The sequence below is a fragment of the Miscanthus floridulus genome, chromosome 5 (assembly GCF_019320115.1).
Source record: "Miscanthus floridulus cultivar M001 chromosome 5, ASM1932011v1, whole genome shotgun sequence".
NCBI lineage: Eukaryota > Viridiplantae > Streptophyta > Magnoliopsida > Poales > Poaceae > Miscanthus > Miscanthus floridulus.
This window is the reverse complement of record NC_089584.1, coordinates 140826159-140898247: the sequence shown is the minus strand read 5'-3', so window position 1 is coordinate 140898247 and position 72089 is coordinate 140826159. Positions and strand designations below refer to the sequence as shown.

The window sequence follows — 72089 nt, the reverse complement described above, 5'->3', positions numbered from 1 at the left end:
ACGTAGCTTATAAACTACAGCATTGCAATGTTAATAAACTTTCTAAAGCCCATCTTTCCTTGGATCGCACGATCGCACGTACCACGGCATTAAACAGAGTGATCACAAAAGAATCTTTGCGTTTGTAGAGCAGCGAACGAGCGGCGTGCTCAGCGGGTCGAGCTTGTAAGTGAGATTAATGCGTAGCATGTGCGATGTTGTTGCTATGGTCAGTCATCGCTGTGCGCGTGCTGTGCGGGTAAACAGAGCAGTGGAAACAGCGGTGGCCGAGCTCGATCTCAGAGGTAGGGGAACAAGCGGCAGCCGCAGCTTGGCCTCGGCTTAAAGGCGCACGAGACAACAGACAGGCATCGTGGGAAGGACACAGGCAGCAGCAGAGCGCGTGCGAGAGAGAGAGAGAGAGAGAGAGAAGTATGCGGCAAGGCTAGTAGAGGGAGGGAGAGCAAGCAGCCAACAAGGCCAGCAAGCTCAGTCCTTTCTCATAACGTGTACGTCGTACCGGCGAGATAGGTGAGATGAGTGGTCGGCAGCACTATCGTTATTATTTCAGCTCTCAAATATTCATCAAGCCAACTATTTATATTTTTAAACATGGCTAAAGCACTAAAGTTTGTTACTCGATATTTTAACTGTAACCAAAATCATACTCCGAATTTTACTTAAGAACTATATACCAGTCAAATCATATTTTTGGTTATAAAAATTATTTTCATGTTTAATCCAACAGAACAAGCCATTAGCTATTTACCTGCTAGAATCGTTATCGAATATTCCTAAATATTTCTACGCACTGTGTAATTTAACTTGAGCGTTTATTTGAGTCCATGAAACTAAGTCACACAGGATTCGCTTATCGCCTCAAGTACGTTTAAATTAAAAACCCGATAAAACTCAATTCAGAAATTTTTCTTAGGCCTAAATTTGGTGCTAAACAAGTTCGTAACACCATGGGTGTTATAGGAGGTGAGGAGGAGGCGAGGAGGAGGAGGATGAGGTGGAGGGGGAGGAGGGGAGGAGGAGGAGGAGAAGGAGGAGGAGGAGGAGTAGGAGCTGGCCCTGCCCCCGGCCGCACACCGTGGACCGCCCGCCCCGACGCCGCCCGCCCCTACCCCCGGCGCCCATCAGGTATGCCCTCTCTCTTGTTGTTGTTATGGTAGTGATAGTTGTAGTAGTATTAGTTGTAGTAGTAGTGCTAGTGGTAGTTGTAGTATTAGAAGTAGTGATAGTAGTAGTAGAACTAGTGGTAGTAGTAGTAGCAATAGTGGAAGTAGTAGTAGAAGTAGTGGTACTACTTGGATATATTCTTCTGCATGGATTGATATCCAAACTATATGGCTTCTCTTGAGACATATGTGCTTGTCGGCCATCGTGCCATTGTTTTTTGTAGGTTTTGGAAACCTCACTGTGCTGGGGAGGTTCTGCTGAATTTTTTTTAAATGAAACTTTTTTGTTCCATTTTTGTAGAGAAGAGCCTGTCGGAGCCGAGTCAGAGTTCCTGTCGCCGTGCCGGTCTGCCTGCACCGTGTTGCCTCGCCACTGCACCGACCCGCCATGGCCCCACTAGCCTGACTCCGCCGCCACTCTAGGTATAACCCCTCTTTCTGTATCATGGTCGTAGATCGCGTAACCCAGTTAGGCGTCTCCCGTTCGAAAGAGATACGGTTGGAGGTATGCAGATCTTTGCGTATCAACGATTGTATCTGTTTCGGATTGTCCATATTTTTTGGACAGCCCACGGATACGTAGATGGGTTAGTTTCTATGGTCTACTCTGGTCTGAGACATAGTTTTGGCATCACCTCTCTGTTGTTCTCCGGATACACACTCTTCTTTGGCAGGACGTGTATCTGGAGAATAGCGGGGAGGTGTTGTCGAAATTCTGTCTCGGATAGGAGTAGAGCATGGAAACTAACCTCATCTACGCATTCACGGGTGGGATTAGGACCTATCCTCACCTATTAGACAGTAGGAACACCATGTAGATACAATTGATGGTTACATTACTCGCTGATACATATGTTAGAGGATGGATGACCATCAGTGGATGTGCACGGGCTGGAGAAGTTAGAGTAATTACACCACGGAATGGATGAACAAGACCAATGCTTTCTTGAACAGTGCATTTGGCAACGCTGCTAAAGGATATTGCCTAGTTTTGTGTCCCTGCAGCAAATGTGGAAATAGGAGAAGGGTAAACAAGGTAGAAATAGGTAAACATCTTATGAAGAATAGACTTACGCCGGACTACACCTGGTGGGTCCACCATGGTGAAGCCCATCATATGAGAGAGGAGGTGGTGAGACCACGGGTGGAGGCTTTTGATGCTGATGCCAGGGTAGTAGACATGTTAGTTGACTTTCACCAAGGACAGTTCGATGAGGGACATGAGAAGGAGGAGATGGAGGCAGCTGCACTGGCGTTCTATGACATGATGGACTCGGCACAGAAACTCCTTCACGATCGGTCAACGGTGTCTCAACTGGATGCCATTGGACCTATGTTTTAAATTGCGAGCTATCAATTTTAGCGTGAGGCTGTCCTGGGCGCTATTGGCGCTATAGCGAACGCTATAGCGGTGCTATGGCTCCGCTATAGCGGCAGCTAAATGCAGTAGCATCAACTGACTGCTCACGATATAGCCCCGCTATTTGCACGCTATAGCGCGCTATTTGTTTACAATTCTAGAAAACATAAAAATCTGTCAATCACTCAATCCTCAATCACTCAATGTCTCAATCTGATAACTCATAACTCATAAGTCATAAGTGATAACTGATAACATCCACCATAATAATCATAAGAGCAAAGTAGTAGATAGCCAAACAGGCAACATAATCACATGAGGTTCATACATGCAAAGCCAAACAATCATAAAGGGATTAAACTTTAAAGGTTAAATGCATAAAGCCATAAACTCATGAAGTACACACTTTGCATTCCACATCCACAGCATAGGCAGAGCAATGATCTTGATCATTCAGCCTCAGAATCAGAACTATCATCAGAAGGCATATCATTGTCATCTTCTCCATCGGAAGATGAAGCAGATAACTCATCCTCAATAGTAGGGATCAACCTCTTTCTCTTCCTGTCCCTATGTTTCTGCAGGTTACCTCCCTTCCTTTTTTTTGGTAATGACCGGACCGGGCTGTTCAATTTGGCAATTTTGGGACATCCAGCAATAGCGGCTGGTTAGCAGCGCTATGGCGCTAAACGCACTTAGCGGCGCTTTAGCGCGCAATAGCGCGCATAGCGCAAAAATGAGCAATTGCGTCGCGCCAGTTCCTATGGGCCGCTATAGCGTCGAAATAGCGCGCTATTTTTTTCGTGGCATTGGACGCTTAATGGGGTTAAAGTCCGAGTTAAATTTGAGACGAGAAGGCTTCGATAAGATGTTGGTCATGATTGGCACCCTGCTTCTGGAGGGCCATATTCTGCCAAAGAGCATGTATGAGTCACAGAAACTCCTTCATGCATTTATTTAAGATGCCGTATGAGTAGATACATGCTTGTCCAAAGCGGTGCGTCCTATTTAGGAAAGAACACGAGCAAGCAAAGTTCTGTCCAAAGTGTAAATCCTCCAAGTACCTAGAGGTAGACTCTGATGATGGCCAGAAGAGGCGACTTACGATCCCTGTGAAAATCCTACGGTCCTTACGTTCCTCTAGGTATCTGGATATCGTTTTCACACAGCAAGCTACGAGCAGAGTTGGCCCAATCAAAAAACCACAAATAGCGAAGTTGTTACGCCCGGCACTGATGGACTCGACTATTATGAAAGAATTGAAGAAATCTATGAACTATCATTCTATGGTTCCAAACCTCTTACTCCTGTCATATTCAAATGCTACTGGTTTCATCCTGGAGTAACGAAATGGACCCCTAAGCTTGGGCTAGTCGAGATTCGATAGGATTCCGTCTATCCAGGAAAAAATGTCTATATTGTGGCTCAACAGGCCGTCTAGGTTTATTATACGTCATACGCGTACAAAGACGCCGAGCATCTTAAGGGTTGGTCTATTGTGCACAAGGTATCGTCACACGGTAAACTACCTGTCCCAAACGACGAAGATTACAACTTCAACCTAAACACGTATGATGGAGAATTCTATCAAGAAGAGGGGCTACAAGGGAGATTTGACATAGACTTAACCGAAGAGATAGGAATGTAAGTTGACAATGAAAGGGATGATGACGAGGACGCTGGAGACGAGGTGCGAAATCTGAAGGACATATAAATGCTTGAGCGATTACGTTTATGCAATGACAATGGAGACAACATTCCTCCTTCGGATATTGTTGATGAGTTGAACAATGTTGATAGTGATGACGAGACCTATGATCCAGCTAATCTCAATTATAAAGATTATTTCTAATACATGTAATACTATGTTTTTGTAATTATGTTTCTAATACATGTACGAGAGAATTCCTTATTTGACACTGGGAAAATGAGTCGTTCTTTTCTTGGCCCTGAAATTTTCTTCGTTCCCTATTTGACACTCACTTCAACTTTCATCCCTAATTTGACACTACCGTCAAATCCGTTAGCTAACGGTGTTAACTGGATGTTAAAAAGATGTTTTTGCCCCTAGAAAAAAAGCGGCAAAGCAAATTTGACAGGAAAAAAACCTGTACCTTTTTTTGTAGCTGGGCGCATGCATCAGTGGCGGGCGCATGTTTTTTTTCCTCTCAAATTTGCTTCGCCGTTTTTTTTCTAGTGGCAAAAACGTCTTTTTAACAGCCAGTTAACACCGTTAGCTAACGGATTTGACGGTAGTGTCAAATTAGGGATGAAAGTTGAAGTGAGTGTCAAATAGGGAACGAAGAAAATTTCAGGGCCACGAAAGGAACGACTCATTTTCCCAGTATCAAATAATGAATTCTCTCTACATGTACTACTATGTTTTTCATAATTATGTTTTGTTCATTTTTCATATATTTCTAATACATGTATTACTATGTTTTTTATAATTATGTTTTGTTTATTTTTGCACCTATTTCTAATTACGTCTTGTTTTTCTTTTTTATTGTAGGTGATTGAATAAAGATGGCGGGCGACCGTCATAGGTCTGTGAACTCGATTTACCAAAGACCATGCCGGCTGTAGGAGGAGGCAGAGGGGGCGGCGGAGGGATCGGACAGGAGGAGAAGGAGGAGGACCACCAGCTGTAGGAGGGGGCCATCTCCTCCCACGTCGTGTGAGGAGGAGCTAGAGGAGGAGGTGGCGCCCATGGACGAGTTGGACGAGGAGCTGGTTTGGTAGACGGACGAGGAGGAGGAGGAGGGGGAGGCGGCAGGCACAGGTTCCGCTTCCTCACCAACGCCCAGTGATTAACCCCGAAGGGCAAAAGTAAGTAACTTTATATGTTATCACCACTACTTCGTATGATATGATGAAAAAAACTAATAATTTTTGTTAATCACTTGTGCAGGAACTGGGTGGTTGTGTCGGGTGGTAGCGCACGGCTAGTCAACGGCATCCTGGGTCTTCTATGTAAGCAACACTTCTCCGGCATTGTCACGTACGCATCGAAGACGTAGCCGGCCTACTCGTTTGACCACTATGCCGTCGCTCTCAATGCGGAGTACCCCAACAAGGCGGCGCAGGTGAAGGCGGAGTTTTGGGTAAGTCTCCCTCGCACAAAATTGCTCAATACGTCGCATTCATTGGACTTTTCATGAAATAATGAATGGATACATCGCTTTTGTATGTAGACTTATTACAGATGCGAGGAGGGATTTGAGGCCACGGCAGAGCAGGTGACTACCAAAGCCTGTAAAAAACTCATCACCGACATGCATCACGAGGTGCATATCCAGGCCATTGTAACCTACTATGGGTCGAAGCTTGGAGAGAGAAAAACCAAAAAAGACGCAAGAGAGATGTAGCTGACCCGGGAGCAGTACCTTGAGGTAAATAAAGAACATCAATATTGATTTGTTTTGAGATTAAGTTGGTTGAATTTGATCTTCTTATATGTCCAATACTTGACGACGTGTAGATGATTCTCTGGTGGTGCCAAGCGTGTCCCGAGTGCTGGGCGACGATGGTGGAGAGGTGGTTCATGGAGGAGTACCTCAAGATGCACAGGGATGCCCGAGACCGTCGTTTGCATATACAAGGTCCATCACATCATCAAGGTAGCCGTAGCCTCGCTGGATACAAACAAGCATGGGTACGTGAATTCATTTATCTATTGTGACGCTCAGTTCAGCCTGATTTCTAATCATCGTGCTGTCTTTCTCGCAGTCGACATCACATAGTGGCCAGACTTGCTCAGACTTCCAGGCATGGTGTATGGCCCACAAGGGCACGGCGACATCCGACGTCTCCTTCAACCTGGAGGACCCGCCCGAGGCATACACGAACCCGAGCGTCCACTCCCGCATCAGTGAGTACACTGAGGTGGCGAGGTCGCTCCATGGGTCAGACCACGATCTGAACACCCAAGACTTCGATGGAGAGTCCGTCATGAGGGCGGGGCAAGGCAAGAAGCATGGGCGGTTCTGGCTTAGCAACGGCGTCATCGACACGGCCTCTACTCCCTCTCTCTCCCAGATCTGAGCATGGAGCACGAGCGAGAGCCCGGCTATTCGCACATGGCCGACCGTTGCACAGCACCGGGTCAACGCACTCGAGGTTATTCCTATTTTACTCGTCATACATTGATCTTTACACACCTTAATTAGCTTTGCATTACTAAAATATTATAGTGAAATATTACAGGCCCGGCTGGAACAAGAAATGAGGCAACGTCGGGAGCTGGAGGCCAGGGAGCAGAGGATGGCAGCCCAGCTAGAGGCCGAGTGGCAGACCCAGGCGCAGAGGCTGACGGACATTAAAGAGTTCCTACAAGGGCTTGGGCAACGTGTGGGCTTCTCTATGCCAGCTGGGCTGTTGGTTCCACCTCTGTCTCCGTGTTCTGCAGCTGCAGCTACTCCTGTGTTTATGAAAGTTTTTTACTTTCGCTTGTGCTTTGTTTGTATGGCCTCTACCTTCCTAGATTAGCTATCCAAATAATCTTATCTCACATGCAATCTTTTCTTCTTTGTGCAGTCTTCATCTGATGGTGGTTCGAATAATCCACCTCATGCACCTCCGAATGATGGAGCTGGTCCTTCACCACAGTCGTAGTGGCCGAGATGAGTGCACGTTGTATTTTTTTTTATTTGTTGTTCACTTGATGATGGACTTGTGATATACTTGTGATGCACTTGTGGACTTTGATAGACTTGGATTTATTTTGATGGATTTGAGAACTTATTATTATATATGTGATATATATTGTGATGGATGTGATATGTGCGGATGGATGTGTGGATGGATGAGATATATATGTGATGGATGAGATATATGTGATGAATGTTTGTATGAATTTATTTGTCATGATGGAATGTAAAAAAAATTACTGTTTTGGGACACTTTGCCGAGTGTTGCACTCGGCAAAGGACCCTGTTGTCGAGTGCCATGGTCACAGCACTCGACAAAGCTAGAAAAATGGGCGCTCGAAAAACCATTTTTCCAGCTTTGTCGAGTGTCATGACCATGGCACTCGGCAAAGATTTTTTTTTAAAAAAAATCAAACTTTGCCGAGTGCCGGCCAAAGGGCACTCGGCAAAGAATTTTTTTTAAAAAAAAATTCAAACTTTGCCGAGCGTCGGCCAGGGGGCACTCGGCAAAGAATTTTTAGAAAAAAAATAAAATATCTTTGCCGAGGGCCGGATAGAGGGCACTCGGCAAAGATTTTTTTTTTAAAAAAATAAAAAAATCTTTGCCGAGTGCCGGCAGGGTTGGCACTCGGCAAAGCGACCGTCAACGGGGCCGACGCCGTGACGGTTGCTTTTCTTTGCCAAGTGCCCCCGGGGCTCTCGATAAAGCCTTTGCCGAGTGCCCGATAAAAGACACTCGGCAAAGAGAGCTTTGTCGATCAATTTTTTGCCGTGTGTTCTTTGCCGAGTGCAGACTTTGCCGAGTACAATTTGTCCTTTGGTACTTAGCAAAGAACCTGAATCCAGTTGTGAAGCCACTCTTTAATCAAGATTTGTGGAGAGGCAAATAAAGTTGTTGATACACTTTCTAAAAAGGTAAGGCAGACAAGCATCATGAACTCATGTATTTTTCTATTGTCAGGCACTAGCTCGCTATCTAACTTATAATATCAAGCATGTACCAGAAAATATCGATTGAGGTAACACGATCTCCTTCTAACATGTTTGTGATGCAATGAAGCTTTAAATTTTCAACAACAAAAAAAGACGAGCATAGCTTTTTTTTTTTTGACAAATCACATGTCTTCTCTCTACGATCTATCAATCAAATCTTTTCATGTGTTGGTCCTCCTGTAGAGAACTATTTCCTCATCTATCTTCAATTGAAGTGCCACATTCTCTTTTTACGTTGTTGGTACTTTAATTAATAAATATAGAAACTATACAGTATCATGGGTGTAGTGTTTTTATCTATATATCATATATTTTTCTATGTCTTTGTTGTTGTTTAGACATAATCTTTTATTTACAAAATTATTTTCTTCTCCCCTTTTATAATTACAATACTATATTGTTATTTTGCTTCTCTAATTAATGAAGATAGAAGCATCCTAATTTACAAAACTGGGAGTGATCTAGTGGCAACAGCCAATAACGCAGGCGAAAAGGCCCGTAGTCTAGTGGTTCTGAGAGCAAATTTTTTAGATTTAACGGCATTTTATTTTTAGTGATAGATGACATTTTCATCGACTTATCAATCTTGAGGTGATTGTCGACCCAGTATACGAAGAAGCTCATAAGGTATGGTTTACACGTGCGTTCGCAAATGTAAGTGTGCAGTGTCTGCATTCTATTTAAATTCTTTAAAAAAACAAGCAACAGCGCAGGAGAAAACTAACCAGCTTTTTTTTTGTCAGTATTCAGTAAATGTGGCACGAGTACTTCTACACACTAAGGCTATCTCCGACCGAAGACGCATTGCACAACCTAAACTCAAAATAAGTCTCCAACCTAATATTTATAGTCTTCAATAGTACATATATAAAAAACTTATTTTAGTGTTAGAAGAGACATAACTCAAATATCAGTATCTTCTTATCTAAAGACTTATTTACAGAAATTATTATTTTTTTAGATTTTATTATTAGAGAAGATTAAAAATAAGTATTGAAGTTTTTGTTTATAGCCTTACGTAAAAGACGAATGGGTTTTGTATTACGATTCGCGGTGTGTGGAGACCGTTTGATACGGTCAATAAAACAAGGGACCCACTCACCCGGTGCCCTGAGCAGAGGTAGTGGGTGCATGGGGCCACTACTCAGTCCCTGACAGGTGTGTGTCCAGTGAGGCAGCTCTCTTTCTAGGAGGCCATCACCGAGGGCCTTCCTGCAGGAGCTAAACGTACGGAGGCAGTCAACGGCGCGGACCACCATGTCATTGGAGGACGCTGTCCTACGTGGCTCGCACTGCCGTTGCCACCTCTGCTCTCCTCCCGCCATGCTCCTCCTTCTCTCTCCCACCACCGCTCCGTAATTCGTGCTCGCAATCATCTCTCTCCTCTTTTATTGACCTCTGATGCATTTTTTATTATTTCTTGCATGCCCGCTCACAGTCGCCTCGTACCGCACACGCTTCACCCTTTTGCCTGGCCGGAGCACCCTTCTAACCGGGTAATAGGCTGCACCCTCTCTCCCTCCTCTCCTCCATGACAGCCAAGTTCGATCGTCTCTCTCTACAGGCACGGCCATGGCCTCCGTCGTTGGAACACACGTCGGGAGGTAGACGACAATGCTGCCCTCCTGGTGTGCACGGGCCCTCCTTCACGTGGCTCTCGCCTGTCAGCGTCCACGTTGTGCGTAATCGCATGCATGCGTGCGTTTTCTACAACATAAAATAAGCATATTAAAAAATACTAGTTTGATAACATAAATTTTAAATTTTTTCTATAAATTTTATCAAAGTTTAAAAATTTTATTTAAGACTCTAGAATTCTATTTATCCTATTCTGGGGTAGAGCGAGTAGTATCAGCACAGATGGGCGATCGAGACGAGAGGGGAGAGCCACGAGAAACATGTTGGGGAACACGGACGATGGGATCTTCTGGTGGCTGCATGTGGGTTGAGACGGTGGCGTTGACATTGCGTTTGACCGTCGTCCCATTTTTGTCAATCCTTTTGTGCCTCTCATTCCGTCTGCTACCTCTCTCTCTTGCTCACCCTTTCTCTCGATTCTCCGATCCATCTGTCGTCGCCATTTTCTGGCAGTAGCTGGTACCTGCAGCTCTCTCTACTACCTTTCTTTCCAATCTCGGTTGGATCCTCCTTTCTCTTGATCACCGTTTCTCTCGTCTCTGCACCATGGAAAGGGAATGCGGATTGGACTTTGCATTGCATCACCTGCCTCCCAGAATAACTATATATATCATACTCTTTTAATTATAACTAGAATTAAAGAAAATATTATTAATATTTATATGTCACAATAAATTTCTATTGAAAATAGATTTTATTACTAATTTAATGAAACATGTTACATATCAAAATTCCAGTATATTTTTACTTCCGTTTGTTCTTTTAGCGTTAGACACGGAAACTAAGAATGTAAAAAAGTTGTAAAGCACAAGAAACGAAACAGAAAAAGGATAGATATGATTAGAAAAATATAAAAGTATATAACGAGTAACTCAAGACGTATTTGACATGGTTCTAAATTCTAGTAGAAATGCTTCGAATTTAGATTCCCTTCACAAACGTTAGTTTGGTGAATCAAAATCATTTTAAAGAACCATTTGGTTAGTTCGTTAAATTCTTTAAACTAGAACTATATAGGAGAAACAATGTCTTGGTTTGTTTCTGTGAACTAGTAAAAAAATGTGAATCGTTTTCAAGTGATTTTTCTTGAAATATTTTTCTGTTTATGACAATAGGTAGTGGTACAAAGAATCTAGAATATGCTTCTCGCTACCAAATACACGCCTACGTAAGGCTAAGGGCTTATTTGAAATGCAGAATTTCACAAAATCATGCAGTAATTTCATAGAATTCAATTAGTACCTTAATTTCACATTAGAAACATAGGAACCGAAAAAAATCCCCATTCTCTAAACAGGTCGTAAAATTACCTTTATCACTAGACGGATGAACTACTTAGTTAAATTTAAAATATCGTTTCTTTGAAAATTTAGTTGTATTGTACTCCTACTAGTTACTCTGTCTCTGAATAACTAGATTACTGGAGTTATCTTAAGTTATTTTTTTAAAACTTTGTTGAATTTTTAGAAAGAAACTTCACAACTTATGATATCAAATTAATATTATTAGATGTACAATAAAATATATTTTTATAATATGCTTATTTCATGTTATAAATATTATTTTTTCTATAAAATTAGTTACATTTAAGAAAGTTTTACGGACATATGTTATAGGAATTAATTTATTTGCAGATAGATGGAGTATTTTACAATAGAACGGATGGAGTAGGTAGCTAGGCTTATGCATGCATGTGTGACGTAGCACGTCTCGGGAAGCCAGAGTTCATGATGCTTGTGTACAAATGTGGTGATACGACGCTTACTTGAATGATAGCTGAAACACAGAAGGGCAGTTTGATACGACGGCTACTACAATCATAGGGTATGGGTTTGGTACGAGTTTCTGGAGTTGTACAAACAATTGAATGCGAGTAGGAGTACTCCCTTTATTTGGGTGTACGGAGTATATATCTTGCTTTTGAAAATAATCAATTTTTATTTTTATTTTAAGTGAAATATCAATATTTTATAATATCAAATAAGTATCATTAACTTAATTATAAAATATATTTTTATGGCAGTGGTGCTGGTCTAGATCTTCTATCTACTTTGATTTAAGCGCCCGGATTAAAGAAAGTGTTCCTATTTTGCACATACGGTCTGGTGGAAGTCATTCTCGCTGGTCGAGAAGTTATTTTTTTTAACTTTGATAAAATTATATATAAAAAATATTAATATTTATAATATATAATTAATATTATTAGATAGGTCGTTGAATAAACTATCATAATAAATTTGTTTGGAGACATAAATATTGTACGTATTTTCTATAAATCTAGTTAAAATTAAAAAAGTTTGACCGTAGTATATTTGGGACAGAGGGAGTACTCCACAAGTTGAATCATCACATCACACAGATTGATGTTGGAGGCAGGGATGCCTAGCTAGATCCTGTTCTTTCTCTTCTTTCATTCATTTGCTTGTGGTTGATTCATGGATCATCTGTGGACGGAGATATATAGCTAGTCAAATCTTCATGGATAGATCAAAGCATTCTTATATTTTTCATCATTCTGAAAAGAAGAGTTTAATCTTGTATCTTAAATACGTACTTGTTTTTTCTAGCTATGTTCAATTTAAAATCATTGTTGGGGCGTGCCACCCTATGTTTACTCCCTCTCCAGTGCACCACGTACTCTCATTAGCATATGTGTATACACTTGCATCACAGTATAAAAAATATCGTGAATTTAGAAAGGGAAGTATAAATTATCGCAAAAAAGAAAAAGGAAGTATACGACCGGACTGTGTTTGACAAAGCACAAGTTCGCGAAATTTGGATTTTGGGTCTACTGTAGCACCTTCGTTTTTATTTGACAAATAGTGTCCAAACATTGATTAATTAGGCTTAAAACGTTCGTCTCGCAATTTCCCACCAAACTGTGCAATTAGTTTTTCTTTTCGTCTACATTTAATGCTCCATGCATGAGCCGCAAATATTCGATGTGATAGGTACTGTAGCAACTTTTTAGAAATTGGGTAGCAACTAAACAAGGGCAAAGTTTCGATAAAGCTAGCACTCCAGTTCCCCAGATGCGCATCAAGCAACAAAAGTGTTGATAATTAGTTGCCGTACAACCAGGGTGTGGCCGAGCACTAGTGCTTCTCAGGAGACAAAAGGTCCACTCCATCACCAAAAGAAAAAAAAAACACAAAAAGGCTTCTTCTCGATGGTCGGCGATACTGATACTACTGCTACTGTTCTTTGTACCAGTACACTAACCTGGCCACATAGATTGTGCACGTAAACAAATACACAAGCCCATTGTTAACGACGACCGAAACCACCAACGATTAAGCTATTGTTTTATGCAACCAACGAAGGAGAGGAAGCTAACAAAGATGATATGCATTGCTTGTGTTGTCGTGCTCGTGCAAGGTCTCCTCGCTTGCATGCATGCGACTGTCTGCCCCCACTGTTTCGAGTCACAACAGCACAGCGGGGGGGCTGCCTCGGAATTCGCGCGGGGCCAGACCAAACCAAACGCCACCGTGCGCGCCTCGGTGACCCCAAAAGCGCCCGCAAATCGCAGGTTTTGGCTCGCTTCGTCTAGCCCCGCCCCGGCCGCTTCCCCCGGGACCTGCACCGTGCACCTTGCTCCGATCCATCCGGCCACCATTTTTTTGGGTGGCTTGCAATTGGCTTTGTCACGGCGCACACAGCATGTACAAAATCCTGCTACCCGAAAACGCTCAACCGACCACACTATAGCTGGGTCGTCGTCGCGAGTGTCACAGCTAGGGACATAGGTACCTGCAAGCATGGTATAATTCATACTACAGTGCTCCATAGACTACTGTGCTGCATTGATCTCTGCTATCTGCACGCGTGTACGTACGCACGCACGCACAAGTACCTTGGCATTGCTGCAGTGCCCAGTGGCAGGATTTCCATCGAGAGGCGTCTCCAGCTCTTCTTCCTCCGGCGGCCGTGGACGATGCTGCAGTGATCAGTGGGCATCGATCATCCAAACCATAGCCTATACACACAGAACTGATATGATCGATCAGCTGGGTGTGATTATTGTTGGAATAATCTCTCGTGACTCGGTCTAGGTCAATGGACCAAGTCTAAGTCACTCACGGGTCCTGATCAGGGCGTCCAACCATGGTTGCGGCTCCCCATGGCGCAGCGCGATAATAAAAGGGTGTTAGTATTTTAGACTATCCGTGGTGCAGATCAGTGGGGTTTCATTAGGTTTCTCGTAGAAATGGTGTATACGGAGAAGGACAGAGAGGGAGAGGGAGAGTTAGGGTTAAGCACTGGCCATCGGTAGGCATTGAGGAAGCGGATCCGGCCATCACAGGTTCGCCGGTGAAGATCTGCACTAGGTAGCGACGGTCGGAGAAGAAGGGCATCGCAGTGGAGACCGGCATGAAGACCGTGGTGGCGTAGTGCCGTGGCAGCGGTGGTGCTTCCCATCACTGGCTGCGCCCCTCTGTTAAATCGGAGTAGGGTTTGCCGGTGGGGCGTACGGCTCAGGCCAACCTCTTACTGAGAGCCGGCGGCCCCCACCTCTATTTAATGCATAGTGTGACGGGGGGCGGGCGCCAGCCATAGATGGACTGGACGCCCCCGATCATGGCGCGAGGTCAAGGCCCAAGTGGCCGTTGGGCCACTGTGGTTGAGAGATCAAACCAACATTCTCCCCCTTGATCTCAACTCATACTTTAACTTTAAACTTTGACTTTAATCCATTTCGCTTTTATTTGTTCCATCACAGATTAGTGCATAGAGCATGCTTCATCGTCATGGTCAATCGCCGATAGATTTAACAACTACAATACACGTCTTTGTTCTGAAACAGATTCTTTAACTTTGGATCCTTTATTGTCCGAAAATCATAGGCTTTCCCTTAAACCCATGTCGACTGTGTGTTCTCTGAACACACTAGGTGATAAGCCTTTTGTACACGGATCCGCAAGCACTTGCTTGTTACTTATATGTTCAATATTTTTAGTATGATTCCGGACTTTCTCCTTCACAACGTATAACTTTAACGTCAATGTGTTTAGCAGCACACTTGGCCCGTTGTTATAGGAGCGAACTACTTAAATGGTTATTACTGTTGAATACCATTATCAATTCCGGGTGTAAGTTCTTTTAACCATTTCGTCTGTCCTTAAGCCTCATAACAAGCTATACTGTGGGTATACATCTTTGATAACACCACAACTGTTTCTTTGCAGCTTTTCCACAATAAAACTCCGGAGTGTTAGCTACTATGTGGGTTTCACTAAACATCTCGCCAAAATTTAATATTTGTACCCACAACTATTTGAGAGTACTTATTCTTTCTTACTCACCATGAGGCCTATAAATCTTTGCACAATTGCAAAATATTCTCAACTCCATTCCAGTGATCTATATCTGGACTGGACTTCTGCCAAAACATCCCGGATACATGAACTATGTCAGGGTAAATTCTTACTTATAAGCACTCATTAAGCTTCCAACAGCTGAAGCATATAGGATATCCTTTCGATCTCATATTGGTTCTTAGAACACTGAAAGTTCCCAAAACTATTTCCCTTTACTATAGGAACAGGCGCATGTTTACTCACATATATATACTTTATTTCTTTATAATCTTCTCTAAGTATACACTTGAGATGGTTCTAATACCCCTTTTCCTTTTGTCTCGGTAAGTTCCAATTTCTGGAACGAATGACGCTTTACCAAGATCATTCTCATTGAAACTTGAGGACAAGAACTGCTTCTCCTCCAACCGTAGATTAACACCACTACTAGCGAGCAAGGTGCTATCCACATGCAGGATTAGGAAAATTGATTTCCCATGTTTAAACTTTGCATAAATACAATTGTCCTCTACATTCTCTTTAAACCCAAACTTTCTTATTGTACTGTCAAACTTCAAGTACCAATGTCTTGAAGCTTGCTTTAATCCATAAATGGATTTCTTTAGGCAACATCCCTTACGTTCTTTTCCTTCCACGACAAAACCTTTTGAGTTATGCCATGTAAACTTTTCCATACAAATCCCCGTTGAGGAATGTGTCTTTACATCCTTCTGATGTTACTGTAAATCGTAATATGCTATTAACGCCATTATGATTCTTAAAGAATCGTTGCATTCTCATTATAATCTATTCCTTCTCTTTGTGTAAATCATTTCGCCATAAGTGGCGCTTTATAGCTTTCCATATTCCCTTTAGAGTCACATTTGTCTTGCAGACCCATTACAGCCTACTGTTTTGGCTCCATTGGAAATTTCTTCTAAGTCCCAAACATCGTTGGTATTTATCGATTTCATTTCATCTTCCTTTGCTTCTTGCCATTTAGACGAGTGAACGCCTCTCATGGCTTTTTCAAATGAGGTGGAATTACCCTCCATTTGAATTTCTTTCTTAACATTGACTCCTTAGTCACCAGAAATATTTGATTTTCTTATTCTTTGAGACCTTTTGGGGTCTCATGGCACTTCTTTCATATGGGACTATTGTTACTCTTTATTGCCAAAAGACAATTGTTCTATAGCCTCCTGTATCACAAGATCCTTATTTACTTATTCATCTTCTTTAAGAGCTAACATCAGGTGTTGTATATGTCATACAACATCAACATGTATTAAGCAATTTGTTGCTCTAAAACACTGTAGTGGATATTTAATCCCACTTCTATTCAAGCTTTAGGTATCTACATACCATGCTCCCCCAGATTACTCCATCTTCTGTAAAGATGGTGTATCTTCAAATTTCTTATTTTGGGTTTAATCTGCTAAAAACTCATATGGTGCGTTTAGCACCGCCTTGATAACTCTGAACTCGTCCAGTATAAATACTAGCCGACTATGCTATCTTCCTATCGGAACTATAAAAGGTCCAAAAATTTAGCCATTTCTTCACTTTAGGGGTATCGTTATTATGATCGTCTTACTCCCTCAACGATCACATTCATCTTTTATAGATCACTTTTACCTTCAATGCATAGTATGCATTGCATTATCTGAAGTATGGGGAAATATCTTTCTTAATTATCTTTCTTAATTAATCTTACATTTCTCCCCCTCAAAATGTGGTATGAACTTTTCTACCACAATTTCAAAACATTCTGAACTCTTGTGAATGAGGAAACTTTGATTACTTACTTCATCCACATGATTACATAATGCAAACAAAATTTGTATGGGAGTACATTTTCCTCATTTCACTTCAAAAACTCAACATAGTCTATTATTTTCAATATTTCTGCAAGTCACGCTTGCATATCATTCTTATCTTTTGGTTCACATGCAACTTTCTTTTGTTTTTAAACTCATTGAGTACTTAATGACCATGACACAATCAGAGTGTATGATCAATACTAGGATAGCATAAGAGCTATCCTAAATTTCTCTCCATGTGCGGGATACACTTAGAGCACATGAGTCATCACATCCTTCTCCCGCCATGCGGGATCAGTACTATACCAAACTCTCCCGCCAGGCAGGATTGGTTAACATATGTACTATGCCAACTTTACCCCGTCATATGGGTATTTTCTCAAACTTTTCCCGCCATACGAGATAATTCCCTTGAACGAACATAATTGCCAGAATTGGCTCGTGTTCAATCATCAAATTCAGAAATAAATCCGAATATTCTTTTAACACACATGTTTAATCCAATGTTAGTCAAATTAAACATGTATATGACTTTTACAACTCTCATAAGTGAAACTAAAAATAAATTCTTCTTCACAGAGAGTACATAAAAGATATTTCTCAATGAAGACTCTCATTGATCTATCTCTTTTCTTGGATCAATATCCTAGAATTCTTTTCTTTTGAAGCCATTCTTTAAAGAGAACACATTCCCTTAAGCAATGGTTTTCTTTCATACATAACTTGCCCTTAGGCATTCCATCATCTAAGTCACAAGTACCCAGCTCGTTTCTCTTACTGCCTTCAAGAATGAAAGCATGGAAGTCTTTTGTCTGAAAAAATATTCAACAATAATGCTCATTAAACTTTGAAATCTTTATGTTCTATTCTATATCACCGTTAGGCAGAAATAGAATAAAACATCATTCTTCTATATTAATTCCACATCACCGTTGGGTAGAAATGGAATTAACGTATAGAAATTCAATAATCTCGAAAACATAGAACTACTCCTCAAAATTAAATTCTCCCGTTGGTTCGAATTTAATTAGAAGACAATCAACTTCATTGCAGCGGAAACATGAAAATACATTTCTCTAGTTTAAGAGCATTCCTTGATCTTTATCTTTTCTCTGAAAAATTGGTCAGTTTGATGCAAAATTCATCAGAGATTTAAACTTTAAACATAGAACTCATAGAATTATAATATTGTTATCATCAATGTTGGTCAGAAAATAACAATACCATAATTCAACTTTAAACTTAAAACCCATAAATAAACTTATAATATTGTTATCATCAACGTTGGTCATAAAATAAAAATATTACAATTTATCTTAACTATAAACTGACTATTCCTCCAATTAAAATAATGCAAATTTAATCAGAGTATAAAACAATCTTTGCAGCGGGAACTATGAACATAATTGTTGAATTTTACCCACAGGAAAATTCTATTTTCCAATTTTCTTTGAGCCATTTATCACTGAAAAAATTAGAAAAAGAAAATGGCTTAAACTTTTACTGCGCTGTGGCCCAGCCCAAATCGGCACCCAGCCCGGCCTTGCTCCCTCGCGCGCGTGCTCTGCCACCCAGGCCGCAACATGGGCCTGGGCCAGCAAAGCACCGCGGCCGCGCGCCCCGCCTAGGCCGCGATGCAGCCCGCTCGATCTCGGTCGTCCATGCGCATCCGACGACCGAGCGCGCATCTAGGGCGAACAAAACCACTGGGCTGGCCGCGGGCGGAAAACCTAGCTTCATTTCCTCTTCTCCCTTCCCTCTCTCAGCCGCACGGTGCACCAAAGCAACAGCAAGCCGTGCCAGAGGAGAAGACAAAGACGGCGCCACTGTAGGCCCTCTTGCCGACGAGCGCGCTCCCCATCGGGAGAGCGTGCCGCTGTTAAGCGGCTCGTGTCGGCGCCCTGTAGCCGTACCCGTGCGGATGCATCTCGGCGACGAACATCGGCGCGGTCCGGTCTTTCCCACACGACGGTGGAGATGGCAGCGGTGAGGTAAGCCACCGGCCTTGCTTTTCCCTTTCCCCTTCTGCATTTCTGCTTGTTTGAATCTTGCTTCTCTTCTCGGTTTTGACCAATTTGGGGATGGGGATTGGATCTAGGGTTCAGGTTTCGGTTCCTATTCTTATTCCCCGAGTTCGAGTCACGGGTTTAGGGTTCAGATCAAGCGGTCTTGAGGCTGAGCCCCTTCTATCTTCACCCAGTTAGGGTTAGGGTTAAGGAACCCCTTCTGTCCACTCAGATCCGAAGGATCTAATCTGTTCTTTTCTTTTCTGTTCTTTTGATTCTCTTCCCGCGCGTCAGCAAGCCGGCGGCGGGTCCTCCATCCCACGTGAGGCGGTAGTGACGGCGGCGGGGAAGCCTTGGTAAGACTTTCCCTGGACCGTCCAATTTCTTTAGGGTTATAGTTTCATTTTCTCCGAACCGAAGTTCGTTTCTCTCTCTTTTCTTTCTTCTTTTCTTTGCCCCGATCTAGATCACACGCTAGCAACCATGGCTCTGATACCATTGTTAGTATTTTAGGACCATCCGTGGTGTAGATCAGTAGGGTTTCATTGGGTTTCTCATAGAAATAGTGTGTACGGAGAAAGACAGAGAGGGAGAGTTAGGGTTCGGCACTGACCATCGGTAGGCATTGAGGAAGCGGATCCGGCCATCACAGGTTCGCCGGTGAAGATCTGCGCTAGGCAGCGACGGTTGGAGAAGAAGGGCATCGTAGTGGAGACCGGGGTGAAGACCGTGGTGGCACAGTGCCATGGCAGCGGCGGTGCTTCCCATCACTGGCTGTGCCCCTCTATTAGATCGGAGTAGGGTTTGCCGATAGGGCGTATGGCTCAGGCCAACCTCTTACTGAGAGCCGCCGGCCCCCACCTCTATTTAATGCGTAGTGTGACGGGGGCCCGCCAGCCATAGGTGGACTGGGCGCCCTCGATCATGGCGTGAGGTCAAGGCCCAAGTGGTTGTTGGGCCACTGTGGTTGGGAGATCAAACCAACAAAGGGAAGTCCGGTCCCTCATAGAAATCAAAGTTTCCCTTGAGACTAGTGACGAACTTAACACTCCTAACCCTAACCCGATCTGGATTGCGCTGTAAGCGACGGGAAGGCCGCCACCACTCTGCTTCGGCAACCAAGGAGGAGGCGTACGGGATCAAGAAGGAGCCGCACGGTGACATGATCCGCAAGTGAAAGCGTAATAGGAATTGTGGAATACACGATGTATTACTCAAGGGCCTATGTTGTGAACATATAGGCATGATATGGAGCCGGATATGGTAGGCCCATGGGTCATGTCACGTTTACAATCTAACACTCCCCCGCAGTTGAAACTGGGAGCACCGCGAACATTGAGACTGGACCTAAACTCCATGAAGACAGACGTCGGAAGGCCCTTGGTGAAGATGTCGGCGTACTGAGATGTCGTGGGGACATGAAGAACTCAAATTTCTCCAAGGGCGCTGAAAGGTCCTAATGGCTAAAGGGGGGTGAATAGCCTAATAAAAATTTCTACAACAACACTTAACCAAATGGTTAGACAATTATGAGGCGAAGCAAGTGTTGCGCTAGCCTACTCAAAATGCAAGCCACCTACCATAATTCTAGTTCAGATAGTGTCAATTCACACAAGAGCAATGACACTACCCTATGTTAGTGTGCTCTCAAAGGCTAACTAAAGAGCCATACCAACCAAGCATGCAAGCTCTCACAACTAGCTACACTAAAGAGCTTGTCAACTAGTTTGCGGTAAAGTAAAGAGAGTGCTCAAGAGGGTTATACCACTGTGTAGATGAATGAACCAATCAATCACAAAGATGAATAACAATGATGACCAATCACCTCAGAATCAATGATGAACACAATGATTTTTACCGAGGTTCACTTGCTTGCCGGCAAGCTAGTCCTCGTTGTGGTGATTCACTCACTTGAAGGTTCACGCGCTAATTGGCTTCACACGCCAAACCCTCAATAGGGTGCCGCACAACCAACACAAGATGAGGATCACACAAGCCACGAGCAATCCACTAGAGTACCTTTTGGCGCTCCGCCGGGGAAAGGTCAAGGACCCCTCACAATCACCACGATCGGAGCCGGAGATAATCACCACCCTCCGCTCAACGATCCTCACTGCTACAAGCCATCTAGGTAGCGGCAACCACCAAGAGTAACAAGAGAAATCCGCAGCGAAACACGAACACCAAGTGCCTCTAGATGCAGTCACTCAAGCAATGCACTTGGATCACTCCCAATCTCACTTAGATGATGAATCAATGATGGAAATAAGTGGGAGGGCTTTTGCTAAGCTCACAAGGTTGCTATGTCAATGAAAATGTGTAAGAGAGTGAGCTTGAGCCAGCCATGGGGCTTAAATAGAAGCCCCCACGAAATAGAGCCGTTGTACCCCTTCACTGCACTGAACACGGGCCGACTGGACGCTCCGGTCATATTGACCGGACGCTGGACCTCAGCGTTCGGTCGCCCACAGACAGCCACGTGTCCCAATTCCAACGGTCACTTGGCCTGACCGGACGCAGCAGCTTCAACTGACTGGACGCTGGACCTCAGCGTCCGGTCGTTTCCAGTAAGCTCCCCGAGGCGTATTTCTTTGACCGGACGCGTCCGGTCCACCTTGACCGGACACAGACCAGCGTCCGGTGCAATACCCTCGGTACTGTGCAGACCCATCAGTTTGACTGGACGCACGCAGCCAGGGTCCGGTGCTTTCAGACCCAGCGTCCGGTCAGTTGACCGACGCCAGCGTCTTCGTGATCAACTCGTTTTCACTTCTAACTTCTTCACCCTTGCTCCAATGTGCCAACCACAAGAATTTGCATCCGGTGCAATAGAAAATAGGCATTCCATTTTTCCAAAAGCGCCGAACACCACCTCCTTTGTAGATGTGCAAACACCACCAAGTGTATTACCTTGTGCACAAGTGTTAGCATATTTTCACAAACATTTTCAAGGGTGTTAGCACTCCACTAGATCCTAAATGCATATGCAATGAGTTAGAGCATCTAGTGGCACTTTAATAACCGCATTCCAATATGAGTTTCACCCCTCTTAATAGTACGGCTATCAAACCTAAATGTGATCACACTCTCTAAGTGTCTTGATCACCAAAACAAAATAGCTCCTACAAAATATACCTTTGCCTTGAGCTTTTTGTTTTTCTCTTTCTTCTTTCCAAGTATGATCTTCATTGGCTTCTCCACTTGTAGTGTGCTACCTATCTCATGATCACTTGATAAACTAGGTTAGCACTTAGGGTTTCATCAATTCACCAAAACCAAACTAGTGCTTTCAAGCGCCACGGTCATGAACAAAGTGTAAATCAATCTTCACATGCTTGGTCCGCTGGTGCTGAACGGGGTTGGTGGATAGATAAACGGCACTGACATTGTCACAGTACACAACGGTGGCTCACCGAAGAGGGCAATGGAGCTCATGGAGGAGTTGACGCAACCAACACACCTCCGCAACTCCATTTGCGATAGCACGATACTCAGCCTCTGCACTAGATCTAGAGACTGTCGCCTGACGCTTGGAAGACCAGGAAATCAAATTATCACCCAAAAATACACCGTAGCTAGAAGTGGAATGGCGAGTATCGGGACAACCGGCCCAATCAGCATCAGTGTACACAGTGAGATCAGTAGTCGAGGTGCGAAGAAGGTGAAACCCAAGGTCCAGGGTACCCTGAATGTAGCACAGAATGCACTTCATGGCGACGAGGTGTGGCTCTCTCGGATCATGCATATAAAGACAGACCTGCTAAATGGTGTAGGCGAGATCAGGGCGTGTGAAGGTAAGGTACTGAAGCGCGCCAGCAATGCTGCAAAAATGTGTTGGATCAGCCACTGGGACACCATCAGCAGACATCTTGGCATGAGTATCGATAGGTGTACTGCAAGGCTTGCAGTCACGCATACCAGCACGGTCCAGAATATCCAGCATATATTGTCTCTGAGAGAGGAATAAACCATCAACTCGACGATCAACAAAGAGACCCAAGAAGTGATGAAGAGGACCTATATCTGTCATAGAGAATTCCCGTTGGAGAGCCACAATAGCCTACTGGAGAACACTCAGTGACGAGGCAGTGAAAACAATATCATCCACATAGAGAAGCAAAAAAGTTGTGTCAGCACCACGGCGGTAGATGAGCAGAGAGGTGTCTGCCTTGGCCTCAACAAACCCAAGAGAGGTGATGTGATGGGCAAAGCGAATGTACCACACGCGAGGTGCCTGCTTCAGTCCATACAGTGATCTATTCAACTTGCACACATAGTTGGGTTGGGAGGAGTCAACAAATCTAGATGGCTGCTCACAGTAAATGATCTCAGTCAATGTCCCATGGAGGAAAGCATTCTTGATGTCCAACTGGTGAATCAGCCAAGAGCGAGACATAGCCAATGTAAGAACAAGACAGACTGTGGCCGGCTTGACGACTGGACTGAAAGTCTCCTCATAATCAATCCCTGGGCGCTGAGTGAAACCTCGAAGCACCCACCTAGCCTTGTAATGATCAAGAGTGTCATTGGCCAAGAGTGCATCAAACTCGGCCTACATCGCTGCTCACCAGTTGGGATCAGTTAAGGCAGAGCGAAAGGTCTTCGACTGGGGCGAGAGGGATGCCATGTGAAGGTTTAGGCGATCCACTGGATGAATAAAACCAGACTTGCCTCGAGTCCGCATGCTATGATCGTTTACCACAGGCATGATGGATTGAGGCTGTGTAGCAGCAGTGCGGCTAGCTCTACTGGTAGCAGCCTAGGACTGAGCGTCCTCAGGGGTAGCAGAGCTAGACGCCGAGGGAGCACCAGCAGGACCCAAGCCAAAGCCTAGTTCGATGGCAGGTGACGTGCTGGGCGTAGCAGCAGCATACCGCCCAAGCTAGAGGGCAACGAGAGGGGCACCGATGAGTGGGCACTAGACGCCCCAGGTGTCGATATGGGGGCATGAGGTACGGTGGGAGCGCCGGGAGGAGTACCTACAACCACAGCACTTGGCTCGATGGGCATAGTGGAAATATCATCATCGTTCAAAAAATCCAAAGTGGTGGGATCCGAGGGTGAGGTTGACATCTCAGAAAAGGGGAACATGGACTCATAAAAAACCACATGATGGGAGATGATGATCCTATTGGAATGGAGGTCAAGACATTGATAACCCTTGTGATTGAAAGAGTAACCAAGGAACACACACAAGGAGGAACGAGGTGATAGTTTGTGTGGAGCGGTGGAGGATAAGTTGGGATAACAGGCACATCCGAAAACTCGAAGATGAGTGTAGGAAGGATGAGTACTGTAGAGAGCAAAAAACGGTGTGAGGCCGCTGAGGGTCTTAGTGGGATGACGGTTAAGGAGATAGGTGGCAGTAAGTAGGGAGTCAGCCCAATAGACCGGTGGAAGGCAGGCCTAAAAAAGAAGAGAGCGCACAATATTATTAATGGTACAAAGAGTGTGCTCAGCTTTACTGTTTTGCTGAGAGGTGTATGGGCACGACTTGCGAAGGATGGCACCCTGTGAGAGGAAGAACATGTGGGCCAAGGAGTGATCGAACTCACGGCCATTGTCGCATTGGATGGCCTTGACAGGAGTGCCAAACTATGTGCGCACATAGGCAAAAAAGTTAGAGAGGGTGGCAAAATTATCAAATTTAAGATGAAGCGGAAATGTCCAAGCATAGTGGGAGCAATCATCGACAATAACGAGATAATATTTGTAACCCGACACACTAGTGACAGGGGATGTCCAAAGATCACAATGTATTAAATCAAATTTGTTGACAGCTCAAGAGGAAGATGTCCCAAAAGGAAGACGAACATGACGGCCTAATTGGCAAGCATAACATATGTGATCATGTTTGGGTTTATTACATGGAATAGCATGAGAGGTAATAAGCTAGGACAGAGCTTCAGAGCCGATATGATCGAGGCGACGATGCCATAGGGTTGAGGTGGAGGTATGTCGACAGAATATGCTCGGTAGTCAACCGAGGGGTATCCCGCGATGGTAGATTTGTTAGTGGGGGTGCGCGTAATCAGGAACCAGATGGTGACACAAGGCGCAGAGACAGCGATTTAGACAGGTTTGGGCCGTCTAATCGACGTAATACCCTACGTCCTATGTCTTTGGTGTATTGTATATTGATCTGGACAACCAAGTAGCTTTATGTAGCCTGTCCGCTAGGGGACCCCTGCCTCTCCTTATATACTCTAGAGGCGTAGGGTCACAAGGAAAGTAGCATATTTTGTACTATACAATATCTTGCGGTGCACGCCGAACAGCGCCGCCGTACATGCCTTGATCTTGTGGGCTGGGCCACCTCTGATGGTGCAGCCCATGTCTTGTCTTGTCTTGTGGATACCGGGGGCCATACCCCCACAGCTAGTCCTCGAGCCTGACAGTAGGTGATGTAGTCACATGGTGCCAGGGTAAAAAAATAGAAGACCAGCCGAGCAGGTAGCCAGTCCCCGGGCGTAGCCTCGAGATGAGAACAAGCACATTCACCGCAAGGTGAAGTGTGCCCACTTAGTCCACGAGCCTCCTGGAAGATGAAGAATGAATCTTATAGCAGGGTCAAAGAAAAAGAAGTCTAAAAGCTTTGCCGACGTCATCCGACATGCGCGTATCAAGACCCCAGACATGCTGCCCAAGATCAGCACCCTGATCCAAACAGCATGGAGCAGCTTGATATCACACCGATGAGACGTAGCAAGATCCGAGCACCGGGGGAGTCCCCAGCGTCGCTGGCGATGTCTGAGCACCGAGGAGCGAGAAGTCCCCGGCATCACTGGCGATGTCCGAGCACCGAGGAGCGAGGAGTCCCCGGCGGCGCTGGCGATGTCCGAGCACCAAAGGAGCGAGGAGTCCCCGGCATCGCTGGCGATGTCCAAGCACTGAGGAGCGAGGAGTCCCTGGTGTTGCTGGCGATGTCCGAGCACCGAGGAGCGAGGAGTCCCCGACGTGCCGGCGATGTCCGAGCACCGAGGAGTCCCCGGCGTCGCTGGCGATGTCCGAGCACTGAGGAGTCCCCGGCGTCGCTGGCGATGTCCGAGCACCGAGGAGCGAGGAGTCCCCGGCGTCGCTGGTGATGTCCGAGTGCGAAGGAGCGAGAGTCCCCGGCATGGCTGGCGATGTCTGAGCACCGAGGAGCGAGGAGTCCCCGTCGTAGCTGGCGTTGTCCGAGCACCGAGGAGCGAGAAACCCCGACGTCGCTGGCGACGTCCGAGCAGCGATGAGTTCCCAGCGTAGCTGGCGACGTCCGAGCACCGAGGAGTCCCCGACGTAGCTGGCGATGTCCGCAGGGTGAAGTGTGCCCACTTAGTCCTCGCGCATGAAGAATCCGAGGGCCGAGGAGTAACCGACGTAGCTGGTGATGAAGCACGAGCGACGAACAGTGTGGTCAACTGGTCGGCGGCGAAGTGAGCATTGAGTAGAAGCGACCGATGAACAGTCCGATCAATTGGTTGGCGATGAAGTCGATGAACCTAGCGGTTCGACCAGTTGATCGGTGGAGAAGTCCAAGCATTAGGTGATCTGATCACCTGGACAATGATCCTGCAAAACAAATATATAGAACGGGTAGTACATGATGTAAAAATATATGAACTCTGGAGAAAAATCAGCAATGGTGATGAAAAAGCGTATGTAGCTTGACGATCAGTTGGTGTGAAGATGTATTTATATTTAATATAAACCGCCGACCAGTTAGTGTATAGCTGAGTCTCCAGCCCTAGCTAGCCCATAGTCCATAACGTCGAGCGCGGAGCCCGTGCACGTGTAGGAGGAACAGGCGTCACCAAGGAGCTGCTGCCGACCACCCATAATGCAGAGGGCAGACGCTCGTGCACGTGTAGGGAGGAGCCAGAGACAGGGCTGTCTCTAGGGACATTCGAGCGTCAACATGACTGTTCAGGGGTTCGAAAAAAATCGTTTGGTGAGCAAACATGGAGAAAACAGCTCAGAGAAAAATTATGGCGATATACGAAGATTGGAGAATATTTAGAAGAATATTAAAACATGACTTAGCTTTAGACAGAAAGTCTAGTCGATGGCGTACGGTGTTATCTGGTCGGCGTTGACGGCTAGCACCTGGCGGGCGGTGAGTTGTTGGTGAAGATGACCTCGGAGGTGGTTCCAAAATTGGATCTGCTGTCACGGGGGCTGGTGTAGCCAGCGATGAATCGTCATCGTGCGCGTAATCATGAACCGGATGGTGACACAAGGCATAGAGACAGCGATTTAGACAGGTTCGGGCCGTCTGATCGACGTAATACCCTATGTCATGTGTCTTTGGTGTATTTTATTGATCTGGACGACCAAGTTGCTTTATGTAGCCTGTCCGCTAGGGGACCCCTGCCTCTCCTTATATACTCTGGAGGCGTAGGGTTATAAAGAAAGTAGCATATTTTATACTATACAATATCTTGTGGTGCACGCCGAGCAGCGTCGTGCACGCCTTGATCTTGTGGGTTGGGCCACCTCTGATAGTGCGGCTCATGTATTGTCTTGTCTTGTGGATACCGGGGGCCATACCCCCACAAGGTAGGAGCTGCGAGTGTGGGTATGCTGTTGGTGGGCGGGAAGAATAGGTAGAGGTCACCCGTGCTATTGCACTTGACGATCACGCTCCGTGTTTGAAGGTCCTTCACAAAAAGGCCAAAAGGATCAAACTCTATAGAACAATTATTATCAGTGGTGAACCGGCGTACTGAAATTAAGTTCTTAATAATGCCAGGTGAAACTAAAACATTATTTAGAACAAGAGGACGATGCGGTGCAGGAAGAGAATGAACCAATAGAAGTAAAAGGCAGCAAGGCACCATTACCGACAACGATGGATGAAGGACCAGACAAGGAGGGAGGCCGAGGAGAAGAGATAATACCAAAGTGGGCGGTCATGTGAGAACTAGCACCAGAATCAGCATACCACTCGGCGGGGTTGGTAGGCGGCGTCAGGGACATCGTGTTGAAGTTATTGACGAGTGACGCCTGCTCCCAAGATCCACCAGACATGGGGTTCCACGGCGTAGGAAGAGGTGGTGTACCCGGCGAGGACGCCAAAGACGGGGCGAACGTGGGAGCTACGCCTCTGTACGTGAAGCCTGGAGGTGGCGGTGCGAACCCTGGGACCATCGCCGGGTAGTAGGGCAGCACGTTGAATGCAGGCTAGGGGTGGTCGTACGGCGTGGATGGAGGACCCAGCATGTGGCCAGGTAGACCACTGTAACCGTGCGGCCACAGCTGCACAGTACCAGACCAGGGATTGGTGTGACCCGTGCCTGGGCCAGATGGTGCGCCACCACCATGTCGAGGTCCACCAGTGCCGCCACTAGACTTGCCATTACATCCACGGCGGCGCAGGTTGCGCGATCCAGCAGGGGCGCCAGAACCAGCGGGGGCCAGTGCAGGAGGGCGCTGCGGAGGTGGCGTTGGTGCAGCGACCAGGGCCGGCGGCGCCGGCGGTGTGGCATGAGTGTCGTCGGCAGGGATGTCGTTGAGGTTGATCTCCCCGAGGAGCAGCAGCGTGCGTGCCCCGTCGAACGTGGGGAAGGGCCGCTGCATCTTCATATTCGACACCATGTGGCAAAATTTCTCATTGAGGCCACAGAAGAGGGTAAGGACGAGTTGCCGATCAATGATCAGATCACCGAACTCAGCGAGGGAGGCGACCATCGTCTCAAGGCGGCGGCAGTAGTCTGTGATGGAGAGGGCGCCCTGCTTGAAGGAACGGAATTCAGCCTCCAGCAGTAGGGCGCAAGACTCACGCTGCCCGAGGAATTCATCCTCAAGGTAGAGCCAGGCAGCACGGGCGTTGGGATCCCGAGTCATCAATGATTGCTGCAGATCGTTGGACACAGTGCTGTAGACCTAGGTGAGGACGCAACAGTCCATGGTCGACCATGTAGAGCGCTCGGGGTAGGAGTAGTCGGAGAGCACGTGATCCTTGAGATTGTACTTGCCGAGGATGGTGAGGAAGAGGGAGCGCCAGCGGCCATAGTTGTTGGCTGGCTGCTCCAGGGTCACGGGAATCAGGATCTTGATGTTGATGATGGCGATGGCCTACGTGTGCAGGATGGCGTTGGCGGCTTCCTTGGCGGTGAGCGCCTGGTCGCGAGCGGCACGGGCCTCGTCCTCGAGGCGCTTGGCCTCGGCGGCACGAGCAGCAGCAGCGACGACATCGTCATCGCTGGGCGCCATCAGTAGCAGCAGCAGATGCCTAGCGATGGATCAGCAGCAGGCAGCGGCAGGAAGGTGGCCCGGCGAGGATGTCAGCAACGGGCAGTGGAAGGGCCGGCGATGTGAGGTCAGCGGCGGCGAGCCGGCAACATAGTCAGTGGCGGCTAGGGTTTGAGGAAGCGACCGCGTGAGCGAACCGTCTATGATACCATGAAAGCGTAATAGGAATTGTGGAATACGCGATGTATTACTCAGGGCCTGTGTTGTGTACATATAGGCACGATGGGGAGCTGGATACGACAGGCCCATGGGCCGTGTCACGTTTATAATCTAACAGCAAGTCTACATCGACCATGCCAACTCAGACCATGAGGATCAACGCCACTGCAGGGGCATCGACTTCATCTCCAAACGAAGGTATAGAAAAGTTCATCCAATTCCTAAGTACTACTAGGTGTTCTATCGGGTCAGCTGGGCTAAAGATCCTGTTAAAGCTCCATAAGTTCTAACAATTATTACTTTAAACAAATCCACTGGCCATTTCTTCGCTCGATCGAACGGCTTATCGTTCCACGCGTGCGTGGTGCAAGGCCTGGCCCACCAATCCACCATGCATGTAATGCCGTAAGATACGCACACCGTATTCTATGCTAGCTTTGTTGTACTTGCAAGCATGCACAACATTATATTGCTAGTAGTTTTTAACCTAGAGTAGGAGTATTTCATTAGCACGAATGTACTATGTGTCGTTTGGTCTAAGCGAGGCAGCCGGCCGGCCGGTCAAATGGAGCCCTACGACCGACGCGCATGAACCCACGCAGCTCGGTACCCGTTTCTATCGTTGTGTGACCCATATGCAATGCGATGCACTCTCGTGCTACTACCCTGGCCGTTAAAGCGGCCAATGCATGCTGTCAGAGTGTGGAGTGGGGCCATGACCACGCCAGCAGCAGACTGGCTGGCCCGCAGGGCAGTGTCCTGCAGCGGGAAGACGAGGTCCAAGTGTCCAACACATGAAATATAGACAAGTACATCACCGGCAGATTGCTATTGGTTACGAGCATCTACCAATAAATGGAGCTCGAACAGAACCGGGAAGGCGAAGTGTCATCTTGTTTGCATAATTGGAGCCGCAGGTGAGCACAAGCACTCACAAAAGTGTGTGTATGTGCTTCACAATGTGTATATATGTTCTCTTATATCCAAAGTAAATTTCTAGACTAGAGGTGTTTTCCTCTTTGCTTTTAAATTTTGATTTCCTATTTGTGTGCCGAGTATTCTTTATTTTGTGGTATTTTTTTAATTAAGTTGCACTAGAAAATCTGATCCTCCGTATAAGAAAGATCATGAACCGTACGCACGTTGTCTACAAGTAAAAATACAGAAATAAAACATTTAATTTAACTTAGCACTGATTTCTCTAATTATTGACTTGATGAAAAAGCCCATGCATATGCTAGGCAGCGAAGAATTTTTTTTTAGAGGTAGGAAGTTTTGCTACAAGTAAAATTCTGACCTCTGCAACAAGCCGATACAAACAACATGCTAATCAGTTAAATTCCCACTGGAATCTTATGAAAATTATAGAACTCCAGGCTGGGCCAAAGTAAACACATGGCCAAGCATTCTTTCCTGTAAAGTTTCTCAGCACTCCCTTTTTCCTCCTCAAGCTCTCAGTAAGGAATCCAGTCATATCAACATAAGCATAAGTCAGTCAATTCAACTACCTGATCCACCGTAAATCAGGTCAAAAACAAAATAGAGTGTAGCAGAGTATAATACTGCGGCACAGTTTGTGGTCAACCATAATATTGAGGTCTCTTTCCATTTAGATAACATCGTGAAATGGATGGAATGTCTACATATGTATACTCAATTTCGCTGGAGATGTATAAATGGATATTTACTATAACTTCAGTACTATCACTATTCACTAGCATGGAACTTCAGTGTTGTTTTAGGTACCTTCTCATGACTCATGAGATGTTCAATATTGTCCACCATGCACGTTTGCCAAACTACGGGCATGCTTCGCTATTACCACCTCCGTTTTAAATTATAAGTTCTTTTACCTTTTATGTGGACATATAATAAAAATTATATACCTAAACATATCTAAATTAATTGTAAAAACAACGTACCTAGAAAAGATAGAACAACAGAGGGAGTAGTTGCTAAATAATATAACTCCACATCCTAAACACGCTATAATTTTTAAACATGTTTAATTTTACTCCAAATTAAAACATTTTAAGGTATATTTAGATTACCGACGACTAGTTAGTTAAGATTAAAAATTAGCTGGCTAAATTTTAGCTGATTAAAGTTTTAGGTCATGTCCGGATCACCAAATTAATCGTATTATAGACATGAATAATCCTTCTAGCTAGGTATAAGCCAACTTAATGAAAACTAGTCCGTCTATTAGTCTGCATGTTTGGATGCACTATACTACTATCCAGGGACGAAGCTAGGAAAAAATTTAGGAGGGGCTAAACAACGGCAATTAGTAAGAAAAGAGGTTCAGCAAATCTCAACCCCTCCTACCTGTACATCTATAGCTGAAATTTTAGACAACGGTTCTACAGGGCTTCGCTTGCTCGCGAGCGGTAGGGGGGGCTGAAGCCCCCCTAGCCCCACCACTGGCTCCGTGCCTGCTACTATCGTGTCATTGACTCTTTTTTCCCAAAGCTGACGAAACCTGTAGCTATATTTAGTTCGTTACGATTTTGTTTAAAAGTTAGTTGTCAAAATTAAGCGTTGAATAAACAGGCCTCTCGTGTAGAGTCCAGACAAGGTTCAACAGTAAGGGGGCATGTTTTAAGATCTGTTTGGATAGGCACGTTTTCTTTTGATAAAATTTCATTTTTCTTCTGATCAAATATAATGATTATTTCTGGACGACGGGAGTATTTAAGATTTGTTTGGATGAGACCATCTCCTTTCAGTGAACGAATTAATTTCCCATTCAATGGCTCCTTCAAACTGTACACAAAAGGCTGTTAATTCTAATTATGAAACTAGGTCAAAAGATACAGATAAGTTGTCGTGGAAGGTTAATAATACAACGGGTTGGCTAAAAGGATCTTCTATCCCTTAGCCAATCCATATAGCAGTTATGTCTTCACTTTTAATACATGGTACACTTATCTTGCTCATAAAGTTTTTTGTGTTTTTGTATTTAAATCGGATGTAAGCTTAAAGTCGGCTTCTCCTCTCTCTTTCACCTTATCATTTAGTCTGCTTATAACCTATTATTGTATTTGCTCTAAAGCTCTGGTCATATAGAAATAATATAATATTAAAGAAATGACGTTTTTATGTAGCACTAAAGTTGCAGTAGTTTTTTTCTTTGCCGCCTTTTGTGCTCAGTTGCTCTTGTGCCAAAGCTGGGGTCTAGTGGTGTTCTTGGTCGTCGTAGTTTTTTCATTCGTCTAGGAGTTGTTAGGGCAGTCCCAATGGTGTATTGATAATGGTTTCTATCCTTATTAAATGACTTACCATGTAGGCAAAATGCTGACATGGCAACATAATTAATGAAGAAAGAGAACAAAAATCATAGAAATGGTTTCTTCATGAAGAAACCAGGTCTACTCTTGACCCAATGCACCAAGAAACCATGAAATCGCTATTGGGGAGAAATCACCAGTTTCTAGGGAGCTGTGTCGCACTCCTATTGAAGGAAAAGATAGAGTTGGGAGAGAGAAAGAGAAAATAGTTATTACTCATAGAAACCATAGGTTGAAAAGCAGCACTTTTTTTTGTGCGGTATCCTATGTTATAGAAACTACTAATTTTTTTCATTGGGACTGCCCTTATAGAAACTACTAATTTTTTTTCATTGGGACTGCCCTTAGAGGTTTACTGTCATGTTTTGGTATTTCCTTTGACCCCGGTTGAGGCTGCAGTTGTTTTTCCTTGTTTATGTGCTTTTTTGCTTTCCTCGTCTAATAAAAATTACGGTAAATTTTTTGCTGTCCTTTCAAAAAAGAATGTAGCACTAAAGTTTACAGAGGTCAAAAGTCACTCTGCAAATGTTTTGAACCCAATGAATAGTACCACTTTCGTCTTATTTAGTAAATATTGTCCAATCGTGGACCAACTAGTCTCAAAAGATTCATCTCATGATTTTCAACTAAACTGTATAATTAGTTATTTTTTTACCTACATTTAATACTCCATGCAAGCGGCTAAAAATTGATACGATGGAGAGAGAGTGAAAAAACTTGGAATTTGAATGACATCTAAACAAGGCCCTAATATGCTAAAATTATTTAAAAACACACGGGAAAGAATATGGAAGGCTGAGAAGACTGAAGAGGACAATGCAAGTAGGAGTAGACTGCAAAGATTGGGGCGCAGATGCAGCCGTGCAGTAGTAGAGAAAGATCTGTTGGTTCCAATCGAAGAGATCTGACGATATCAGATCTGAGGCTCTCTCGGAATATGCAGTGTGGTAAAGCTGTACTAATAACAAATCTTATTTTAATAATGTAATAATTGTAAAGAAGTAAAGAACGAACGCATGACGAACGACTAATTGATAGCGCCCCCCCTGCATGCCCTTTCACCTCCCAATCCTAGCTAAAGCCTTAGCTAGCTACAGCTCCAAGTTTCAAAGAAGCTAGTAGCAGGAAACTTCAAACCAAAATCCAAAAGAACACGACTCCACACCTGCTGTGTGCAGCGTCTACGACGAACCAACGATCATCAGCTCCCTTTGTTCCTCCAAAGAAGTCTTTTCTATGTTCTTCATGTGCCATAAATGAATTGCCACTCCACACCACTTGCTGCGCCTGCTCGTGGCATCACTACCTCCACGCTTCTCGAAGCAACCCAACGCCAGCCGATCGCCGCTGAGCTAGGCCCCGCCCGCCTAGCTAGAGCTACAGCTAGGAACGGAGCCAGCTAGTCGGCGTAGCCTAGGCGCCGCAGCTCGCCGGCGAGCCTGATGTCGTCCTCGTTGTCGTCGTCGGCGTGTTCGGACGGCGCGTGGGTGGACGTGGTGGTCGACGACGCGCCGTCCGCGGACGACGAGGGCGCCGGCATCAGCTCCTGCCCAAGCAGGTCCACGCTGGCCGCCCGGCTCTTGGGAGGCGACGACGTGCCGGACACGGACGACGCCGCGGGCGAGCGGCCCACGATGGGCACCGGCTCCGTCAGCTCCTTGCCGTCGCGCGCCGGCGAGAACGCCACGGGCAGGTACTCGTCGCTGTCGCACGGGAACTTGGAGTTCTTGAAGTGCTCCTTCAGCGCTTCCAGGCCCTGCGCCGCCCAAACGCCACAACGTGATTGTAACATTAACATGTGAGCTACGTAGTAGTAAATGTCTTTGGTGGCGTAGTAGAAGGGCAGATGCAGTAGGTACTTGTACGCGCGCGTATGTGACTTGGCAGATCTTTCGCGAGTTGTACACCTCCCATGGCTGCTTGTGGAACGCCTTGTACAGCCTTACGGCAGCCTCCGGCGAGGTCAGGTTGACGAAGCCGTAGCCCACGTTGCACTTGTTGCTGCATTTTTATTTTATTTTATTTATTTCCATTTTTTGCATAAAGAAGAAACCCACTGTCAAGCAAGCACGACAAAATTCTCATTTCATGCTAGAGCAAGAAATTCAGAATGGTATGGCACGGAGGAACAAACAACTAACGGAGGAACAAACCACTAAAGACTTGCTAGAATTGAGACATACTCCTAGCAACCAAAAAAAAAAACTTTGGCATGATGCTCCAGCTGCTTTACATGTATGTGAAGCTGCATGCCTTTTGACAGCCACTAATGTCCTCTCGTCATTGGGCATTGATAGGTCTTTTCTCAACTTGCTTCGTGCAAGAGAAAAGCTGCTGGTATAGATAAAGCAAAGGCATAGCTAAGCACACTTGAAAGAATATTTTGTTTGCATGTATAAACTTTGATCCAAAGCTCAATTTTCTCTATAAAACGAAAGTGTTGATCTTTTTCCTTTTCATACTGATGCAACTGTTCTTTTTTTGTTCACAGCTCCATTGCATGGCTAGCGTCTGTCTCTACTGTCTAGTCTCTACCCTACCCTACCCGCTCTTTTTGTATGTGTTGGCCTTGTTCTGGAAGTGCACGGCTGTGCAAAGGAAGAAAGGCAGGCAGGGAGGTGATCCCAGGGGCGGCAGCAGCGGCGAGATAGGAAGGCAGAAGGCCCCCTCGGCATCGGCAGCAGCAGCCAGCACCCAGCAGATGCGCGCATGCAACCAAAAGGATCCATGGGGGCATCAAAACGAGAAGGATCTGGTGTGGTCTCCCTTGGGCCGCTGCCAAATTTATTTCAATTTGGGCTAGTAACGCCATAGCCATCTATGCCTGCTGCACTGTGCTCTACCCACCCAAAGATAAGATACCTCGATCCAGAAGCTCACGCTTCCAGCTGAGGCGCTGCTGGAGCTGCAAGCTCCTCGCCTCCCAACCCCCGCCCGCATTTCCCATTCCAACCATTTTCAAGGCACCAAATTCCCAGAAAAACAACCGAATTCAGGCAGCCAAGAGTGTGTTCTTGCATTGGGCACCATAAAATATAAGTTAATGCAAACAGCTAAATGCAATTGTACAAGTGGGAGGAGCCGAGAGCAACTCACTTGAAATCTATGGGGAGGTATACGAAATCGTAGGAGGAGAAGGGCTGCCCCTCGCCGCTCGCCGCGATCCACTCGTTGGATTGGATGCAGTGGTTGTCCAGCATGTTGAGGAGCAGCTTCTGGCTGCGACCCCAAAGGCCCAAACGCCTCGAGCGTCAGCAGAGTTGCAACTCTGGGCGTGCAGCACCCATGAAATATAGCATTATATTGTTGCAACAATGTGGAGATTGGCAGGGATACCTGTACTTGTTGGGTATGTTCCTGATCATGACGGTGGTCCTCGTGTCCCTCTCCGAAGCCGGCGCCGCCTGCGTGTCGGCGTCGCCGGAGCCTTCGGGCTCCTTGAACAGGAAGCGCGCCTCCCACCCGCTCTTTCGTCCTTTCCAGTTCCCGCCGCCACCGCTGCCGCTGCTGCTCCCGGCGCTTTTCTGGGCTTGCTTCCCGGACGCCGTCGGGGTCGACGAGGACGCCGCCGCCGCCGCCGCCACGTTCTTGCTGCCCTTGCTCTTGAGCTCATGGCTCGTGCCGGCATTGCCTCCCTTGGACTGATCGCTCGGCCTCCTCAGAAGCACCACTCCTTTCCTCGCCCTTACGGAGCCGGACGACGACGACGAGGATGCCGGTGGCTGAGACGACGTCGGCTGGGCTGGTCGCCACGTCGCTTGTTGAAACCTCGGCGGAGTCGGCGCGGTGGGCCGGTGGTGGGGCGCGTACCCGCGCCTAGGACCGACAGGCAAACGGCAAAAATTCAGCCGCCCACAGGGTGATGGGAAGGCTAGCTGACTGAACTGAAATTGCGGTGTTGTGTTGTTTACCTGCGGGGCCCGGGGCCGGAAGGGCGCGTGAACTCGATGATGAGGCGGCGGCCGAAGAGCTCCTGGCCGTTGAGCTCGGCGAGCGCGCGCGCGGCGTCGCGCGTGTCGAAGAAGTCGATGAACTTGTGGCTGGGCCGGTGCGCCGACTCCCTCACATCCTTCAAGTCCCCTGCGAACACGAGGACGGGCCAATACAATTGCTGCGGGAAACACAAGAAACGAGCGTGGGAAAACGAAATGCCTGGTTGGTCGGCTCGGTCGGTGGCGCGTACCGAAGGCCTGGAAGACTTGGCGGAGGTCAGCGACCGAGACGCCGGGCAGGGGGCTCAGGACGACCAGGGAGCCGCGGTTCTCGCCGTCGTCGGCGCCGGGGGCGAAGTGGGCCCACACGGCCTGCCCGAGGACGAGGCCGCGGCCGTCGTCGCTGGGGTGGGGGTGGGGCCAGTCCCAGGCCTGGGGCGTCGGTGGTGCAAGAGCCCACGCCGGGGGCACGGCGGCCGCCGCGTAGAGCTGCCCGAGCCGGCTCTGCTGGCGTATGTGCTGCTCGCGGACGCAGGCCACGGAGAGCTCGGCGGCGCGGATGTCGAAGAAATGGACGGTGGCCACGCCCTCGGACGCCACTGCGCACGCGTCGACCGAGCGGATCGCGCCGAACGGCGCCATCGCCTGCGCCACGTCGCGCTCCTGCGCGTGCGGCGGCACCAGGCACAGCACCACGACGCGGCTCGACGGGCCGTCGACCACCGGCGTCGTCGTGGGCAAGGTGTACCCCGGCTGCGGCGCCATGGCCATCGCCATCGGAGGCACTGGCTGCAACATGGCCATTTGCGGCGGCGGCGGCACCGGCATGGCTGGATATGGGTGGGGGCAGTATAGCTGGTGCGGGAGCGGCTGTAGAGGGTAGGGGGCACAGACCGTAGGGTGGAACTCCTGAGCTGCGGCATCGAGAAGGTTACCCGGGGCTCCCGGGAACCCACCCATTCCACTCCCTCCCCCACCCTCCATGGCCAGCTAAAGCTCGGAACAGAAGAAACCGAGGCGTCCAAGGGAGACGGTCGTCTAAAGATCTAGAACTTTCTGGTGATTCTTGATCATGCCTTCGATCAAGAACCAGGCGAGAATTGTACTTGGGGACCCCGTCTCTCTCCCCCCCGGCCCATTCTCTCTCCTGCTTAGCTGTAAACTCGGTGTGTGTGGAGTGAGAGCGGTGTGGTAGTACCACACCACTGCTGCCAGAAACGAGGGGGAGAGAGGGGCCGGAGAGAGGAGAGAGGAGAGAGAGAGAGAGATTGGGAGCTCTTTTTATGGTAATTGTCGCGGGAAAAGAAAACAGGTGGGGTTTTATTTGGAGCTCTACAGGGACAAAGGGGAGAGAGACGCGAGGGAGGAGGGAGAGGGACTGAGGGAGCGGAGAAGAGTCGAGGAGGGCGGGCGGTACGGAGGGAAGAGGAGAGGAGAGACGAGAGAGAGAGAGGTCGTGTGTGCTGGATTGTTTAGCTCGGATCCTCTGCAACGACAGCACTTGTTGCTCTTGCCATGCCCCGTGCGTACATGACAGGCCCCACGTCTGCTTCTTTGCTGGGGCACTGGGGCTAGGAATCAGTATCGGGTACGGTAGCACTTTCGTTTGTATTTGATAATTATTGTTTAATCATAGTCTAACTATGCTTAAAAGATTCGTATCGTAATTTACAATCAAACTATGTAATTAGTTATTTTTTATCTACATTTAATACTCCATGTGTGTTTGTTTTCGGAGTTAGCTTTAGCTTTTCGAGATGCCATGCATTAACGTTCCGGCTACAAATATATGCTCCGGCTACAAATATATTACATTTTCATTATTTAGGGCATGTTGAAATATGGGGAAAAAATCTTGTTCCTACAACTGTCACGAAATTTATATAAAATTCTTAGCAATAAAAAATAGAATCGTATGCATACATAAGCTCAGCTTTAACGAAGATAACTAGCAAATTAGCCTGTACAGATAGCGCGGCAGGTACTTGGATTTTACTTAGATATTTGTTTATAAATAGTTTTGTTTATTTGTTTGACGACTATAATTGTTTTATCTCGATGTGTCTTTATCCTACTTTATCCTACCTCTGGCATGGACTCCGACTCCGACTCTGACTTAGACCTATTATCATGCTTCTTGTCTTTTTTTCTTTTCTTTTCTTTTCCGTTACTATCTTGTGACTGTGCAATTTCAGATGAGGCCAAAACTAGCCTTCAATCCCGTCTTGGTGAACTCTATCAGCGTTAAAACCACTTTCCAAGTCTTTGTTCAGTTTCTTAGCTCTCTTATAGATTTAAATTCAAGATGATCTTGCTTCTTCCATTATGTTCTCTAGTTTCTTTTTCCTATAATATCGTTTGATTCATCATAATGCTTTTCATGTCTTGGAGCCATATGCTAGGAGTCTGTTTAGCTCTATGTAACCATGAGTTACCTTAGTAGACACCTTGTATGGTGAGTTGTCCATCTCGTTGTTGCGTGGTAACTTATAGTTTCTTATTTGTGCATAGAATTAAAGAACGTTATGAGTTGCATGACAATCCTAACTCATGCAACGACTTCTTTCTCTCACCTCACTGTCTCCCCACGTTATCAAAATTTATGCCTGGCTTTGCATTAGACAACCTATTAGATAATTAACGTGTAGCAATATATTTGGCCCTAGCTAAATCGCAATGTGAGAATCTAGAGATGTTCAAACCCGGTTTCTCATTGTTTGCAGCCTTGACTAATTTTGGTCATTAAACTAATTGTCAGTGTTTCGAGTTAACACCGACGATTAAATTTCTAGTATTACGCGTTTGGCTCGGATGGTGTGCTTAGAGGACACGATGTTTATACTTGTTCGGGCAGAAAGTCCCAAAGTCCATTTCGTCGCTGCTGCTCGTGTTACTAGCACCGGAAGTTTGTAGTAGAGGTTACAAACGAGCGAGAGAGAGAAATGATCCCAAGTCTCTGGTGAAAGAAGTGAGTGGGTGCTGAGAGCTCGATCGCTGCTCGGCTGTGCGTTCGTGTCGTGCTCTTGTGCGGATCTGTATCAGATCTTGATGGATCGATCGGTTCGGGATCCCCTTCATGGGGCGCCCTGCTTTCTCTTTTATAGGCCAAGGGAAAACACGGGTTATAACGGAGGAAAAGGAAAAAGAACGAGAGAGAGGAAGACCTCCAGGATCGCCGGGTCCTTCTTCTCCTTCATGCGGGTCCCGCCGACCCTATAGATGTCAACAGGGATGGTTCCACGTCGCTGTCCTATTCGTCATTGGCGCCATGCGTAGGCATCATACGCCGGTCATGGCGCTCCACTCTGTCCTGGCGGACGTCGTGGTGAACTAACGCGCCTGTCAGTGTTCGTACGAGGGTTAGGCAGAACAACACCGGTACGCCCGACACTGTTCTTGATGTGAATCCTCAGGTATGGCCCGTCGTGGCCGCGAGTTATATCGGAGCGTGCCAGTCTCGTCCTTGGTGTTAGAGTTTTGACCCAGGCCCATACGCTTGAACCTAGAGTGGTTGGCGACGATATGGGTCCCCGTCGGGCAAGACGGAGCCCGCACCCAAGGGGTCTAGCGCGGTGGAGCCCGCCCCTAGAGGTCAGGTGAGGCAAAGATCACGACCTCGGGGTCGGGTGAGGCAGAGCCCGCCCCCGGAGGTCGGGCGAGGGGGATCCCGCGCACCTGGGGTCGGTTGGAGCTGTAGACGCGCTCTTAACTGCTTGGTTGAATCAATGCTGATGACCATTAGCTCCTCCTCTTGACCGCTCGGTTGAATCAATGTTGAGAGCCTATGGAGGAGTAGAATATTCCTTCGGAGGCTTTTTCGAATGGGAGGACTCTGAGGGCCTTGGCCTTTTCTTGTTGCCCACGGCGTGTTCTAGGGATGGCGATTCCCTTTCGTCATGATTGGGCCTCTTGGGGGTATAGCCGTGAGATTTGGTGGGTCGGAAAAAGGTCTTTCCTGATTTTGACCCCTACGGGGGTTTGTCGTTCTGCGACCGTGCGTTTGGTCTCCTTGCGAGTCCAACTTTCCTCGAGCCCCCGCACGTAGCAGGGGTCCGGTCGAGGATCGGCTTGTCTTCGTGATTGTCTTCCCTCAAGCGTTTTTTTTCTAATAAAAACGGAGGGGCTAAGCCATGCCATGATTTTCCTCTATGGACGAGCCATGGTGCTCGGTGAGTTGTTAACGGGCTAGTCCGAGTGGGTCCTCGGCATCCCGTTTGTGGGGGTCCAGCTTGCGTCAGCTGGTGACCGACTCTAGATTCTCAGCGGTCAATCCATATAGTTCTGAGGTCTGTTCGATCGGTCCCAAGGGCTCTCTGCCTTTCTTCGAGGAAAAACCATGGATCGAATCCGCCCGTGGCTCGAACGTGGGCCAGAACAGCCACAATGCTCATGCGCCCTGGTATTGGCCGCTAGCGGGCCCATCCCTTGCCAACCCTCACTCTAAAAGTGCCTAGAGCGATTGTCGAACCTGTCGATGGGCCAACCTTCAAACTTCTAGGCTTAGACGGACCGTAGGAGCGTTTTCAGCTCAGTATCCCTCTTATCTGTGATGGGTCGTGGCCTGTTTGAGAAGGTGAAATGTCTGGCATGTTTTTCAAGAGGACGGCCATAGGTTGTGTGCGCATGCCCCATGACGAGATGCGGTGATAGGTCGTGGTAGGCATAGAGATCTGGGCAAACGGTTGGTTTCCTTGCACTCATCGCCCCTATAAAACCAAAGGGTTAGCCCTTTGAGTTTCATACGCACGCCTACATCCTAGCCTCTGCAACCACGCCGTCGCCGCCCACGCTTAGGTTTCCCGCTTCCGCATCTCCGCCGCCATTGAGCTCGCATCCATCCGCTCCCATCTCTAATGGATCCGTGGTGCCATTCCGACATCACCTTTCAGCGCATGGAGGGCCTCGTTCATCATGGTCTTCTCCATGTGTGGACCTCATCCAAGGAGTGGTTGCTGCCCGGCGATGAGGGTTTGCTATCATCGCCTGACGCTATGTGGTGTCGTTCACCCACTTCCACGAGCATGGGCTTGCGACCCCTGCCCACAAATTCCTCTAGGGGCTGCTGCACTTCTATAAGATTGAGCTGTAACATCTCAATCCCAACGGGATCCAGCAAATGGCGGTGTTCGTCGTGCTGTGCAAAGGATTCCTAGGGATCAGCCCCCACTTCGACTTGTGGAGGTATTTCTTCATCGTCAGTCTCCAGAGGAAGAGGGAGAAGGGCGGCACGTAGGAGCTGCACATGTCGATGGGGTGTGCCGGCATCCAACTTCAGAACAATTGGGTCGGTGAGTACCCGTCCATGTGGCTCTCGATGTCCAATAAGGGGTGGCACTCGTAGTGGTTCTACCTTAAGAATGATACCACCGCCCTTCTATCGGAGTTCACCGAGCGCCTGATCGAAGAGGCCCCGAAGTAGTGGAGGAAGTGGGGCGTGTCGGAGAAGGACAAGAAGATCCAAGACCACATCGCCGCCATCCACATCCTAAAGGAGAACACCCTAAAAGGGTCGAGCGTCATTAGGGCCTACCACGTAAGGAGGGTGGCGGCGTTGATGACGTGCATGCTCCCGCTATACGCGATGGCGCCCGAGGCATCGTTCGATGGAACGATGCTCGCTGAGGGAACGCTCCCCAACTCCAAGATCGCGCAACGCATCAAGAAGGCGATGGAGCCTTTGTGGGACGACATGGGTGCCTCCCTTGACTTTGTCTACCTGGTGTCGAGGCATCCTCCGATGCGGCCGGAGACAGGCTACATCGTCTTCGTAAGTTTTCCTTTCTCCTATATTCCCTTCAATTGATTTCCTGACCTTGTGGGACTAACTTTGAGAGGGACAGGACCAGTCGAGGGACCTCATCCTCATGGATCCTCCGATGAGGGCAGTGAATTGCGCCGAGGGTGAGCGGCTGAGGAAGACGAAGGAGGACAAGAAGAGGAAGAAGCAGCAGAAGCTACGGGCATAGGAACGAGGGGAGGACACCGACAATGATGATGACAATGCTAATGATGATGAGGTGATGGAGGAGGAAGAAATGGTAGCCAACGATATCGAGTGTGACAACCAGGAGAGGATGCGCTGACAGGCATCGATTTGTCCTTGCAGGCGTCAAGACCCTTCCCATCCCACGAAGGAGAGGGTACATCTTGAGGCTGGCAAAGGTGGGATGTACCATCAGCCTGCCCTAAGAGTCAACAAAGGTGGGCAGCTCTACCGTCGTGCTCGAGGTGCCAGCGGAGGCAGGTGGCCCTACCTTCGCGCCCCAAGAGCCAAGTGTAGCGGGGTGTTTCGCCAACATGCCCTAGGAGCTGCTAGGGGCGAGCCCCTCTACCTAGGAGCAGGGGCGGGCTCGAAGCAGCCTCATTTCAATGTGGTAGAGCAAGGGTCAGGGGATTCATCCCCCAAACGCATCTACCGCCCGACGACATCGAGGTGAGTTATAGATTCCTCTGTTTTTTTTGGTTTTAGTCATATTTCATCGTGACTTGTGTTTTTCATCCTTTGCAGCATTGGTAGGCGGCGGAATCCCTTGGCGCTAACGCCGAAGAATAGCATCGCCCTCCAATCGGGGCGGCAGCCATCGGCTGGTGTCTCACCCATTTCGAGCAGGAGCAGCAATAGTGTGACCGTGGCACCTGTCGGTCGGGCGCCGCCTGTGGTGGCACGTGTGCCCTTGGTATGACGGGTGAACGCGGGCATTCATGGGTCGCCTTTGGACGTCGTGAGCCATGCTCGTGGCGCCGACCGTGGTGGGCGCAACTCAACCGGTCATGACCCCACCGATGTAGGTGGAGGTGACGGCAGCCGTGATAAATGGGTCATAGCTGGGCATGACTATAGTGTTGCTCGAGGCATTGGCGCGACCCGTGCCATTGGCGGCCCAAGTGACGATGCCTGGCGTGGACTAGACGGAGGCAGACACGGCCGAGGGGTCCCCGGGAGTCATGGTGCTGGAAGAGAGGTTCGCGCCCGCACGACGGGCCCCTTCCATCGCTGAAGGGGGCATCCTGGCGGGAATGTCATGGCGAGAGGGGTCGGCAGCACTTGGGGCCGCCGAGGAGTCATCCCTGACCCTGACATCGGTGGGCAGTGGCTCACCTATGCGGGGCAAGCCCCTACTCCAGTGGACGGATCCATAGGATCCAACGTCGATACTTTTTACCCTTGACGACGCCGTAGAGAGCATGGAGCGGAAGAGCCTCGACATAGGGATCACGTTCGTGCTCAAGGCCTTGGGCCATGCCATGGGCGCATTGTGCGACATTGTTGTTCCCTCTGGCTAGGTATGGTTTGGTCCTGCTTCTTGCCCTTTTCTTCCTCTATATACTTTTCATATCCTGACCATCATCTCCCTATAGTCCCTTATAGCTTGTAGCCATGGGAAATCTTAGTTCCTTCATCAACAGAAGGAAACCTAGGACCGCGTCATCAAGGAGGCACGGCTACATGGGGAGGTGATAGCTCAGCTCACCACCATCCAACAGAGGGTGGTCGAGCTAACTCCCCTTACTGAGGAGGCGGCTAATCTCGATCACGGGTGGATGAGGCCCGTTGGGATGCTGATGAGGCCAAGAAGGTGTTCGAGGCCCTGTCGGTGAGGTCACGGAAGGATGATGAAGAAGCCACCAAGGTTAGGAAGGAGCAGGATGAGTTGCTCCAGAAGGACTTCGAAACCCACCAGCGGATCCTTGACCTTCTGGGTGAGGTTGAGAAAGAAAGGGACCTAAGGCTGGGGGCCGAGGAGAAGCTCGCGGCCCTTGAGAAAAGGGTGAGCCTAGATGCCACAGCGACCGCTTGGCTACGCAAGGAGCGGGATGAGCTGATCCAAACTGCGAAGAGGCGCCACTCGGAATGCGGCGCGGGTCGCTAGGAGCATGACTAGGTTTCTGAGAGCGTGACTAGGCCTACCAAGAGCGCGACAATGCACAGTAGAAAGTCGGCTCCCTCTAGGCCAAGCTCGAAAGGGAGACGACCCGAAAGCTAGAGGCCGAGAGCGTTTCTACTGGGCTAGGTGTGGATCTCACTGAGAAAGGAGAAAAATTTAGGCAGAGAGTGACGAGCTCGGTATCTTGAGCGCTGCCCTCAGAGTGGTCTGCGATGACCTTGAGGTGGTGCGGTCGGAGGGGACCAGCTCGATCGCGGCTCATGCCGTTGAGATCATGGCCTGGGTGCGCCAACTCGAGAGGAATGCCCTTCGCGCTAGGGTCAATCAGTCCTTCATGATTGCTCATTCTCATTATGGGAACAACATCGATCTAGAGGCGATGAGCCACGACTACGTGCTTGGTTATGATGTCCATGAGCCGGAGGAGATGAAAAAAGCGGTGGCTCCCCTTTCGTAGGACCTGGCGGAAAGGATAGAAGGCATAGTTCTCCCCGGAGGGGTTGGTTAGTTAAATAGGTTGGGCGGTCGTTCTTGTAATAAGTGAACAAGTTCTGACCCTTATGCTTTGTTTAAACAAACTTGTTATTTTGTTTGAACAAATTTGTTCTTTCTTCCTTTTTGTGTGTAAAAAGGGGTTAATGCGTTCCGACCCTTCCTATTGTTAAGACTGTAGAGCTCGAGGTGTGGGCGAGAAACTCTGATTACGCTAGTAAGCAAGAGTGCTATAGCCGCTAGGGCATAGGTTTCTTGTAGTCCGATCAACCTTACTCAGTCGTTCATTTTCACAAACCTTGCCTCTAGGTTTTTAACGTGAGGAAGGGTCAGGCACGACGACTATTTTAGAAAGGGTATATATACCCTTATCAGCCCTCGAGGGAGGCCTAACCCCTTGCCATTGTCGGGGTCAGGTTTCACTAAAGATCAAGAGAGACGATAATAAAACTCATAGGAGAAAGCGTCTCTTGTTTTAGAAAAGTTATCCTTAGTTTTTCGCATGTATCCCCTCCCTTGGATATGAGCCGTCGTTCTACGACCGCGCATTCAGTCTCCTTACGAGTCCAACTTTCCTTGAGCCCCCGTGCGTAGCGGGGGTCCGGTCGAGGGTCGGCTCGTCCGATCGTTACCCCGTCCACGATTTCCATAACCGAAGGGGTTGAGCTAACGTCACTTGCCTCGATGGCTCGAGTGATGCGCTCGGTGGGTTCACTAACGGGCATGTCCGAGTGGAATTTGGGTCTATCGTTCATGATGGGGTCGGCATAGCCCTCATGTGGCATTCCACTACTTCTTAACCTGCCTCTCGATAGATGCCCGAGTCGTTCTGGAGATCGACTCTAATGGTCCGTTGGCCTCCCCTCGATGGATATTCTATGGTCATGGCTCGAGGTTAGGATCGAACAAGAAGGTTGAGATGACCCTATTTGTTTTTGAGTGGGTCAGGCAAAGGCCGCTGGGGCTCATCTGTATTTTTCCCTGGCTCTGTTTGACGCAAGGCGACCTCGAGCCCTTTGTGGGCCGGCCTTCGAACCTTGGTCGGTCGGATTCCTGAGTTGGGGTCAGGTGGCTCGAGCCCCCAAGCCTTGTTGAGCTCGGTAGGGGTTGGTCGAGTTCTATGCGTCACTCTATCCGTGGTTTCCACAACTAGAGGGCTAAGCTAATGACACTTGCCTCGATGGCTCGAGTGTCGCACTTGGCGAGCATGCGAATGGGCATGTCCGAGTGGAATCTGGGTCCATTGTTCATGATGGGGTCAACATAGCCCTCATGTGGCATTCCACTACCCCTTTACCCACCTCCCAGCAGATGCCCGAGTTATTCCGGAGACCAACTCAGGTGACCCATTGGCCTCCCCTCGATGGAGATTCTATGGGCATGGCTAAAGGTTAGGATCAAACAAGAAGGTCAAGATGACCCTATCCGCTTCTGAGTGGGTCAGGCAAAGGTTGCTGGGGCTCGTCTGTGTTTTCTCCCCTAGCTCTGTTTGATGTGAGGCAGCCTTGAGCCCTTCACGGGCTGGTCTTCGAACCTCGGTAGGTCACCGCTCATACTGAATAAGATGACTACCATTTCGTGACACGACGTGAAGCGTTGTGATGCAACCATTGCATATGCGATGCTTGGATGTATGGGATGAATGTATGGATGGATGTATGTATGAATGAATGTATGAAAGCATGCATGGGAATGGATGAATGAATGATCATGCACTAAAAAAGCAGAACGAGGGTTGGTAAAGTTACCTATATGGCTCGAGTGATGGGTTCGGGGAGCTCTTATCGGATATGTCCGAGTGGAATCCAGGTCCATCGTTCATGACGGAGTCGGCATAACCTGCATGGGGTCTCCACTGCTCCTTACCCATCTCTCGATAGTGGCCCAAGCTGTCTGATCGACTTGGGTGGCCTACTGGCCTCTCCTCGATGGAGATTCCATAGGTGCCCCCCTCCAAACCCTTCCTAGGAAGGCAGAGGCTAAAGTTTGGTGTGCAGGTAGCTTACTCTAATCATGCTAGTGAGCAAAAACATCGTAGCTGCTGGGGCATAGGTTTCTTGCGATCCGACCAGTTTTACTCAGCGTTTGTTTCCACAAACCTTGCCTCTAGTTTTTAACGCGAGAATGGGTCAGGCATGGAGAATGTCTACCGAATAGACATACTCTTACTAGCCCCCGAGCGAGGACTGACCCCTAGCCATTGCTGGGGTTGGGCGTCACTTAGAGATCATGGAGTCGATAGCGAAACCAATAGGAGAAGACGTGCATAAATTAAGGGTGACCCATCTGTCGGCAGCTGTAACAGAACCATCCAATTTATAAGAGCATAAGTACAATAGCATTCACCGAAGCAATCAAACCATCATACTTGAGCCCTAATAGCATTATCAGTAAGAAATTTAATGAATGGGGTAAGCAATTATAAGTAAGGGAGGGATGCAACAATGTAAATGCATGAGTTAACATGATGCATGCACGTTCCGTACGTCCTCATGAATCTTAGGTAAAATTTAAAATTCTAACGACTTACACGGTGGCATACATACGTTCTCTCAATATACATAACTAATCGGGCTATACGTTTCGCTGTTAGTGTACCTGCACAAGAATTTCATTTCAGCCCATCCCAACAATTATATATGCAAAAATGCAAATCTGGGCTCTAGGTTGTAACTAAATACTTCCACATATGTATACCCATACATATACTTCCGTATCAAAGCTACCCGATGATAATTTATTATCTACAATTAAATACGCACCATACACACATGCAAGCACACATATATAGCCGTATCAAAGATAGCTCTCCCCGACCGCATGCTCACATCTTGCGGTCATGCCACTTATCAACTTACCTTCTTATCTAGGTGTAGAGGCATTCGATCCATACATTACAACTCAAATGAATGACATCCATACAATAGCACGCCGTATGGACAACGAAAGTAAAAAAACCCATGTCAGTACTTAATTAGCCATCTGATAGTCCTTAACTAGGCATAAAGGATATGACCACTGGCATACTCTAAATTTAAAATTCAGATTTTTAACACACCTATATATAGCTATAAGTTGTCAAACTGATTTTATAAAACAAAACCTTTGTTTTAAATACCCATATGACAAGTTTAGTGTTGAATATTGCTCCAATACCAGCTGTAATAGAACCGTCCAATTTATAAGAGCACAAATACAATAGCAATCACTGAAGCGATCAAACCATTATACTTGAGCCCATATAAACCCGGTAGTTCGATGAAATCACAAAAGATCTCAAACAAACCAACATACAAACTAAGATCGTACATGATTCAACACAATACATCATAGTTCATAAATAGTTTACAAGTATCTCACATACATCGGAGTTCACATAGTTATTACAAACCAAGTTCAAATAGCGGAAGCAAAGTAGTTTGACACCAACATCACACTTAGTTCAAATACATGCCAGTACCATGGTCATTTCTAGTAAAAGCAGAACAAAGGGGATAACTCAGGAGTACCATGCCCCATGGTTTAGTCCTCATCCACGGCAGGATGAAGGTAGTTCTTACAATACCCATGATACATCATGTCATCTACAACAAGAGGGAATAAACCCTGAGTATGAGAATATACTCAGCTAGACTTACCCATCATAAACCAGAAATAATATGACTCCAAAGAGTATGCAAGGCTTTATCGGTGGAGTTAGCCTGACAATGTTTTGCATCAAAGCTTAAGTAACATAACTTGGAGATTTAATATCTCTAGCATCAATTTGAATAGATGTTCAATTAAGCATCTCTAGATTAGCACATGTACTAAAGCAATCACTTGATTAAACTAACAAGCATTAGTAACCTATCTGGTTATAAGAATAATTTGAGCATCATCATAACCATCAAGTAACTCTACGTTGCCACTGCTCAGTCAAGTTCTCACTATCCAGGAGAGACAGTGATTCAAATCGATTCCTACCCAGCTGAGAAATTGTTCCTAACACAAACCCATACTTCCCCCATCGAGGTCGCATCAGGTCACCTTTGGTACAACTTAGGAACCAACTTCGTGGGTCCGATCAGCGCCGTACCCTCAGAGATTCTACTAATCTGCCAGGAAGATCAGGACTCGAACCCGCCCTTAGATTCATGCCATTAGCTCTCCATACATCCTTACTGCCTATAGTGTGCGCACTTTCACTTACCGGAGCCCGACCTGAATTGAGCAACTTGGCTTCGTGGTCGAAACGACTTATCCAACCAACTAAGTGCTAGGCATGCGTTTAACATGACATGAGGGGCGTACAATGAATGGGTCCTTAACCGACACAGACAGGGATAAATAGGCACCAAGACCTCTATGCCTTGTGCTTCTCTATCACAATCCCATCTAGTCTCCTTTTCATTCATCAACACATGGTTATTTCCACGATAGCAATTATAGCCAACCTTGATTAGATATCTATCTATATCTTGCAGGTGATAGGAAATCACCCGACTTCTACCGGACGAAGCAAGGCTAAGCAAATATTCGATCCTGGACCTATCAAGGATTCAAGATATATTGGTCTAGACAAGGATAATATATGCATCAAGTGTTTCCAGTCAACTCCTATAACATAATGCTTGTCTAGACCAATATATCTTAAATCCTTGATAGGTCTAGGATCTTCCTATACTTGTGCTCTTATAAATTGGACGGTTCTGTTACAGCTGGTATCGGAGCAATGTTCAACACTAAACTTGTCATATGGGTATTTAAAACAAAGGGTTTGTTTTATAAATCAGTTTGACAACTTATAGCTATATATAGGTGTGTTTAAAATCTGAATTTTAAATTTAGAGTATGCTTGTGGTCATATCCTTTATGCCAAGTTAAGGACTATCAGGTGGCTAATTAAGTACTAACATGGGGGTTTTTACTTTCGTTGTCCATACGGCGTGCTATTGTATGGATACCATTCATTTGAGTGGTAATGTATGGATCGGATGCCTCTACGCCTAGATAAGAAGGTAAGTTGATAAGTGGCATGACCGCAAGATGTGAGCGTGCGATCGGGGAGGGCCATCTTTGATACGGCTGTATATGCGTGCTTGCATGTGTGTATGGTGCGTATTTAATTGTGGGTAATAAATTGTCATCGGGTAGCTTTGATATGGAAGTATATGTATGGGTATATATATGTGGAAGTATTTAGTTGCAACCTAGAGCCCAGATTTACATTTTTACATATAGAATTGTTGGGATGGGCTAAAATAAAATTCTTGTGCAGGTACACTAGCAGCGAAACGTGTAGCCCGATTAGTTACGTATATTGAGAGAATGTATATATGCCACCGTGTATATCGTTAGAATTTTAATTTTTTCCTAAGATTCATGAGGACGTACGGAACGTGCATGCATCATGTTCACTCATGCATTTACATTGTTGCATCCCTCCCTTACTTATAATTGCTTACCCCATTCATTAAATTTCTTCTCATATATGATATCCTCTCACAAGAGTTGCATACTTTGCTATAGATGGCAGCACCAGGAGTCCCACCTCGCAGTGACATGTTCCTAGCTATGTTTGGCACTCCTACCTTAATGTGGGGGGTGCTAAACTCAGTTGGGTACGCTGAGCCACCCCGCTACTTCTAGAGGGAAGTACCAGCCATGGTATGATGTATGGGTGACCATTCCAGCCCGTGCAGACAATCCATAGTGGTAGGGTTGGAGTATCGAGTTAGATGGGTAGTCTCCTTGGTTAGGTGCCCAAGTGGTAGCTTTGGAGTCACTAAGTGAGATCTATTAGGAGTTTGGTGATGAGCTTGTCAACGGTCTAGCTAGAACCTTTCCCTAGGTGGATCCGTCAATGACCGCTTAGATGCAGACGAGCAGTAATGCACTGGTGAGGGACCGTGATGCATGAGCAAAGAGATCTAGTGCTGCTATGAGCGCTATATTCGTTGTCCTGAAGATGTTCTACTCCCACCAAGATAGCTACGTCAGCTGCATGCTAGAGCTCCAGCGAGCATAGGTCGCGCAACGCCAGCTATGAGGGTGTGTGTGCAGGCATCAAAAGGCAGCTAGAGAGGCTCAGCGGGAAATCGATAATGTTATTACGGCTTTGGAAGCTCCCTGGGTTCAGTTGGTAAATATTGTTGTAGAAAGAGATGCGGCTACGGTAGAGTTATAGGACGTCCGTGCTGAGAGGGACGAGGTCATTCGCCTTGCTGAGACTAGGGAGGTAGCTAGAATCCAGACTGTGTTTCAGACTGCTAGGTAGGTAACAAAGTTTGATCGTAGAGAGCAGGAACTCATATGCCAGATTGAGGAGCTCCAGCTGGATGTTCATCATCTCAACAACATGGTGAACCCAATTCTTCCTCTAGCTCTAGCGGTGAAAGAAGAAGATGCTAATGTATTGATTGCTGAGGACGATGGCATGGAGGTGGACGCTGAGGATGATCCTGAAGAAGAGGTTGAGCCTTTTGAGGACGACCGTGGTGATGGTGTGTCCGACATCGACAGCGACCACCTAGAGGAGTAGCTTAGCTATAGTATCTAGCTAGATGTATTAGCTCTCTATCTTCGATCTTTTATGTAATGAACTCGTAATGTAGGTTTTGATCTCATGATGTACCCCTTTGATGTAATCTTGGAACCTTGCATGTTTAATCTATGTTGTTGTTGAACCTTCATAAATGTCTAATTTGTGTGCTGACAAGTATTTGGCATGTATGGGAATGCATTGCATGATCGCTAAGTAATATAATTGGTGATGTTGTGTTGTGGAAAGGAATTATTATGCCTCTGTTTTATTATATGAATGTTAAATTATCTCTAGTAAATTCAGTTTGGCATAATTATATAATTCCTCTACAATTTTTCTGGCATCATCAATAATTACGTGTGGTTGCAATTCTGTAGATGGCGTGCACTCGTAGGCAATAGCAATGAGGACCTCCCACCACCACCGTATCCGACTCCAACGGAGATGATGGCCCAACTCATGGAGATCCAACGTTCCATGGGAGATGTGTTGTGCGGTCTCACGTAGAATGCTAGCCATAGACAAGGAAGGGACCAATACCAAGGACCCGAACCTAACCAATTCAGCACTTTTAAGGACTTTCTTGACACCAAGCCTCCTATTTTTAAGGAAGGAGAGGAGACATTGTAGGCAGATGAATGGTGAAATACAATTGAATAGAAGTTCCATCTCTTAAGGGTCATAGAACACCTGAAGGTAGAGTACGCATCGCACCAGCTGTAGGGGCCTATAGGCATTTGGTGGAGTCATCATCGATCCACTTTGCCTGAGAATGCTCAAATTAACTAGAACCAATTTATGGCTGCATTTAGGGGACATTATATTCCCCCAGGTCTTATGAGCCTGAAGCATACAAAAATCATGGGGCTAACACAAGGTACCAAGAGTCTAACTGAGTATCTACATGCCTTTAACAATTTGTCAAGGTATGCCACAGAGTTTGTGGATACTAATGCAAAGAAGATTGCTAGTTTCAAGAGAGGGCTTAGTCCAAAGCTGATGAAGACCCTAGCTAACAGCAAATGTGCCACATTCAATGAGTTTGTTAGCGATGCTCTAACTCAAGATAATCAAAACAACATCTATTCAGCATCTAAGAGTCATAAGCGAGCTTATGAAGCAGGTGTATCTCAGCCAAAAGCTCCTATTACTGTGAGACCTTAGTTTCGCCCACCTGCTCCAAAGTATAGACCACCTCAGAAGAAGGTACAGACCAGTTAGACCCAGAAAGTGTATCGCAAGGCCTTTTTTGTTGCCCTACCAAAGTGTAGCATAGGACAAGGAAGCTCCATCGTTCCACCTAACAGTATGCCATGCTAGAACTACAACAAGACTAGCCATTGGTCAAGAAATTGCCCCTATCCCAAGAACAACAACCAGAAGAAGGGAAATCCAAATGCACGTTAGGGACACATGTGCTATACCACCCTAGAAGAGATCCCTTTAGGTGAAGTTGTTACTGTGGGTACATTTCTTATGAACCAACACCCCACAGTTGTTTTATTTGATTCTGGAGCTTCACATTCATTTATGAGCCAAATATTTGCATCCAAGCATGATCAAATGGTAGTTACTATAGATAAAGGTGATTATTGCATAAGTGCAGCCAGAAATAATATCTCTACCAACTAGATAGTTAGAGATATGCGCATCTCAATAAGCAACTAAGAGTATATCTCAGATCTTGTAGTATTGCCAGGGTTGGGGATAGATGTAATCTTGGGTATGAAATGGATGAGTGGCTATAGAGTTCTCATTGATACTTCGACTAGAACCATCATGTTGAGAGAACCCCAGAGTAACGATGCTTTCCTAGTGCCACTTCCTAAAAATTTTGATCTCCAGAACTTTGTCGATGCTATTCAGACCACGACCCTCCTTGATATTCTGGTGGTATGTGAGTTTCTGGATGTATTTCTAGATGAATTGCCCGGGTTGCCACCAGACAGGGATGTAGAGTTTAAAATTGAGTTATTGTTGGGTACAACACCCATCTCTCGAAGGCCATATAGAATGACACCAAATAAGCTAGCCGAGCTTAAGTTTCAATTGCAAGGGCTTTTAGAGAAAGGTCTCATTCGACCTAGCTCATCTTCGTGGGGTTGTCCCGCCTTATTTGTGAAGAAGAAAGACAAATTATTGTGGATATGAGTGGACTACCGACCACTTAATACCATAATGGTCAAGAACAAGTATCATTTGCCTTGGATAGATATCTTGTTCGATCAATTGTCAAGGGCTAAGGTGTTCTCCAAGATTGATTTGAGATCTAGTTTCCATCAGATTAAAATTAGACCAGAAGATGCACCTAAAACTGCTTTCTCCACTAGGTATGGCCTGTATGAGTATTTGGTCATGTCCTTTAGGCTAACAAATGCTCCTACATATTTCTTATATCTGATGAATTCTGTATTCATGCCCGAGCTAGATAAGTTCATGGTTGTGTTCATCGATGACATCCTGATCTAATTAGAAAATGAGGAAGATCACACAGAGCACCTGAGAGTTGTTCTAACTAGGCTAAGAGAACATAAGTTGTATGCTAAGTTTAGCAAGTGTGAGTTTTAGCTTCGGAAGATACCTTTTCTAGGGCACATGCTGTCAGAAAATGGGATCTCTATAGACCCCTCTAAGGTACAAGAAGTGATGGATTGGAAGGCTTCGACTTCAGTTCACGAAGTTTAGAGTTTTCTTGGTTTTGCAGGTTACTACCGTCGGTTCATTCTGGACTTCTCCAAAATCGCCAAGCCAATGACAAGATTGTTTCAGAAAGATGAGAAGTTTGTATGGACTCTAGAGTGTTAAGCTATTTTTCACACTTTACAAACTTTGTTGACTTCAGCTCCTATTTTGGCACAACCTAATATCGAGAAACCTTTTGATGTGTTTTGTGATGCATCAGGTACTGGTTTGGGATTTGTTCTTATGTAGGAAGGCTGAGTCATTGCTTATGCCTCACGTTAGCTGAAGAAGCATGAAGTCAATTACCCAACTAATGACTTGGAATTAGCAGCGGTTGTCCATGCATTGAAGATTTGGATACACTATTTGCTTAGCAATGTGTGTCATATCTACACAGATCATAACAGTCTTAAGTATATCTTCACTCAACCCGAACTGAATATGAGATAGAGAAGGTGGCTAGAATTGCTCAAGGATTACAATTTAGAAGTACATTATCATCCTGGTAAAGCAAATATTGTTGCAGATGCTTTGAGCAAGTCTCATTGTAATTCTCTCTTAGAAGATGGTTTCAATTTGTTACATCCTGTTGTGCTTCACAGTATTATGATCAGTTGTTCTCTCGAGAGCAAGATCATCAAGCTTCAGAAGACCGATCTAGGTGTGTTCCACATCAAAAGAAAGATGAAAGAGCAAGAGACTAAGCATTTTAGGATAGATGAGAACGGTGTTCTATGGTTTAAGGATAGACTGGTAGTGTCGAAGGATAAGGAACTTAGAAACCAGATCTTAGGAGAGGCTCACTCTTCTAAACTATCCATTCATCTAGGTAGTAGCAAAATGTATCAAGCCTTGAAGAACCATTTTTGGTGGACCAAAATGAAGAAGGAGATTGCAGCTTATGTTGCTAAATGTGATAATTGTTGTCGAGTTAAGGCTGTTCATTTGAAACCTACTGGAATGCTTCAACTACTATCCATTCCATGTTGAAAGTGGGAAGAAGTTAGCATGGATTTTATTGTTGGACTTCCCGCTACTCATAATAATTATGATTCCATATGGGTGATTGTGGATCGCCTAACTAAGTCTACACATTTCATTCTAGTTAGAACCAACTATTGACCGTATAAGTATGCTGAGTTGTATTTCTCCCACATAGTACATCTATATGGCATGCCAAGAACCATTGTGTCTGATAGAGGGCCTCAGTTCACTACTCGTTTTTTGGAACATTTGCACAAGATGTTAGGCACAAACTTAGTCAGAAGTTCTGCCTATCACCCTCAGACCTCTGGGCAAACTGAACGTGTAAATCAAATATTGGAAGACATATTGAGAGCTTGTGTCATCTCTTCAAAAGATTCATGGGAAAAATGGTTACCTTTAGCTGAGTTTTCCAACAACAATAGTTATCAAGAGAGTATTAAGATGGCTCCTTTTGAAGCTTTGTATGGTCGCAAGTGTAGAACTCCTTTGAATTGGGTTAAACCCAAAGAAAGGAGATACTATGGTATTGATTTTATCAAAGAGGCCAAAGAGTAGGTACATATCATTCAACAACATATAAAAGCAGCTCAATCAAGGCAAAAGAGTTATGCGGATAAGAGACGAAGACCCATTGAATTTGAAGTAGGTGATTATGTATACCTGAAAGTGTCACCAATGAAAAGGGTACAATGGTTTGGGGTAAAAAGAAAGCTTGCACCCAGATATGTAGGTCCATATCCAATCATTGAGAAAAGCAAAAGAGTAGCCTACAAGATCCAGTTACCTCTAGAAATGAGGGCTATCTTCAACGTTTTCATGTATCCCAATTAAAGAAATGTTTACGTGTTCCAGAAGAAAGAGTGGAGGTTAGAGATATCAAGTTAGAATCAGATCTAGCTTACGAAGAGAAGCCGGTGCAAATTACAGATAGCAAGGATAGAGTAACTCGAAACCGTGTGATCAAGTTTCACAAAGTGATGTGGAATAATCATAGTGAGCAAGATGCTATGTGGGAAAGGGAAGATTATTTACGTGAGGTTTATCCCTCCTTTTATAAAAATGGTAGGTCTTTCGAATCTCAGGGCAAGATTTCTATAAGGGGAGGGGCTGTAACACCCTAGGTGTTAAGCATGCATTTGGCATTAGCATCATTCATTCATATATGAGCATAAGCATATGAAGTGTCATCTCAATCACCCTACTTTTGTTACATGTGATGATAGCTATATGCATGTATATGCTTGCCGTTGTGTGTGACCAATGTATGAAATGGTTCTAAGGTTACAAAAACACCTCCTGCGTGCACCCTTAATAAAAGTTGATTGGAAATTACAGAAGCTGACCATGGCAAGCATATACATGCACATAGCTATCATCACATGTAACAAAAGTAAGGTGATTGAGATGACACTTCATATGCTTATGCTCATATATGAATGAATGATGCTTATGCTCATACAATGCCAATGCCAAATGCATGCTTAACACCTAGGGTGTTACAGTAGCAGCCCGAGCCGTTCGATCAACTTGGGTTACCCGCTGGCATAGGACTTACCTTGATGGCTCAAGTGACGGGTTCGGGGAGCTCTTACTAGATATGTGTGAGTGGAATCCGGGTCCGTCGTTTGTGACGGGGTCAGCATAACCCACATGGGACATCCTATTGCTCCTTGCCCGTCTCTCAATAGTGGCCCAAGCTATCTGACCGACCTAGGTGACCCACTGGCACAGGACTTTCCTGCGGAGCTAGATGATGAGATCATCCTCCCAAAAATTTAGTTAGGCAGATAAGCCAAGCGGCGAACTCGTAACAAGTGAAGAAGCTCTTAAATTTCATTATGGCCAAACATATTTTTAGCCCTTCTCCCCTTTTTGTATAAAAAAGTTAATGCATTCCGACCCTTTCTGTTTGTTAAGGCTATAAAGCCCGGGGTGCGGGTGAGCAAACTTTGATCATGCTGGTGAGCAAAAATGTCATAGCCGCTAGGACATAGGTTTCTTGTAGTTCGATCAGTTTTACTCAGCGTCTGTTTCGCAACCCTTGCTTCTAGGTCTTAACGTGAGAAAGGGTCGGGCATAGAGAATGTCTACCGGGTGGATATACTCTTAGACGCGTACCGACTCTTTCTGTAGTTAAGGTTAGAAAGCTCAGGGTGCAGAAAAAACTCTAATTACACTGGTGAGCAAAAATACCATAGCCGCTGGGGAGTAGGTTTCTTGCAGGTCGACCAGTTTTACTCAGCTTCTGTTTCTGCAACCCTTACTTCTGGGTCTTAACGTGAGAAAGGGTCGGGCGTAAAGAATGTCCACCGGATAGATATGCTCATATCAGCCCCTGAGTGAGGCCCCACCCCTATCGTTCCTAAGGTCGAGTGTCACTAAAGATCGGGGAGTTGGTAGCAAAACTAATAAGAGAAAGTGTGCGCATATTAAGGGTAAAATCAACGTAGTTGTTCGATGTTCCAGGCATTGAGGAAGACTTCACCGTCGATGGTCTTGAGCTTGTAGGTTCTAGGTCAGAGCACCTCCATGATGATGTATGGTCCCTCCCATGGTGGAGAGAGCTTGTGGTGGTTCTTGTTGCTCTAGACGAGGCGGAGCACCAGGTCCTCGATGTTAAATGCCTGACCCCACACTCGACTGTTGTGGTACCGGCGTAATGCTTGCTGGTACTTGGCCGAGCAGCGGAGGGCAATGTCGCGTGCTTCATCTAGCTGGTCCATGGCATCCTCGAGGGACGCCTCGGCTCCCTATTCATTGTACGCCCTGACCCTCGGCGCTCCATAATCGTGGTTGGTCGGGAGGATAGCCTTAGAACCGTAGACTATGAAGAATGGTGTGTAGCTAGTGGCTCGGCTTAGGTTCATCCTTAGGCTCTAGAGCACTGTAGTAAGCTCCACAACCCATCATCCACCAAACTTGTTCAACCAATGGAAGATCCTAGGCTTGAGGCCTTGTAGGATCATGCTGTTTGAGCGCTCGATCTGCCCGTTCGTGCGGTGGTGCGCCACGGTGGCCCAATCGATGTGGATGTGGTATTCGTCGTAGAATTGGAGGAACTTTTTTTTTCTGGTGAACTGCGTGACATTGTTCATGGTGATGGAGTTTGGGGCCCCAAAGCGATGGATGATGTCAAGGAAGAACAACACACCTTGCTCAGACTTGATCGCAGAGATTGGTCGAGCCTCTATCCACTTTGTAAACTTGTCTATGGTGCCAAGCAAGTGTGTATAGCCCTCGGGCACCCTCTTGAGAGGTCCGACCAGATCGAGCCACCAGACCATGAACGACCACGTGATGGGGATCGTTTGGAGTGCTTAGGCCAGTAGGTGGGTCTGCCGAGCGTAGTATTGACACCCTTCGCAGGTGCGCACGATATGTTCAGCGTTGGCTACCATGGTCAGCTAGTAGAAGCCTTGCTAGAACGTGTTTCTGACTAGGGTTCTAGGCATGGCATGGTGACCACAGACCCCACCGTGGATGTCGCTCAGCAACCACTTCCCTTGTTCGTTGGGGATGCGGCGCTGCAGGATCCCAATGTGGCTTCACCTATAGAGCTCACCCTCAATAAGGACAAAGGACTTGGCACAACGTGCTAGCCACCAAGCCTCTATTTTGTTCATTAGCAGTGCCTCACGGAGGAGGTAGTCGAGGTAAGGCATCCTCTAATTGGCCAGAGGGTCGAGCTCTATCACTAGATCCTCATCAAGCTCCATGACTTCAGGGTCGGATGGAGCCAACAACTGGTTAGCCCTTGAGCCCAGGATAGGTGGCCCATCACTGGCATGTTCTGACACCTCATAGCGGACCGAGGCCTTGTACTAATTGCTGACGAAGATGCCCATCGGCACAGGCTCTTGGCCGGACCCTGTTTTCGCCAGCGTGTCAGCCGCCTCGTTGAGACGCCTTAGGATGTGGTTGAGCTCAAGACCGTCGAACTTGTCCTCTAGCTGGCGAACCCCTTAGCAATATGTAGCCATCTTGGCATTATGGTAGCTTGATTCCTTTATGACTTGGTCGATGACTAGCTAGGAGTCACCCTAGACATCAAGCCATCAGATACCCAACTCAATGATGATGCATAGGCCATTGACGAGTTCCTTATACTCAGCCACATTGTTGGAGGAGGGGAAAAGGATGCAAACCATGTACCTCATGCATACCCTGAGGGGCGAAACGAAGACCAACCCCACGCCAGCGCCTTTCTTCATCAGTGATCCATTGAAGTACATTGTCCAGTACTCTTGGTTGACGGTTGCTGGCGGTATTTGTACTTCGGTCCACTCTGCAATGAAATCAGCCAGCGCTTGGGAGTTGATGGCCATCCGAGGGGCATACGAAATGCCTTGACCCATCAGCTTGAGTGCCCACTTCGCAATTCTTCTTGTGGCATCCTGATTCTGGACGACCTCACTGAGAGGGAAGGATGTCACGACTGTCACTGGATGCGACTCGAAGTAGTGACGTAACTTCTTCTTGGCGATGAGAATGGCATACAGGAGTTTTTGGATTTTAGGGTAGCAAGTCTTAGAATTGTACAATACCTCGCTAATGAAGTACACAGGACGTTGCACTTTGAGGGCATGTCCCTCTTCTTCTCGCTCCACCACCAGGATGACGCTGACCACTTGCATGGTGGTCGTAATGTAGAGCAGAAGCGGTTCCAAATTGGTCGGAGGGACCAGGATTGGGGCCTTCATCAGAAGCTGCTTGACCGTGTCAAGTGCCTCCTAGGCCTCAAGCGTCCATTTGAAACGGTTGACCTTCTTCACGAGCCAATAGAGGGGGAGACCTCATTCGCCGAGGCATGAGATAAAGCGGCTAAGCGCGGCGAGGCACCCTATAACTCGTTGTACCCCCTTTATGTTCTAAATCAGGCCCATCCTCGTGATGGCCAAGATCTTCTCTGGGTTGGCTTCGATGCCACGCTCAGAGATGATAAAACCCAGCATCATACCCTTAGGACTCCAAAAATGCACTTCTCGGGGTTGAGCTTAATGTTGTTTGCTCGAAGTTTCATGAAGGTCTGCTCTAGGTCGGCTATGACTTGTCTGAGGGTTCCTACACAAAGATGTCTCTATTAGCGTGGAGGAAGTTGATGAGCGCGCTTTCCTATTTGGAGGAAATCATGGTGCCAATGCGCATCACTTTTCCTTTGGAGCCGCTGGGGTCTATGAGGACCTCCTTGGTGCCCTCTACAGGCTCAAAAGACCTAGCCGACCGCTTGGGGTCGGGTGCTTCTTTGGCGACCTCCTTCCTGATGGTCGCAAGCTCCTTGGAGGTGACGATTGCCATGGCTTGTTTGCAGCACTCGACCTCACACTCATAGGAGTGCTGGAAGGAGGTGCTGATGGTGATGACCACGCATGATCCTAGCATTTTCAGCTTCAGATAGGTGTAGTTGGGGACAGCCATAAACTTTATGTAATATGGATGTCCTAGGATGGCATGGTAGGTTCCGTGGAACCTGACCACCTCGAAGGTAAGGATCTCCGTCCAATAATTAGTCAGATCCCCAAAGGTGATAGGTAGATTGATCTACCTAAGTGGCATGGCCTGCTTTCTAGGCACGATGCCGTGGAAAGGCACTCCGGTCGGTCGGATGCATGATCGATCGATGCCCACGACGTCAAGCATTTTGTCATACATGATGTTGAGGCCATTGCCTCCATCCATCAGTACCTTGGTTAGCCGCTTCATGCCGATGATTGGGTCAACCACGAGCGGATATCTCCCTAGTTGTGGGACACTCTCCGGGTGGTCGGTTCGATCAAAGGTTATGGCGGACTTCGACTATCGGAGGAAGGTAGGCGTGGCTGGCTCGGCCGTATAGACCTCATGGCACTTGGAGTCATAGACCACCGACCCTCTAAAGATCATGAGGCAGCCATCCAGCGTCAAAAAGCCATCGTCCTTCCCCTCGGTGTCATCCACGGATGGCCTAGGGTCCTTCCTATGCTCCCCCTTTTTGGAGCCTCTAGACAAGAACCGCTTTATGAGACTGTAGTCCTTGTATAGATGCTTCATAGGGAAAGCATGGTTCAGACATGGTCCTTCGAGCAGCTTCTCAAAGTGGTTCGGGGTGCCCTCGATGGGCTTTCGACCCCCATTACGGTCGGTGGCGACCATGAGCGAGCCCTCGTGCCACTGCTTGTTCTTCATCTTGCTTGGACGGTTGGAGGTGCCTTTGCCAGCGTCCTTGTCCTGCTTTGCCTTGCCCTTGAGATGGTCAAAGATCACTCCGACCGCCTCCTCGCCCGAGGCGTGGCTGGTGCCAATGTCGAGGAGCTCCTTGGTGGTTCTAGGCCCTTACGTCCTAGCTTGTGAACCAAGGACTCATAGGTTGACCCAGATAGGAAGGCTCCTATGATGTTGGCATTGGCGACATTAGGCATCTCGTTGCACTGCTGGGAGAAGCGCTGGATATACCCATGAAGAGTTTCCTCGGCCTTCTATCGGCAGTTTTTGAGATCCCATGAGTTCCCAGGACACACATATGTGCCCTAGAAGTTTCCCACGAAGATCTCTTTTAGGTTCGCCCAACTTTGGATTCTGTTGGGCGGAAGGTGTTCCAACCACGTTCATACCAAATCGGCCAGGAATAATGGAAGGTTGCGGATAATGAAATCGTCATTATCCACTCCACCGGCTTGGCAAGCAAGCCAATAATCCTTAAGCCACAGTCCAAAGTTCATTTCCCTAGAGTATTTCAGGATGTTGGTCGGTGGTCGGTATCGCTGTGGAAAGGTGACGTTGAGGATGTGTTGGCCAAAGGCCTGAGGTCCTGGCAAGTTAGGGCTTGAGCTTCCATCGTCACTGCTATTGTAGCGTCTGCCATGATGAGGGTGGTAGCCACGACTACCCCCTCCCTCGCATCGCCCTGGGCACGCCTGCGGGCATCAAGGGTGTCACGTGTGTCATGGTTGTGGCCGAGACGCTCATGTACCAGGACCATGGTGCGTGGCCTGCCACCTTGCTGTGCCTGGTGGGCTGATACGTCCATGTTGGGTCGCTCTAAAGGCATGCACTGGCTGGCGTCGAGCTCGTGTCATCGGGACAGCGAGCTCTTAGCCTGTTGCGCCGCGTACACTCAAGTTGCGTGTGAATCTCGTGATGGGCCCGATGATCCTCGGGCGTCATGGGCCTTGGAAGGCCTAGAGCAAGGCTACCGTAGCAGTGATGTTCTGGCTCGCCCGAGTGAAGTGTGGGAGGGCTTCATCGTCCTCGATGATCCTTCGGTTCACGTCGCGGGCCACGGTGCACGCATGCCTACCATCTCCATGGCGCTCGATCTCTTGCTCGAGCTTCGTGTGTTCCTACTCGAGCTGGAGTCATGCTTCCTTGAGTTCTTGGTGCCGGGCCTTCAGTTGCTCCACCCGTAGGCGAGGTGGGGGCCCTGCATCCCTCTCGACCTCGTTGTTGAGGTCATTCGTTGGGGTAGCCTCTCCCTCGTGGATGCTTTCAACACGTCCTTTGGGGGTACCTGCCATGAAACATTCACGAGAAGGATGATGGCTCCCCCTACTGGAGTTAGAGTCGGAGGGCGACCCTAATTCTCCCGCGAGGAGGTCGTGGAAAAAATTCCACGACATATTCGGTTATCCCCATGAACTCATCGTTCGTGGGGCATGGAGGCATGCGTTGCGCCACAGGGTGGCCAACGGTCTCTGCGATGTTGCGGATACCGGATGGGAGCGTTGTTGGGGTGCTTTGGATGAGGTATTCTGGGGAGAGTGGCTCTCCTCTGGCTAGCAGTGTCATGATGTTAGTGAATGAGAAGGTGAGGTTGCGCAAGTGCTCTTAGGCCGATCGAGGTCCTAGGAAGGTGATGAGCTGGCGCTCTAGCCTCTCGTAATCAAAGTCGAGGAGCTGGTCACTCCTACGGGTGCAGGCCTCTAGTGCGTGCAGCTATGGCTCCTCAAAGCCTCGGTGACCATGTCGAGGCCAGTGAAGTGGAGAGGTTGGACAGCAGTGGGAGCCTACACCAACCCTCCCTCCACCATGACGATGAAGTCTAGGTTCCCAAAGTGCTCGTGCGCGCCTAGGACCCAGCTAACGCCATGAATAGCCATCCAAGGCCTAGTGTGGATGTCGAGACGCGCAAAAAAACCCCTTCCCAACTATCGATGTTTTGAGTTACCACCGATGAGTAAATTTCTATTATTATGCATCTAGCTCAAATGGTGTGCTTAGATGACATGCAGTTTATACTGGTTTGGGCAGAAAGTCCCTACGTCTAGCTTGTCACGCGCTGCTCGTGTTACTAACACTGAAAGTTTGTAGTAGGGGTTACAAACAAGCGAGAGAGGGAAAGGATCCTAGGTCTCTGGTGAAAGGATTGAGTGGGTGCTGAGAGCTCGATCACTGCTCGGCTGTGTGTTTGTGTCGTGCTCTTGTGTGGATCTGTATCGGATCTTCATGTGTCGATCGGTTCGAGATCCCCTTCATGGGGCGCTCTAGTTTCCCTTTTATAGGCTAAGGGAAAGCACGGGTTATAGCGGAAGGAAAAGGAGAAGAATGAGAAAGAGGAAGGCCTCCAGGATCGTCGGGTCCTTCTTCTCCTTCATGCAGGTCCCGCCAACCCTGTAGATGTCAATAGGGATGGCTCCACATCATGGTCCTGTTCGCCACTAGCGCCATGCACAGGCATCATCCACCAGTCATGGCGCTCCACTCCGTCCTGGCGAACGTCGTGGTGAACTGACGCGCCTGTCAGTGTTCGTATGAGGGTTAGGCAGAACAGAACCGGTATGCCCGACGTTGTTCTTGATGTGAATCCTCAGGTATGGCCCGTCGTGGCCGTGGGTTACATCAGGTCGTGCCGGTCTCTTCCTTGGTGTCATAGTTTTAACCCAGGACCATACGCTTGGACCTGGAGTGGTTGGCGATGGTATGGGTCCCCATTAGGTGAGACAGAGCCCGCACCTAAGGGGTCTGGCGAGGCGAAGCCTGCGGCCTTGGGGTTGGAGCCCGTGCACCTAGGGGTTGGTTGGAGCTGTAGGCGTGCTCTTGACTGCTCGGTTGAATCAATGTTGATGACCATTAGCTCCTCCTCTTTGAGTACCCTAGTATTGGTCCCCGGCACTAATGTTGGTCATAATCTTGTTTTCATCATGTCGTTTGGCCATTGCAAGTGTTTAATATACTTGATAGCATCATCCAATAGTAATGAATTTAAATAAGTTTTAAAATGGATTAGTCCTATTGTCGGATGCATACATTTGTCTATCCATTTTTTGTTGTTTACTACATATTATCTAGATATTTGTGTAAGCAATCAACACCGCAAAATAGGACTAAGCCTCAAGCATAGCTGCATGTAAGAACATGCATGCCTCCTAGTGCCTTGGACAACATCATCGACCATAATGAACCAAAAGGAACTAAACATACAAGCATACAAATGAAATGTCATTGAAAGCATCTAGGCCCCTAGTTGGGTTTCGGTGATTAATGATAATACATTATTACGATGACTAACATGTGTTTTGCAGAGGCAATTAAGTTAGGTCATGGTAATAGAGATCGATTGAGCTATCATGGTGGTCATGCCCCTACGATGGAAATCATTTTGGTTTTCAAAGGATGGACGACAAGGTTAAGGATGGACTAGTTCTAAGTGTCGTTTGGTGTTGAAGAGACACTTAGAGTAGTTTAGGACTTTGTTTTTCCTTTGGTCGTACTATTAAGGGGGATATGGATGGGTAGCTTGACCTAGGTGAGTCTAGTGGGTTAGGTGTGGTGCACACTTGCTTAACCTAGCACTAGGTAGCTCCTAAAAATCCCTTAGATCCATTGGAGCAACCTTCATTCACGTACGATCGAAAGTTGGAAGTGAATGGAGGGTCAAATACTAATCGAACGCTAGCTTTGGTGTGACCGGACGCTGGCGTAGAGTCCGGTTAGTTCATTTGATCAAGGTGAAGTCATCTAGAAGTGACCGGACACTGAGAGGTGAAGTGACCAGATGCTGAGGGCCAGCGTCTGGTCGACTCTAGTAAGGTTCCAGAGAGAGAAAATCATGACCGGACACGTCCGGTCACCATTTGATCACTGGAATTCAGGGTGAACTGACCAGCGCGTCCGATCAACATGACCGGAGCGTTCGGTCTCCCCATAGAGGCACATAACAGTTCATTTTTCAGCCCATGTTTTAAATACTTCCTCCATTCGTATGTGGGGGTACTTTTGCTCATTCCAACAGCTGAGAAATATCTTTGTGAGTGCCAAGAAGAGCAAGGTCCTAGTGAGATGATTGAGATTTGAGAATCCCAAAGAGAGCCCTCATTAGTGAGATCAAGAGTAGCAAAGTGTGCATCCACCCTTCTCATTAGGCTTGTTGTGCTCAAGTGAGAGTTCGTGCTTGTTACTCTTGGTGATCACCATCACCTAGACGGCTTAGTGGTGATTGGGAGATTGGTGATCATCCGGCGGTGCTTGTGGATGACCCAACTCGAGTTGTGAGCGGTTGTGGGTGATTCACCACGACGGAGTGTCAAAGAATCAACCTGTAGAGAGCACTTGATCCCTGTGTGGATCAAGGGAGAGCTACACCCTTGCGTGGATGCTCCAACGAGAACTAGTGGGGAGTGGCGACTCTCCGATACCTCAGCAAAACATCGCCGCGTTCCTCCTTCTCTCCTTACTTTGAGCATTTACTTCGAGAAATTCAATACTTGTCTTTACATCCATAGAATTGGCATGCTAGAGTAGGATTAGAACTTGGGTTGCAAGACTTTTTGTGCGGTAGAACATTAGAAATACTTTCTAGGCATAAGGGGTTAATTGGGCTAACCATTGGATTTAATTATTGAAAGAAATTTAGAATTAGCCCAATTCACCCCCCTCTTGGGCATCTTGATCCTTTCAATTGGTATCAGAGCCTCGTGCTCACATATTTAGGCTTAATCGCCTAGAGAATGATGTCTCATGGGGATGGACCTCCTCCTTTCTTTGAGGGGGATGATTTTCCATATTGGAAAATTTGCATGGAGGCGTGCTTAGAAGCTCTAGATGTTGGAATACTTAGAGCCGCCTCACAAGGCTTCCCAAAACCTCGGGATGCTACTAACCTACAAGGCGATGAGGTGAATTACGAGAAATAGAATGCAAAGGCTCAAAACACCATCTTTAGAGGCCTTTGCAAAGATGTGTTTAACCGGGTGAGGAACCACAAAGATGCCCATGCACTATGGTCAGACGTTTGTGCGTTCCATGAGGGAACAAAAAGTGAGCGTGAGAAACGCTATCATCTTGTCATGAAAAAGCTTAACTCTTTTGAGATGCTTCCTAAAGAATGTGCAAATGAGATGTACTCACGTTTGAATGTTCTTGTAGAGGAAGTCAATGGGCTTGGACTCACGCAAATACAACCATCCGATGTTGTAAGAAAGATTTTGAGTATCCTCCCCATTGACAAATATGGGCATATTGTGACCGTGCTTCATCAAAGTGATCTTTCCACCGCTACACCGACACAAATCTTGTTAAAGATCAATGCTCATGAGATGTATATGCACATCACGCCACAAGATGGCTCATCCTCTACCAAGAAGAAAGACAAGGACTTAGCATTCAAAGCTAGCCAAGAGAAGGGCAAAGCAAGACTTGAGTATGAGAGCTCAAGTGATGATGAAGTTGATGATGCAAGTCTTGCTCTCATGGTGAGAAAAACCGCCAAGATGCTAAAGAAGCTCAACAAGAGTGGCATCAAATTCGATGGCAAGAAGAAGAAGTTCTTCACTAGCTCTAGAAGGAAGCCAATCTCCGAGATGGATTGCTATAATTATGGAGAACTTGGTCATCTAGCAGACCAATGCACCAAGCCCAAGAAAGACAAGTTTAAGAACAAGTACAAGGGCAAGAAAGATGACTCAAGTAATGAAGAAGAAGATGAGAAGAAGAAAAACAAGCCATACAAGAAGGGAGATGGCAAGAAGAAGGACTTCCACAAGAAGAAGAAGAAGAGTGGAAAGGCATACATCGTCGGTGATTGGATCACGGACATTGATTCATCTAGTGGGTCATCCGATGATGATAGTGACAACGAGAAGGTGGCCATCATTGTTATTGACTCTTCATCATCTTCACCGCCACCACCGCCATCATCCTCTACACACATATGCCTTATGGCCAAGGGTGAACGCAAGGTATCAAATGATGACGATAGTAGTGGTGATGAACATGCTAGTAATGATGATAGCGATAGTGATGATGATGAATATGAATCACCTTCTTATGATGATATTGCTAGATTGCTAAAACAATACACTAAGATCATTATAAAGACTAGAGCTAAGAATGAAAAACTAGAAGCTAAGAATGATTCACTTTTAGCAAAATGTGATATGGCGGAAAAGGCTAGTATCGAGCTTAGAGAAGTAAATGATGCTATATCATCCAAACTCAAGGAGCTCAAATCTTCTAAGAAAGAGCTTAAAGATAAACATGATAAACTTGAGAGGATACACAATGAGCTCATCACTAGTCATAACAAGCTAAAAGAAGAATATACAACTCTAAAGATCAATCATGGTAATCTTGTTATTGCTCAAGAATTCTTATCCAACGAGCCACATGATGCTACTAACGATGTTATTAAGATTGATATAGCTACATCATGTGATGATTTGATCTTGAGAGCATTGAGCAAAGTTCTAGTAGCAAGGGCAAGCAAGTGGTTGAGGGTGATGATTATGATGAGTTTGTCAAGCTCAAGAATGATAAGGAAAAGCTCAAGAAAGATCTTGAAAAAATCAAAAGCCATAACACTATTGTGCTAGAAACTCTTGATCATGATGGTGATTTGATCCTTGAGAATGAGAAGCTCAAAGAAGAGAACAAGAAGCTCAAGGAAGAGAAAAACAATGATGCTCTCAAGGAAGAAAACAAGAAGCTCAAATTGGAGAAAGAGCATCTCAAGATTGGATTGAGCAAGTTCACAAGAGGCAAGCATCTACAAAGTGAGCTACTTATGAACACCATCATGAAGATGGATAGAAATGGCATTGGGTATTTGGCAAACCAAGAGAAGAAGGCTCAAGCTCAACAACAACACAAGTCAAAGCCAAAGCCAAAGAGATGTTTTGAGTGTGGACAAGAAGGTCACTTTTTCCATGAGTGCCAAACTCCACCACCACAACCCTTGCCCAAGCATGCTAGACCTTTTGCCTTCAATGCTCACTACATGCTTAGAAAGGATTCTAGTGGGAAAATAAAAGTCATGTTCTTAGGACCTCCCAACAAAAATAGGCCTAAGAAAATTTAGGTTGCAAGGTCACTTGTTGAGAAGGTGAAGGGCCCTCAACAAGTTTGGGTTCCTAAAGCTTGATCTCTTGTGTGTAGGTGAACTACAAGACCGGTGGAAGTCATTGGGTTATTGATAGTGGTTGCACACGACATATGACCGGTGATCCTTGTATGTTCACCTCACTAGATGAAGAAGTAAATGGACAAGAAAGAATCATATTTGGAGATAATTCAAAGGACAAGGTTAAAGGATTGGGCAAAGTGGCAATATCAAATGCTCATTCTATCTCAAATATGCTATATGTTGCTTCATTGAGTTTTAACTTGCTATCCATTGGATAATTGTGTGATCTTGGCTTCCAATGCTTGTTCACTAAGAAGGAAGTTATTATATCTAAGAAGGATGATGATCAAGTGATATTCAAAGGATTTAGATACAACAACCTATATTTAGTGGATTTCACCTCCGAAGATGCTAACTTGAAGACATGTCTATTCACCAAAACAACACTTGGGTGGCTATGGCATAGAATACTTACTCAAGAAGCTGATGAAGAATGATTTGGTGAGAGGGTTAAAGGATGTGAAGTTTGAGAAGGACAAGCTTTGTAGTGCATGTTAAGCCGGCAAGCAAGATGCAAATACTCATCCAACCAAAACTTTCATGTCAACCACAAGAGTGCTAGAAGTCCTTCACATGGATTTATTTGGACCAACAATATACACGAGTTTGGAAGGAAATCTTTATTGTCTTATGATTGTTGATGACTATTCAAGATATACATGGGTATTCTTCCTTCATGACAAATCCAAAGTTACATCTTGCTTTAAGAAATTTGCCAAAAGAGCTTAAAATGAATTTGAAGTGAAGCTCAAGAAGATTAGAAGTGACAATGGGAAAGAATTTGACAACACAAACATAGAAGCCTATTGTGATGAAGTTGGGATCAAGCATGAGGTCTCCGCAACATATACTCCTCAACAAAATGGTGTAGTTGAGAGAAAGAACTGGACATTGATCACTCTTGCAAGAACAATGCTAGATGAGTATAACACCCCCGAAGCTCTATGGGCGGAAGCTATCAACACCGCATGTTATGCATCCAACCGCCTATTCCTTCAAAAGTTCCTTAGCAAGACACCTTATGAGTTGCTCAATGGGAAGAAGCCGGACGTCTCTTTCTTTAGGGTGTTTGGTTGCAAATCCTACATCTACAAGAAGCAGCATCACCTAGAGAAGTTTCAAAGATGTTGTGATATTGGTTTTCTTGTTGTTTACTCATCAAAGTCCAAACCATATAGAGTATTTAATAAAGCCACCGGCTTGATTAAAGAAACATATGATGTGGAATTTGATGAATCTAACGGCTCCCAAGGAGCACATGAGAATCTTGATGATGTTGGTGATGAACCATTGAGGGAGGCTATGAAGAACATTCCGGTTGGAGACATCAAGCCTAAAGATGATGTATAAGTGATTGAACCACCTTCTTTATCAAGTGTGCCACAAGATTACGATAACGATGAGAGAGTAGAAAATAAAGATACTCATATCTCCCATGATCAAATGGTGGTACAAGCACAAGATGCTGATGCTCCACAACCTCCTCCTCAAGTGGTCAATAGAAGAAATACACCTCTACTACAAGATCATCCAAAATATCTCATCATAGGGAGTCCATCAAAGGGTGTAATGACTCGCTCATAAAAACTTGCTTCATTTATTGCTCATCACTCTTTTGTCTCTTGCTATGAGCCTACCAAGGTAGAAAAAGCTCTTCAAGATCCAAATTGGATAAATGCCATGCATAAAGAGTTGAACAACTTTACCCGCAATGAAGTTTGGACTCTTGAAGAGCGGCCAAAAGGTGCAAGAGTCATTGGAACAAAGTGAGTGTTCCGCAACAAGCAAGATGATCAAGGCATTGTTGTGAGGAACAAGGCAAGACTAGTTGTAAAGGGGTTCTCTCAAGTTGAAGGTTTGGATTTTAGAGAGACCTTTGCACCGGTTGCAAGACTAAAAGCCATCCATATCCTCCTTGCATATGCATCACATCATAAAATGAAACTATATCAAATGGATGTGAAAAGTGCTTTTTTAAATGGCTTCATTAATGAACTAGTCTATGTTGATCAACCTCTCGGGTTTGAAGACCCTAGATATCCTAATCATGTTTATAGGTTGTCCAAGGCATTATATGGGCTTAAGCAAGCCCCAAGAGCTTGGTATGAGCGCCTTCGGGACTTCCTCATTGAGAAGGACTTCATCATTGGGAAGGTCGACACCACACTATTCACCAAGAAGCTTGATGGGCACATCTTCATTTGTCAAGTGTATGTTGATGATATCATCTTTGGATCATCAAATAAAGATTCTTGCAAAGAGTTTGGTGAATTAATGTCGAAGGAGTTCGAGATGTCAATGATTGGAGAGCTTACATTCTTTCTTGGTTTTCAAGTCAAGCAAATGAGAGAAGAGACTTTCATCTCTCAAGAGAAATATATAAATGATCTTCTCAAGAGATTCAAGATGGATGAATGTAAGCCAATCAAGACACCAATGCCAACAAATGGACATCTCAACCTATATGAGGGAGGTAACACGGTTGATCAAACTCTCTACCGCTCTATGATTGGTAGCTTGTTATATTTAACCGCATCTAGGCCCGACATCATGTTTAGTGTGTGTATGTGTGCTAGATTTTAAGCTAATCCTAAGGAAACTCACTTGATTGCCGTAAAAAGAATCCTTAGGTATCTTAAGCACACACCAAGCATTGGCCTTTGGTATCCCAAAGGAGCTAGATTTGAATTAATTGGCTATTCTAATTCGGATTATGCTGGTTGCAAAGTTGATAGAAAAAGCACATCTGGAGGCTGCCATTTGCTTGGTAGATCTCTTATGTCTTGGTCCTCTAAGAAATAAAATAGTGTGGCTTTGTCTACCGCCGAAGCGGAATACATTGCGGGGGTGTTTGTTGTGCACAAATACTTTATATGAAACAAACTTTGCTAGACTATGGTGTAGTTCTAGAAAAAGTACCTCTTTTGTGCGATAATAAAAGTGCAGTAAAACCTGCAAATAATCTGGTTCAACACTCTCGTACCAAGCACATAGATATCCGCCATCACTTTCTTAGAGATCATGTTGCAAAGAATGATATTTCACTAGAAGGTGTAAGGACCGAAGATCAATTAGCGGATATCTTCACTAAACCTCTAGATGAGGCAACATTTTGTAGGTTGTGGAATGAGCTCAATGTTCTTGATTTTAGTATCTTCACTAAAAAATGAGCTTGTGTTGTCCCTTGCATTGCATTGTAATATACAACATGTTTAATTTTTGGTAATGCATATAGGGCTTGTCTAACATGGTTAAGATAACCGCCGTAAAGCGTGTAAAGAAGCTTAACCTTGGATCAAACTTGATATGCAACTAGATTTAATTTCAAGTATTGCACTGCATATGCATGAATGTTGCTTTGTCGTTTATCTTCAATTGCCTTCTTATTGCCTATTTTCTTAAAAAGAATTATAGCCTAACGCAAAATATTTTGAAAATTTTGAGAGTTTGAGAGAGGTCACTCACATCAGTCCTAATTGGTGTTTATTTGGATCTTATTAGAGTTGAGACTTGATTGGGAACAGGCAGCACGAAGGACTTTGAAGATTTGCTGAAAAAAGGGTGACCGGACGCTGCACCGGACTCTGATGTCTAG

General features: G+C 46.4%; 3 protein-coding genes across 3 annotated transcripts; all 3 read right to left on the bottom strand.

Moving 5' to 3' along the window:
* Positions 1 to 28097: 28097 nt before the first annotated feature.
* On the bottom strand, positions 28098 to 29129 carry LOC136455503 (uncharacterized). The gene is made up of 2 exons (XM_066455504.1): positions 28996 to 29129; positions 28098 to 28791 (listed from the first exon to the last, which is right to left on the bottom strand). The coding sequence occupies exons 1-2, from the start codon at positions 29127 to 29129 to the stop codon at positions 28098 to 28100; spliced, it is 828 nt and encodes a 275-aa protein (XP_066311601.1).
* A 4803-nt stretch (positions 29130 to 33932) lies between these two features.
* LOC136453879 (protein terminal ear1-like) lies at positions 33933 to 37660 on the bottom strand. The gene is given in 6 exon segments (XM_066454434.1): positions 33933 to 34373; positions 34477 to 34618; positions 35714 to 35836; positions 35954 to 36433; positions 36529 to 36708; positions 36710 to 37660. Coding segments are annotated over 6 exon segments (2106 nt in total). The 5' UTR covers positions 37534 to 37660; the 3' UTR covers positions 33933 to 34016.
* Positions 37661 to 60234: 22574 nt separating this feature from the next.
* Positions 60235 to 60537, bottom strand: LOC136455502 (uncharacterized). Its single transcript, XM_066455503.1, has one exon. It carries the CDS (start codon positions 60535 to 60537, stop codon positions 60235 to 60237), a length of 303 nt encoding a protein of 100 aa, XP_066311600.1.
* Between the last annotated feature and the right edge of the window lie 11552 nt (positions 60538 to 72089).

Bases quoted from the DNA above. Each gene is read 5' to 3' on its own strand.
- LOC136455502 (XM_066455503.1), bottom strand. From the start codon at position 60,537: ATGGCTGTCCCCAACTACACCTATCTGAAGCTGAAAATGCTAGGATCA.
- LOC136455503 (XM_066455504.1), bottom strand. From the start codon at position 29,129: ATGGCGCCCAGCGATGACGATGTCGTCGCTGCTGCTGCTCGTGCCGCC. The intron at 28,792-28,995 runs GTAGGCCATCGC...CTAGGTCTACAG, and splicing joins GCCAACGCCATCCTGCACAC to CACTGTGTCCAACGATCTGC.